Here is a 72,089-nt window from a genome sequence, read left to right on the forward strand (position 1 = left end):
ATTTTTAATGTTGATAGAAATATAAATATATGTAAATTTCAACTATCATCAAATATAATTTTTTAATTTAAATTTGTAATTTTTATATACCTATGTAAAAGTATGTAATTATTAGACCTAAGAAAGAAAAGTAAGGAACTCCTTTCATGAAGTTTTTCCTATCTACCCTACCCCTATTCAAAAGAACGTGGATAATTTGTAGACTTTGAAAATTCTACGGTTAAATCTTTTCTAAAGATGTACATGAAACAAAACTAGTTTATAAGACCATGATACTTTATATTTAAAAATTTATTTTTTTATAAGATTATAATTATACTTTTATCATTTCTCTGTTTTTTTATTTTTTTAAAAACTCATCCACTGTTTGCCCGCCCTTCTGAGAACTTGGACCAAACAAGTTTGTTCTAGTTTTTGGCAGCGGTGCCTAAGCATGCCCACCCTTTCAAAGATCATTGAAGGTTACATGACCATTTTGTTCTTAGAAAACTAGGGATGGCAATAATACCCAAACCCTATCCGATCCCAGTTTCAATGGTAAAATCTGATTTGACCGGGTTTTGGGTCGGGTTCGGGTAAAACCTGACTTATATGAAACAGGTGCAGGTGCGGGTATGTGAATTCTAATACTCGACCCGTACCCGAACCTGTACCTGACCCAAAATTAAAATTACTAAAATATTTATATAATATATATATATATACATATATATCTATATATACTAATATGTTTTACAACTTAACAATTTAGGGTTTTTTATTTTTTCGCTTTGTTTAGTCGTGTAATTTTATAATAATTTTATTTTATTTTATAAAAAAATTATAATTACTTTTAAGTTATGTTCTTATAAAAAAAATAATATATTTTTTTATTAATTTTTTAAATATGGGGGCGGGGCGGGTATAACTGTGGATACCCGATTACTCGTCGGGTGCGGGTGTGGGTTGGGGTTTTTAAAACCCGTCGGGTTCAGGTTCAAATTATGGTATACTAGCGGGGTAGCGGGTATGGGTACAGGTACGGGTATGGTAAAATCCGTAGCCGACCCGATCCGTTATCATCCCTATAAAAAACCACAGTAGAGCTTACTATTATTAAAGTTAGCTAATGTCCTTCATCACCGGCAGACTGTGTCACTATTTTTTTAGATTTTAATTATTGAATAGTAATCATAATAATTATATATTTTGAATTATATGCTAAATAATACTTACAATAAGTTAAAATAAATGACAATAATAAAAATATATAATAATACTAATAATACATAATACAGAAATTATATTAATTTTTTTAATGAAAAAATAACACCATGAAAAAATACAAAATGATTACACTAACTTAAAAGAATTTCCATTAAAAAAAAAACCAAACCTCCATGCAATTTTTCGCAAAAAGTTTCTCCAATAATATAAATATATATATATATTTTCAATTTATCACAACAAATCATAATCACCACTAAACACCACTCTACAAATATTTTATAACCATGAAGACCAATGACAACGCCCCTTGCATGTGACCTGCAAATGTACGGGTTTATCGAAGTAATAAATCCCAGGTGAGTGGGTTATCGTATCCACAGAGAATAGTAAATAGAAACACAACGATTGCTACTTAACTAAGTGAAGATGAAGCAATAATAGTGTGATAAAATCAATGCGAATAAGACTAAAGAAAATAAGAGAGACACGATAAAATGAGAGGAAAGATAATCAATAAAAAGTGGGGCACTCGGACATTGCTTCCCCTAGGACTATTGCTTCAAGTGCAAAACCAACTATTATATCTCCTAACTGATACTTAAGGAGTCGTGGAGATCCTAAAATACACGGTCCCAAACCTAAGGTCAACCGTGACTAACTCTACACTATGCCCCAACGGAGAAATTGATCAATCTCAACACCTCACACTGTGTACAGTTGCAAGAAGCTCTAGGGATTCCAAGTGATAGACCATATTCCTATATATAGATCTAACCCTTTGGTCCAAGCGAAAGACCCCTAGTCACAATCAAGCCCCATATACTAAGGATTACTTCAACGCTTCACTCTGTTACTCTCGCAACTAAGCCCCAGCGAAGTTTCCCCTCGGTATTCGTGTTGATGGTTTTGCAGAGTAGCATCGTCTTCTCCAAAGGTCCTCTTGTCAAGCCTAGGGCACACCTCGCCGGATCGGTGCCGACGAAATCTCTCCCAATAACTATCTTCCAAGAGAAACGCGGTGTCGAAGCAGTAGAACCACTCCAAAAGCCTTGCCAAAGCCCCTCTAAACCCTAACCGCAGGCCTCCCAAAAGTTGGAGAAAAGATGGGAGAAAGGATGAAAGATAGATCCCCTAATCGGTACAAGTCGCAGCTTTATAAAGGGCTGGAATCGGGCATTCACAAGGGCATGTGGAATTTCCACACGCCCGTGTAGATTGTTGAAAATCTGATTTTCTATGGGCTATGAACAGTAACTGGTGCAGTAAATTCCTGCAATGATTTGCTACAGTACCTGCTATAGTACTCAGTCAAAATACTCTCGAATTCACACTTTTCATCAAGGCAACATAAACAGGCACACATCTATGCCGTAGATCGCATCGCTTCTTCAATAAAATGCCATATTGGTGAAGATCTTGCTAACATTGCACAAGTCAGATACGCAAATGTGACTACCTTTGTGCCCCTCCAAATTATGTAATTGCTTGAGCACATGGAGGTTGGCACATATTCACGTATCTTCGATCACAACTTCTGTCTTCACATTTGTTCACTCCAAGACTACATCAATAAAATACAATCGCAATCTACTTTGGCTTCTTTCTTTCATATTTGGCTTCACAACCCTTCATGCAAGAAAGTTCACAAATACACATGTATAAACGCTAAAATCTGATAAAAGTAATGCTCATCGTAAGAAAAGAATATTTCGTATTACTAATACACAAGCACTTATCAACCAAACACCACTCACCATATATATATATATATTTTAAGTTGAAAGTGGATAATCACCTAATACACCCCATTCACTAAAATCATTAAAATCCAAACACATTATAATCACCAATAAACCTTACTTTCCACATTTATTATAATAATTATCCAATAATAATTTTTAGGGTATCGGGTCTACATCACAAAAGCTCTGTCTAATTGAACAGATTATCCATCCCGTATAAACACAAAAACACTTTAGTACACAACTAATATAGGACTAAATCCATGATGTATTCTCCGCAAGCATACAGGTCGCACACAAATAATACAGTAGTACCCTGTGAGGGGTAGGGTTGTCGAACCACAGGGACCGGACTTAAAGTACTCACTCTTCTTCCGTTGTATAGTGAAACAAGACTTGGATTGGTTTTAAGAATGAAAACAAACAAACAAAGGAGAGAATAGGTTGTGATAAAGGATGGATTAGGAACAAGGTTTTCAGCAACAAGAGAGCAATGCCCTGGGATGATTCCTATGAGCTATATCATGCTGACTTGCTTCTAAAGCCTACCAGGTACATTCTAAAGATCAAGTGTGTGCTCACAGGCAATGTTGCATTTATGGTTCTCAAGTACACCAAGTTTTGCCAAGATAACTATGCATTTCAAACACATCAAGTTTTACAAACACACAAGCAATCACAACTATAGTTATCCATACACCGAGTTTTACCAAGGCAACTGTGCACAATCCAACACATTAAGTTATGCAACACAAGATTAAACACATGAATCTAAAAGAACTCCATAGACATTAAAAACAAGTAGTCAAAGCATACAAAGCATCATAGTTCACGTCCCGAGGTACTGTAGACGGTTAGCCCCTTATGGACGGGTACAACAAGGAAGAGAAAGATAAAGAGCTAAAGGAAGAAGACATGACTCCCTCTTTCTCAAGATGATCTTCCTACTTGAGCTCCGATATGCTAACCCCACTTCCCTTGTGACTTTAAATTGTCCTTGATCCCTTAAGAAGGTGTGGTGGAGCTTGATCTTCGCACTCATCAAAGTCCTCCCGGTGGAGAGAAGAACCCCCGAACAAAGATGAGACGAAACCCTAAAATATGGAGTTAAAAAGGGTGATTTCGGGCTCGACACAGGCTAAACACGGTCGTGCTTAGACTGTGTTTCCTCGGTTAGGATTTTGAGTGAATTGGCTAAGTGCTCGCTTGGATTTTCTAGTGTGAGGGAGCACGGTCATGCTACTCCCGTGCTTCACTTGAGTGCGATCGTGCTAGGAGCAAGCAAAATGTGCTTTTCTAGTTGCACAGAAAATACCTTGAGCCAGGATTTCTCAGGGGGAGGAGAATGCTCGCGCTCTGACCGTGTTCAGCCTGGAAGCACCCCCCTACTTGGATTTTCACTGAGCGATCCCTCGGGAAAGATAATCAGTGGAACAGAGCACGATCGTGCCTTGCCCGTGCTGAGCTTGAACACTTAGCCACATTTTCCATTCTTCACTTGTTTCCTTACACAATTCACTCCTAATTTCTTCGAGCCTCGAATTTCTGTATCGACAACAAATATACCCAGAATAGCACCGAATATAGACAAAGTTGTGATAAAAGACAAGAAAATGAATGGATTGAGGGTAAGTAAACATGATATGAAATGCACTCATCAACCCACCCCACGGGTGAGGCTTATAGACCTACATTATGGGCCCGTAACAGGTTTCTCATCCTAATCCTTGAAGCCCTTATTAAGGGTCATAGTTAATCCAAGAACCCCTTAGCCCCCCAAGTCCCCTTGTTAGGCCTCACATCTCTAGTATCCCTAAAGTGGCTTTGATACCACTATGTCACAGACATGGACATCAACACTAAGATCATGTAGCACTTTCTTGCACTTTCGTCTGCAAGTTAGCCTTCCTTCCTTGGTTGTCTTGGCTAGTTGCTAACCAAGTTACCCACAAACTTGAGAATACAAAAAGGACTTATAAGACTTTGGAAACTTGGAGATTTCATGTATTGTACTTGAAGGAGTGCTTACAAGTTGACTCTCACTTCAAACCTTACTTCACTTCTCCACTTGACCCCCACAGATACCACCCAAAGGATATTTACTCTACTTTCTCTTTTTAACTTACAATGGGGATTAATTCGATCCTATGATTACAATGAACTCTCTAGAGAAATCTGAACTCTTATACATGCTATTTTTAAAGTATCTAAGTTTGCAATGAGCCTTAGAGCTTCTGACACAAATCTGCGCTTGTGGAGTGAACTCTAGATAAATCCATACAAGTTTACAAGATACAAAACACTTTCCCACTATTCTAAATTATTTTACTCAAATCTCTAAGTCTTGTAGAAAACCTCCTTGGTGTTGCTAAAACTTGAGTTACTCGATCCATGTCGCACAGAGTGTGACATAAATAAGTGGGAAGGAGGGATCAACAATGGGGATGGACATCCTAAGGTTTTGCTTGATCCCAGCCATGCACACATTTTCATAGGGTCGATGGTATATGGGAATGCTTGGTTTACTTGCCCTTGCATATATTAAGCATAGTTAAAGAGTTTGGTTAATTTTATATCGTTGTTAATGAAAAGAACAAGAGCTACAGTTGAACCCTTTGAAATATAGTAAAAACATTATGTGTTTGCTTTTCCTTAAAACAAACTAAGAAATTGTGATAATCATAGGAATCTTTGACAATTATTCAACATGTAAGAGAACATCACTCCTCATCAAATTGTCATCACATGATGTAGAAGAAAGGTTTCGTTATAATAACGAAAACAACCCCTTTGCTTTTCTTTACTTCCCTCTTAGTCCCCGTACTAAGAATTTAATATAATGAGTACCTCTACTTTTTATACTGGAAGAATCAAGACCAAAAGCCAATGGGAGTTAACTTTGTCGTTTGGTTTTTGTGACGTAACTTTTTTCCAACATTTAAAAAAGAACAAAAAAATGATTAAATAGAACTTGATTATATGATTCAGATCCTAAAATGTGGATCTAAACCGAAAGTCAAGTTCCCCTCACCTTACTTCTTCTCCTCCTCCTTTCCCCTATACATGACAGCTGGGTGAACCTTAATCCCTTGTTAGAGAAATCAGAGAAAACCACATGCCAACACTAAAAGAAGAAGAGAAAATACTTTTGACGCGATCAACAAACTCATGTTTTTTCTGTCTTTTTATATTGATATTGATAACTGAATTCAAACTAAGTTACTTAGCCACTAAGAAACTAAATAGATTCAAACTAACAAGCTTATCTAAACATAATCCTAAGATAATTTTAAATTCAAATACAATTTATAAAATAAGAAGTGTCATAATTGCAAATATAAATGCATAAATGCAACAATGCCTAAATGTAATATATAACTAACATAGGGTCTTAAATGTAATAACAAGATTAATTCTAACATTCACCCCCTTAATCTTGTTATGTCTTCCTCATGTCTTTCTGGCTATCTTATCTAGCAGCTCAATGAACCTTTGGCATCCAAGGGGCTTTGTCAAAATGTCTACAAGCTGCTCCTCCATTACGTCATGCTCAACTTCAATGTCACTCTTCTGAACAAAATCACACATGAAGTGATATTTAATATCGATGTGCTTACTCTTTTCTTGATGTACTGGATTCTTTGTGAAGCCCTTCAATGCCCAAAAATTCAAATGATAATACCAGGCATACCACAACCATGCCACATCTCCATGTTCTCCAAACAAACACATAGGATGTGCTGCATTAACACTGAGTATATATAATCTATTCTTTGACCTCTTCACCCTTGCGAACGACCTTCCACTTTTATCATAGACACACAAGTATCCTCCTTTTATCACCGATTGGCATCCATGCTTATCAAGTTGCCCCAAACTCACAAAATTGCTGCATAAACTAGGTATGAAGTAAACATTTGTGAGAAGATGATGCTCACCATTTTGACACTGAAACATTATAATGCCTTTTCCTTGGATGTCTACGACGGAATCATCACCGAACTTGACTCTCCCAACCACTCTCTCATCCAACTCCAAGAACTGGCTTCGGTTCCCGGTCATGTGGTTACTTGTACCCATATCAAGATACCACAAGTTGTTCTCATACACTATTTCCTTAGTTCTAACACCAAGCTTGATGTTCGCCCCATGCAACATGATCTCCTTTGTCGCATGTTTCATGTCTTCCAAGGGTTCACATACTTCTATCATGAGTAGCGTTGGCTCATCATCATCATCATCATCATTATCATCATCATCATCATCATCATCATCATCATCATCTTGTTTTTGCACAAGATGGGTTGTCATGAGTAGCGCCTGCTGATCATCATCATCATCTTGTTTCTCCACAAGATGGGTTTCATCATCCTTCTTCTTGGATTTACACTCATGGGCATAATGAACAAAATAGTGACAATTATATCATTTCACCTTGGTCTTGTCAAACTCCTCCTCTTTATGAGTGCCTTCATTTTTACTGTTATCATCACTGCGTCCGCGTCTACACCCATTGCCACGCTAGTTGTTTCCTCCTCGTCCTCTCGACGAGTTCGACACACCTTCACCTTCTTCTCTTACCTTCCATTCTGTTTTTGTTAATAAAATGTGTTTTCCTTTTTCATTCTCTTAACCCCGCAATTGCTCTTGCTTGTCTTCAGCATCTTCCATGCCTCCTTGGCAGTTTCCTTCTCAGCCAACACAAGGAGCGTCTCCTCGCTAATGCCCTGGTTGATGGCAGTAAGGGCCATCTGATACTTCTGCGTCTCTATCTCCTCATTTGTATCAGTAGGCTCAATGGCATCCCACACGCCTTGTACACGCATGTACACCTTCATCTTGAGCGTCCATGCCGAGTAGTTGCTCCTCGTGAGCAATGGGTACTAGAGAGTCACCATCCTGTCTCTTATCGAAACCTTTGACGTTGCTATGACGGCAATTGTTTCACTCTTTAATGATGAACCCGGCATGATTTTTGGCATCTACACCAATACTCAAAGAAGAAGAGAAAATACTTTTGACGTAGTCAACAAACTCACCTTCTTTCTGTCTTTTTCTATTGATATTGATAACTAAATTCAAACTAAGTTACTTAGCCACTAAGAAACTAAACAGATTCAAACTAACAAACTTATCTAAACATAATCCTAACATAATTTTAAATGCAAATACAATTTATAAAATAAGAAGGGTCATAATTGCAAATATAAATTCATAAATGCAACAATGCCTAAATGAAATATATAACTAACATAGGGTCCTAAATGTAATAACAATATTAATTCTAACATCCTTGTGTATTTCTGGCTCACACTTAGGTTCACAATATCATTATTATAATTAACCTGGACAGTAATAATTTTTTCAAGTTTAGTATACAGACACTGTGAACCTCCAGATACATGAACAACCAATATATTATTTTACTTTATGCAATAGTTTTAGTCAAATAAACTTGTTTAATCTAGAATTAGCAGTTTCTATTTATGGATATGTCCCTTAAGATTCCAAGATGGTAAATAATGCATAGAACGCAATAAAACTCTCAAATATGGTCAAAGCTATAAGAATAATTATAATGCCAACACCTAACTAAGTTTTAGTTTTGTTTAGGGAGGTAGGACCATCACACACAGACACACATAGTTATTAACCTATACAAAAATAATAGGTCTATATGCAATATCAACTAAATAAGTAATATTCTAAAAAGGGAGTTGTGGGCCTAACAATTTACACAGATCAAGACATTTGTTCCCACTAATTAATTTTTGAGTGCTTCTAGTTGTGCATGAATGGGTGGACCACATAGTCGGAGGCCTTAGCTTCTCGTTTTTTTAATTTTTACTTTTGTTTAAAAAGAGCTTGAGACCTCGTTAGATGGGGTAATTTGATGGCCCACTCCATGGCCCCACTTACAAATTTGGAGAAATTTCTTGTCATCTCTACCCAACCCTTAAGCAACAAAACCAATCTTGTTATATGTTCAAAAAGACATCTGCCTCCATATATTTATTTATATATCTTGTTAGATATTAGAAGACTAATTATGATTCACTCTTTAACACATGCATATATAATGGTCTTTCTTTGTCTCTTGAGTGCCTTAGCATCTCTAATTTCATTATAATCAATGAAGAGCTAGGGTTAGGGTTTTCTTTGAAATGAAGCTTTTTTTATATATATGTATGAATGGTCCACCGTGGAAGAACAAATGAAACCTATATATATATATATAAAGTGTTGCATGGATTCCTAAATATTATAGATAGTCTTTTGGCTTTTTATGTAAGAAGAGGAGGGAGAGCATCATTGAAGAAATGCTTCATAGATTTATAGGGTGTTATTACATTGATTAAAATATATAAATTGATAAGTGCTTGTGCGATATGAAAGCGAAGCGTTCATTCCTTATGTTGAGCATTATTTTTCTCAGGTTTTTACATTAATATGTGTGTTTTCATGTTACTTTTACGCAGGTAGGGCTGTGAGGCCGAGTATGAAGGAAATAGGCCAATGTGGATCATAATGCACTTATTTTGGAGGAGATCTTGCTAAAGTTCAAACGCGAAGACATAGGACAGGTGTGTGATGCTAGAGTGTGTGCCAACCTCCTCGCATTCGAGTGAGCACATCCATTTGGAGGGGCACAAAGGCAGTCACACTCGAACATTCCGACCTATGCATATAAGAACAAGAGCTCCACCAACATGTATGTCATTGAAGAAGCAAGTGATTCAAGACGTGAACGTGTGCCCGTTTGCGTTACCCCGATGAAAGCATGGAATTGGGAAGTTATTCAGGTTGAAGACTGTAGCAGAGCACTATAGCAACAACGTACCAGCTACTGTAGCAGCACTGTTCACAGCCGGCCGAGAAATCAGAGAAACAGAGAATCCACACGGGCGTGTGGAAATTATCCACGCCCATGTGGAAATTCCGCACGGGCGCGTGTAGCGTCCACGCCCGTGGAGTTGCCCGATTCTAGCCCTATTTAAAGCCGATTCAGCCCCGATTTTGATATTCTTTTCTCCATCTTTTTCCCAACTTGAGAGAGTGCTTCGGCTAGCGTTTTGAGGGGTATTGGGCAAGGTTTTGGAGAGGTTCTACGGCTCCGACATCGTCATTCCTGAGGAAGAAGGTTGGTAGGGGAGCTTCCGTCGAGGCGTATCCTATACCGGACGAGGGAATCCTTGGACGACGAGTAGAGGACTCTCCACAAGACCATCGACACGACCATCGAGGGGGTTTCTTTATGGATTCATTGCTTTTACATTCGATTTCTTTGATTGTACTTAGCTCCATGGAGAGCTAAACCCCTAGTGGGTACTTGGGTGATTGTGAACCCTAGGATGTATTCGTTTCTTTGAACTTCTTTATTATGCTTTCAATAAATTGATGTTTATTGTGAGGTCCAACCTTGAATGCTTGATTGTATGAACGTTTCCGCTAGAGTGACACTAGGGTTGAGAGTTCTTGTTGGTAACCTTGTGAGTGAGTGACACACCACGAGCGTTAGACATAGCTAGGTTGGAGAGGGTTGAGAGGGTGAGTCGAAAGGTATGGGAGCGTCCCCTTTCCCCTCTAACGTGATAGATTCTACCTCCGTTCCTTGAGTTCTTTGCGGCCACAATAGAGTGAACGGTCTAAGGGATGAACCTCCGCTGGGGCCTAGTTGCGCGTGCAATGGATTGAAGCGTTGAGGGGATCTTAGTATCTAGGGCTTAATTGTGGCTAGGGACCTTCCGCCTGGACCAAAGGGTTAGGTCTATAATTAGGAAGCGATTTATCACTTGGAATCCCTAGAGCTCATTGCAACTTTATTCGAGTGCGAGGTTGAGAGGTTATTTAATCTCTCCTCCGGGACATGAATAGAGTTAGGCATAGTTGACCTTAGATTTGGGACTATGTATGTAAGGATTTCCATGACTCACCATTGCATTGATTAGGAAGCATAATAGAGAGTTCTTGCACTTGAAGCGATTATCCTAGGTGAAGCATCATCCGAGTACCCCATCTTTATCGATTGCCTTGCCTCCTCCTTACTTTTGCTCTCTTACTTGTTGCTTTTAATTGTTGAGAATTGAATCATTATCACACTTATCATTGTTGATACTCCACATAGCTAAGAATCGAATTAAGTGTCTTTACTCCCTACTCCCTGTGGATTCGACCCCGCTCACCCGGGATTATTACTTCGACAAACCCGTGCACTTGCGGGATATACGCAAGGGGACCTTGTCATAAATCAAGTCGCTCCTCAACCTTGTTTATATAATAGATACACTTGTGTGTGATTGGGTGTAATTGTTATAGTGTATTTTGCTACACATTTTATACTTCTTGTGCCACTTGAATGTACAGTTTATTTCTAATTGAACTTCTTTGATATAGCATGGCTACTTGGGACTAGTATATTATAAAGTATCACAATGAAGGAGCATTGGATATTGATAAAACGGTTAAATATGTCAGTGGGGTAGTGTTGAATTTTCAATTGATCCTAATAAACTTTGCTAGTAGGATTTGCTAGGGGTATGTGAAAGAGTTGGGCTATGATATTGAAAAGGATGAGTTTGTTATATATGGATGGCTGGGGGAATATTAAAAACTATTTGTGATGATGAGGATGTTGCACTACAAGAGTGAAGACTTTCAGTGACAATTTTCTTTTTTTGTGTGTTTCCCTATTATTTTGCCACAAATATTAGGCTTTTTGTGTCAAAAAAGTTAAAAGACAATATTGTTTAGATTAATTGTTATGACTTATGTTTTTTTTTTCACTATTATAATAATAATTGCCACAATTAAGTTGTCCATATTAATATATAAATAGTGGCAAAAATGTTTTTGTGTCTAATGTTTGTCACTATAATATAAGATTTGGTGTTAAAAATTTCTTGATGAGAATGATGTGTAATTGTGACAAAACGTATTTTGTTACTATAATTTCCCATTTATTGTAACAAAAGTGTTCTCCATCACCAACATCTAGTTTTTGTTACAATAGTTTTGTCACAAAAAATTCAACCATTTAGTACATATTAAATATTGTCACAAAAATTAAAGTTGTTAACAGTGGGGTTTTCAAGATAAAAAACTTAATTAACACTATAGTTTGGATTTGTTGTGATGTTGACTTATTTGTCACTATTATAATTGTAACTGTGATAATTTAGTACCGATCACAATTACACATCTTATCTTTTGTGTTAACAATTTTGGATATACAAAAAAGTTCATACACATAGTGACTAGTGAGTTTTCTCATAAAAATATAAATTAATATCTATGGTTTTTTATAAACTAATATATATGGTTGTAAAAATTATATTCTCAATAAAATATTAAAAAATATATTTTCCTACCCAATATCAAAATCTATGCATAGATTTTTTTAAAATTTATTTGGAGTTTTAAGTAATTATAGATAAAATTTAAAAGTTGTGTAAAATTAAAATTTTCCCAATCCTCAAAATTTATATTATAACGTTTAGAAGACAAGCTTTTAATTTAAATCATACCTAGGATTTATAGTATTAAAAAAAATTAAAATTAAAATTAAATAGATATTTACTAAATCTAACAATACAGAATCTAGATAATATAATTTTTAAAATAAATTAAATTTTGAAAAGATATATATATATCTTCAATGAAGTTTACATATAAAAGGAATAAATGAAATGGTGAACTGTTGAGTACATATGTGTCTATAGAGATTCGTGGCAACTCTTTGGTTTTATTTGAGTTAGAGAATCAATGTGACTTGACTAGCTCAAGATGTAGAGATGCATATTATTAATGTCCACAAAATTTGCTTCTTTTCATTTTCTTAAATTCATTTGCTTAGTTTATGCAATGGATAAAAGATAATTATTGTTTTTCTTTATCTTTTCATTTTCAAAATTAGGTTTATTGAATTTTTTCAATGATGATTGTTTGTTAGTGTTTTCTTTTTTGCCACTTTGAATCTTAGGTTCATATTAGGAGCATGTTGTTTAGATTTTGATTGTGTGGTTTTCTTTATTTTAATGATTTTTTTATCTATTTAATACAACAAAAGCCAGATGCAACATAGAACTTGTCTCTTCCAAATTGAGAAGAAATAATGGTATTAAAGTTGTAATTAAATTAGATTATTTTTCAATTTTTTAAAATTATTTTAATGGATTTTTTTTAAATATGCAGAACAAGTATAAAAAAGTCAGGAATAACATTTAAGCTCTAAAAGTGGAGTGAAATTCTAGCAAAAGTAGGCTGAATATCAGAAAAGAAGATTTAAATGCATTGCTAAGGACTTCATCTTTAAATTTACATTATAGAAGATTTTAGGATAATTTTATAATTATATTTTGTATATTAAAATTTTAAATTTTATATATTCTAAATTAGAATTTTGTACTTTTTGGTTATACTATTTTTATATAATATTAAATACTTTTATTTGCTTGTGTGACAATATTTTCCTACTAATTTTTTTGTGACAAGATTATCTAATATATAATTTTATATTTATCACAAATAATTTTATTCATGACAACACTTATGATATTAGTGACAACATTATTGTTAAATTAATAATTTTATTTGTGACAATAATAAACACATGACACTGTCTATAAACAACAATAGTGACGAAGTATTGGTTACCAATAAAATATTACTATTTTAATAATTTAAATTGTTTTAGTATTAACAATAATGCCATAATAAAATCAACTATTATGAACACTTAATTCATCACCGTTTCATTTATTTTTTTTGTCAACAAATTTATCACAAATACTAAAATTTCTATGACAATATAGTTTTATCGCAAATACTAATTTTTAGTGACAACAATTTGGCCACAAAATTTTGGGTACTTTTGACCCCACCATCGAAAAACTACCCCCTCCTACTTTAGTGATGGCTATCAGAAGCTTCCTGGGTAATGCCAGGTTCTATAGGAAATTTGTCAAGAACTTCTCTTCGATCGCTCGACCATTGATGAAGTTCCTTGAAAAAGATGCCCCTTTTGAGTTTAAAGAATAATGCATGAATGCTTTTATTAGCTTAAAGGAAAAGCACGTGGTGGCAACAATCATAGTTTCCCCAGATTGGAATTTGCCATTTGAATTTATGTGTGATGCAAGTGATTATACAATTGAGGCAGTACTTGGGCAGCAACAGGTTACCCATTTTCATCCTATCTATTATGCGAGCAAGACTTTGAACACAGCCCAGGAAAATTACACGACCACCGAGAAGGAATTACTTGCAGTAGTTTTTGCCTTTGACAAATTCCGGTCATACTTGGTGTTGTCTAAAGCAATCGTGTACACTGATCACTCTGCACTAAAATACTTGTTGAACAAATCAGATGCCAAGCCTCGATTGATTCATTGGGTACTTTTGCTACAAGAGTTTGATTTTGGAGATAAGAGACAAAAGGGGAGTGGAGAATTCGGCCGCAGATCACCTTTCCCGACTTGAGGGACCTCATGAGAATGCTTTAGAGAAGAGGGAGATAAATGATACATTCCCTGGAGAGCAACTTTATAGCATTCGGGTAGTAATGGACAAAGAGTGTCCTTGGTTCACCCACATCGCAAATTACTTGGCTACTAGGGTCTTCCCAAAGTGGCTCACTTATCAACACAGGAAGAAATTTTTCTCAGATTTGAAGTACTATAAATGGGAAGATCCTTATCTTTTCAAGGTTTGTATCGATCAAGTGGTTAGAAGATGCGTGTCGCAAAAGGAAGGGAAAAATATTCTAAAACATTGCCATTCAGGTCCAACCGAAGGCCACTACAGTGCCAACCACACAACAAGGAAGATTTTAGATGTAGGATTTTACTGGCCTTTGATGTTCCAAGATGCACGAGAATATGTACTCAGATGTGATAGATGCCAATGTGCGGGAAATCTCTCTCGCCGTGATGAGATGCCTCAAATTTGGGATCAAGTTTGTGAAGTCTTTGACATTTAGGGTATGACTTTATGGGCCTATATCCTAATTTACAAATTCATTTTAGTGGCAGTTGACTATTTATCAAGATGGGTTGAAGCACAAGCCCTCCCAACAAATGATGCAAGAATGGTGGTAATATTTTTAAAGAAACTATTCTCCAAGTTTGACACACAGAAAGTGATTATCAGTGATAGGGGCACTCAGTTTTGTAATTCACAGTTTGAGAAGATTCTGAAATGGTATGGTGTCTCTCACAGAACCGCCACACCATATCATCGTCAGACCAGTGGACTAGTCAAAGTTTCAAATAGGGAGTTGAAACGAATCTTAGAGAAGACAGTTGCCAATCACAGAAAAGACTGGGATGATCATTTAGATGATGCACTTTGGGCATACAAAACTACCTATAAGACATCCACAGGAGCCACTGCTTACAGACTGGTCTATGGAAAATCTTGTCATCTACCCATTGAATTGGAACATCGGGCATACTGGGCCATAAAGCAGCTCAATTTTGATCCTCACATAACAAATCAGAAGAGAAAACTCTAGTTAAAAGAGTTAGAGGAGTGGCGAACCATGGCTAATGAAAATTTAACTCTCTATAAGAAAAGGTCGAAGGATTATCATGATCGGCACATCAATCAAGGCAAGTGTTTCAAGGAAGGAGACCGGGTATTACTCATCAATTCAAGATTTAAACTCTTTCCAGGTAAGTTGAAAATCACATTGGTCAGGGCCATATAACATCTCAAAAGTGTTCCCGCATGGTGCTATTGAAATAATTCATCCGGGGAGAGGGACGCTCAAGCTGAACGGTCACCGGTTAAAGCCCTATTTTCATGCAACTTGTTTCATGACACCGGAGGTAACTCAACTTCCTTTGATCCACCATGAGCGTGAGGTAAGACACATCGAGCTAAAAATGTTAAACAAGTGCTTCTTGGGAGGCAACCCAAGCGTTTAAATTCATTGCATTTGTGTTTTCGTATTTTTGGAATGTTTGGTAGTTTTGCTGTTCTTTGTTTATTAGTGAATGGTTGTGTTTATTCTGTCATTTTCTTAATTTATTTACTTGTGTTCTTCCATGGTTGTTGTGAGTTCTTTGAGTTATCATTCATCTTGGTGCTTCAAATATCATGGTTTCATTATTTATGAGTGAATTTGGCTTTGTTTTTATGTGTTTTTATCATTGTAAAGATGAGAACTTTGTAAAAAACTGAAAATTGGCCGTTTATCGGCTGCATGGAGAAGCCTGGATAGCATCCAGAAGCTCCATATGGCATCCATGTGCCTGTATGGATGGCCTCATGCCATCCAGTGGGTTCATGCGGCCATCCATGCGGCTATATGGACGGTCGCATGAAGGCCCCCTTCTTTTAACCTTCTCTTCCTCTCATCTTTCTCACTATTCACTCATTTTCCTTCTTTCTTCTTCTCTTCTCCTCTCCATTTCTCCACCATTTCTCTTTATTTTTTTTTACATTGAAACATTCTCCTCATCCTAACAACCAAGTTTGTGGAAAGATTTCAAGGTTTTATCATCATTTTAGCCGAGTTTTCACTTCATCTTCTCTAAGGAGCCCTAACCTAAGGTAAGCTTCATCTCACCTTTATACCATGGATTTTCTTCCTTGAATGGGATAAAAGCTTTGTGGAGTGTGTTATAAATACTTCTTGTAAACTTCTAGCTTGACTCTTAAGCTTTGTACATTTCAATTGCTACTTTTATGAGAAGAAACTCTTGCAATTTGTTTCCCAAAGTTACTGTATCAATACCTAATTTTCAGCATTTTAACTTAATTATGCATTGTATTCTTGAATTTTTGGTTTGATGGTGTGTGTACTATCTTGTAGGGATGCCGACCAAACATTTGGCCTCCAAATGAGCAAGGAGAAGCTCTCCACCGTCCGTTAGTGAGCCAAGATTTATAAATAAAGCTTACAAGACGCGATGCACCTTATTGTCAAGAAAGGGATTCGGTACCATTCGAAGGATTGATTGGGAAGGTTTGAAGACATTGGACTTATGACGGGTGGGACAAGGACTGATCATTGAGGAAGCCTCACACTCCTTGACCCTCACAACCTACCCCGGTCCGGGCACACTTGGCGTTCCTCTCATCGACCAATTAGGGAAGTTTCTTTACCTCGTCCCTTTATTTCTCTTGCATACCTAGCACCATGTTTTGCTGATTCATGTACATTGGGGACAATGTATGAGTTTAGGTGTGGAGATGGGGTACTTTACTCCTTTTTGCATGCATGATTTACCTATGATAGCCATGATGCCTAGTTTAGAACTTCCTAGCTTGAAGGAATGATAGATGTGAGTTGCACCTCTTGTATGTGCCTAAATGATGTCATGTTTATCTTTAGTGCACTTTCAGACTTTTGCATGATTACTTCTACCTTATATACTCCTACCAACCCATCACAATGACTTTGGCATTAAAATGGTAAATTCTATCTTCAATACTCTTTTAAGAGTTTTTGGGTCCTTTATTGTTTTCTTTAGCCTTAAGTGAAGCTTTGTAGCAGGTTTTATACCAGGGGACATGAGATACAGTGTGCAAAAAAAAAGTGTGAGTCTATGATAGTATGCCTCTGCTTATTTAGCATGAATGCATTTATGTAGACCGTAATCGAGTAAATTGGGTGGTTCTTGTGCCTAATCAGCATGTACATCCTTCAGAAAGATTTTTTTTTTTTCTGTTCTTTTGTTTGTGCGGTCTACATCAGTCAGACTCAGAAATAAAAAAACAAATAGTGTGTAAATATGTATAAAAGAAAATAAAGTATCTCTACTAATCCCTTCGAACCTGTTGCATAATAACTTATGTGCTTGAGCTTCATCCAGGAACCAAAGGACTCTTAACAGAATATTGAGGGTGTCTTTAAGACTTGTAATGTTGATTTCATTGTGTGTGGGGTGAATGGACATCCTAGAGTAATCTAGGGTGTGGAGGTTAAGGTAGGAAGCTAGCACACACTCACAGGAGCACTTTAGATACAACAGGTCTATCATTACTTGGTTATCCCTAGAACAACTCATTATTTGGATTTCCCTTCATCTGTGCTTGTGGAGTTCTTTACAGTTGAGCTTAAGGTCATACATTTAGTTGTTTATCTACTTGCCACTATTCTTCATGTTTGTTTGCTTGGGAAGAAGCAAACTGTTAGGTATGGGGATGTTTGACAAATGCCTAAATGTATGTATTATATATATATATATATATATTTGTGCGTATGATTGGCATATTTTTGTGATGAATTGATGCCCTTTTTTGGTCTAAATTGGTTTCTTTCGTGTTATAGTTACAAAAGAAGCCTAGGTGAGCTCGACAATGGGATTCAAGAAGAAATTGGCAATGAAAACACTATTTTAGAGCACCGGGAATTGAAGCAGTACTGTAGCATGACAACTTGAAGAAAAAGTTAAGTGTGGAGTTTCATGCAAGCAACCATATGAGTGCGAAGATGGCCGCATGAAGTACTGCATCAGTTTTGTTGTAGCAGTTTTACAGTAGCAGTTCACTGTAGTAACTTACACAAATTTCAGCATTTTTCTGGAATCTTCACAACCCGTATGCTGAACGCATGCCTGGCCGCATGGCATCCCGAGAGGGGTTTTTAAGAGAAGTTTTATGGCATTTTTGAGGTGGGAAGACTCTTGTTCTTGGAGCTCACCTTCACCACTCCAAATCTTAGCTAGAAGAAGAGTTCAGAGGGCATTTCCGAGGAGAGAATGATGGGGAGAGTGAGATAGAGTGAGATCCACTCCTTGATTTACACTTTGAGGAGGTTGAAGATGAGGGAAGCGACCCCTTGAGAGGCGTCTTTCGAAGCTCATCTTTGGTTGTTTTCATGGATTTGATTGTGTGTTTTGTGATTATGAACAACTAAACCCCCAAGGTCATCGGATGTAGGTGAACTGACAACGTCCTTTTGCGTGTGAACCGCAAGTGCACGGGTTTGTTGAAGTAATAATACCCTGGTGAGTGGGTAGTCATATCCACAGGGAATAGTGATCAGAAACACAAAGATTGCTATTTAACTAGAATGAAGATGAATCGATAGTGGTGTGAACGAAATCAATGAAAATCGAAATAAGGAAAGAAGAAGGAGGCATAAATAAAAGATAGGAGAGGCAATCGATAGAAATTGGGGCACCCGGACATTGCTCACTGATAAGTACTTATGTATTAGTAATACGAAGTATTCTTTTCTTATGATGAGAATTACTTTTATAAGATTTTAGCGCTAATATATGTGTATTTGTACTACTTGTGTGCATGTAGGGTTGTGGAGCCAAATATAGAGGAAGAAAGCCAAAGTAGATTGCGATTGCACTTTAGTGATAGAATCTTGGAGTGAACAAATGTGAAGACACAAGTTGTGCTCAAATATATGCGAATGTGTGCCAACCTCCATGCGCTCAAGTAATTAAATGGTTTGGAGGGGCACAAAGGCAGTCACATTTGCTATTCTGACTTGTGCAATGACAGCAAGATCTTCATCAATGTTATCCCTTATTGAAGAATCGACGCGATCTACGGCATAGACGTGTGCCCGTTTATGTTGCCTCGATTAAATGTATGGATTCGAGAGTGTTTTTTGTGGAGTACTGTAGTATGTTAATACAACAAATCACTGTTACAATTCACTGTAGCAGTTACTATTCACAGGCCACTAAAAAACCAAGTTCTGCAGATTCACAAGAGCGTGTGGAAATTCCACACGCTCATGTGGATTCCCGATTCCAGCCCTATATAAAGCCACGATTCAGCCCAATTTCAAAAGCCTCTTTTCCATCTTTTCTCCATTTTTTCCCCAACTTTGGAAAGGCCTGCGGCTAGGGTTTAGAGAGGCTTTGGCAAGGTTTTTGGAGTGGTTCTTTGGCCTCCGACAGCGCGTTCCTTTGGAAGAGAGTTATTGGGGGAGATTTTGTCGGCACTGATCCGGCAAGTTGAGCCCTAGGCTTGATAAGGGAACCTTTGAAGAGGACGAGGCTACTCTACAAGACCATCAAGATGAATACATTGGGGGTTTTACTTATGGATTGCATGTTTTTACTTTCGATTTTATTATTGATTGTATCTTGCTCCATGGAGAGCTAAACCCTAGAGGGTACTTGGACTTGTAAACCCTAGAATGTTATTGTTTCATTGACCTTTTATTATGATTATTTGATTGATGTCTTTAATTAAGTTCCAATCTTGAATGCTTGTTGAATGATTTCTCCCTTAGAGTGACACTAGGGTTGAGAGTCTACATTGGTAATCCTTGTGAGTGAGTGACACACCATGAGGGTTAGACAAAGCAAGATGGGAGAGGGTCGAGAGGGTGAGTCGAAAGGTAGCGGAACGTCCCCTTTCTCCTTTGGTGTGATTTATCCTACCCCCATGTTCCAAGGGTTCTTTGCGGTCACAATAGAGTGAAGTGCTAAGAGAGGAACTCTACTGGGGCTTAGTTGGGCGAGCAACAGAGTGAAGCGTTGAAGTAATCGTTAATACTGGGGCTTAATTGTGATTAGGGGTCTTTCACTTGGACCAAAGGGTTAGACCTATATTAGAGAATAGGGTTTATCACTTGGAATCCGTAGAGCTTCTTGCAACTATACACAGTGTGAGGTGCTGAGACTGAGTGATTTCTCCGTCGGGGCATAGTGTAGAGTTAGCCATGGTTGACCTTAGGTTTGGGACCGTATACTTTAGGATTTTCATGACTCATTAAGTATCAGTTAGGAGCTTAAAAGTTGGTCTTGCACTTGAAGCAATAGTCCTAGGGGAGCAATGTCCGGGTGCCCCACTTTCTATCCATTGCCTTTCCTCTCATTTTATTGCTCCTCTTGTTCTTACCTTCTTTATTTCTTTGCATATTGATTTTGTACACACTACTATCGATTCATCTTCACTTTAGTTAAGTAGCAATCTTTGTGTTTCTAATCACTATTCCCTGTGGATTCGACTATCCACTCATTGGGGTATTATTATTTTGATAAACCCGTGCACTTACAGGTCACACGCAAGTGGTGTGTCACTAACCCTAGGACTATTGTTTCAAGTGCAAAACCAACCATTATGGTTCTTAACTAATGGTTAATTAGTCATGGAAATCCTAAAACACACGGTCTCGACGCCTCACACTGTGTTAGGTTGCTTAAACCTCTAGGGACTTCAAGTGATAAACCCTATTTCCTAATATAGATCTAACCCTTTGGTGTAGGTGAAAGACCCCTAGCCACAATTAAGCCCCAGTTACTAAGGATTGCTTCAATGCTTCACTCTGTTGCTTGCGCTACTGAGCCCCAGCGAAGTTCGTCTCGACTCACCCTCTCAACCCTCTCCAATCTAGCATTGTCTAACCCTCATGGTGTGTCACTCATCCACAAAGGTTACCAAGATAGATTATCAACCCTAGTGTCACCCTAAGGCAAAATCAACTCAACAAGCATTCAATATTGTAACTCAATTAAAATATCAATTAAAGAAAGCATAATAAAAGGTCAAAGAAACAGTATCATCCTAGAGTTTACAAGTCCAAGTACCCACTAGGGGTTTAGCACTCCATAGAGCAAAATACAATAAATAATGGAATCGAGAGTAAAGATATGTAATCCATGAATAAACCCTCCTGGTGTCCTTGTTGAATGGTCTTGTGGAGTAGCCGCGTCTTCTCCAAAGGTTCCCTCATCAAGCCTAGGGCACACCTCGCTGAATCGATATCGACGAAAACTACCCAATAGCTATCTTCCGAAGGAACGCGGTGCTGAAGGCCATAGAACCACTCCAAAAACCTAGCCAATGCCTCTCCAAACCCTAGCCGCGAGCGCCTGTAAAGATGGTGAAGAGATGGGCAAAAGATGGGAAAAAGATTCTCAAAACGGGCTGAAGTCGCAACTTAAATAGGCTGGAGTCGGGCATCCACACGGGCGTGTGGAATTTTCACACGCCTATATGAATCTGCAGGAATCAATTTTTCAGTGGCTGTGAATAGTAACTGCTACATTAATTTGCTACAGTGATTTGCATGTTCACTCGAGCACAACGGAGGTTGGCACACACTCATATATCTTTGAGCATAACTTGTGTCTTCACATTTGTTCACTCCAAGATTTCATCAACAAAGTGCATTCACGATCTACGTTGGCTTCTTTCTTCCATACTTGTCTCCACAACCCTATATGCACAAAAGAACACGAATACACATGTATAAGCAATAAAATCTGATAAAACTAATTCTCATTATAAGAAAAGAATAGTTCGTATTACTAATACACAACCACTTATCATGAAGGGTTATGGAGGGTTTGGGAGGGTTTTGGAGGTAAGGGTTATTTGAACCCTTGCTTGGGGTGAGGGGTTGAGGGTGAAGTAAAGGTTTGGGAGGTAAATGGAGGGTTGAAAACACCCCATTTTACCTCCACTTCTCAACCCTCCAAATTGGAGGGTTGAGGAGGGTTCATATTTTTTTATGACAAGAATGCCCTTAGTAGAATAATATAATGACCGAATAATAAATAGTGTTTTTTCTTAAAATTATTATTTTTTAATTAAAAAATTATTATTTTGTTATTATTGAGTTTATATCTCAAAGGGTAAACATCCTATTTTGGTAATATTTTATGATAACAAATATTGGAAGCATAAGACATATCAAGGATATTTTGGTAATATTAGTACCAACCATTACTTTCCTTTACCTCCAATCCAAACACAAAAAATTAAATAACCTTCCTTTACTTTACTCTTGCCCCAAGCATGATATAAGTTCAATCCTTACCTTCCCTTCCTTTACCTTACCTTACCTTACTTTATGAACCTTCCCCAAACTCCATCCAAGCAAGGCCTAAGTTTCTTTGAATGCATGTGGTTTGACTTTGTAATTCAAGCTTTGTGTTCTTTGATGTGTTGAATTGCATGCGAACTCTGTGGTTTGACTCCTCAGTTACACTTGGATGCACAGGATGCGCCCTTGTATTAGACTAACATAGCTTGAAAGGGATCTATATATAAGTACACAGAGGGATTCAGGTATTTTGTACCCCTCCAATGATTAGGGATGAACTTTGACAACACCTCTTGCGTGTGACCCGCAAGTGCAGGAGTTTGTCGAAGAAATAAATCCCAGATGAGGGGGGTATTAAATCCACAGGGAATAGTGAACAAAAATACTAAGAATGCTACTTAGCCAATCGAAGATGAACAATGATTGTGTCGATAAAGTGTAATGTAAACAAAAATAAAAGAAACAAGAATGAGAGGCTCAAATAAGTGAGAGATAAGGCAATCGATAGAAGTGGGGTACTCAGATAGTGCTCCCCTAGGAGTAATGTTTCAAGTACAAGACCTACTATTATGCTTCCTAACTAATGCTTAATGAGTCGTAGAAATCCTAAAGCACAACGGTCCCAAACCTAAGGTCAACCGTGACTAACTCTACACTATTTCCCGGTGGAGAAATCGCTCAGTCTCAACATCTCACACTGTGCAAAGTTGCATGGAGTTATAAGGGTTCCAAGTGATAAACCCTATTCCTATGTGTAGATCTAACCCTTTGGTCCAGGCGAAAGACCCCTAGCCACAATTAAGCCCCAGATACTAAAGTCACTTCAACACTTTACTCTGTTGTTAGTGCAACTAAGCACTAGCGGAGTTCATCTTTTAGTAATTTACTCTATTGTGACCGCAAAGAACTCTAGGAATTGGAGGTAGGATAAATCACACTGGAGGGGAAAGGGAAAGCTCCGATACCTCTCGACTCACCCTCTCAACCCTCTCCAATCTAGCTTTGTCTAACCTTCATGGTGTGCCACCCATCCACAAAGGTTACCAATATAGACTCTCAACCCTAGTGTTACTCTAAGGGAGAAATCATACAACGAGCATTCAAGATTGTAACTCAATTAAAACATCAATTAAGGAAAGCATAATAATAGGTCAATGAAACAATAACATGCTAGGGTTTACAAAATCCAAGTACCCACTAGGGGGTTTAGCTCTCCATGGAGAAAGATACAATTAATAGTAAAATCAAAAGTACAAATAAGCAATCCATAGGAAAACCCCCTTGGTATTCATGCCAATGGTCTTGTGGAGTAGCCTCGTCTTCTCCAAATGTCCTCTTGTCCGGTCTAGGGCACACCTCGCCGGATCAGTGCCGACGAAAGCTCCCCCAATAACCTTCTTCCAAGCGGAGCGTGGTGTCAAATCCGTAGAACCACTCCAAAGACTTGCCAAAAGCCCTCAAAACCCTAGCTGACGGCCTCTCCAAAGATAGGGAAAAGTTGGAGAGAAGGATGAAAGATTCTCCTCAAAATCAAGCTGAATCGCGGCTTAAATAGGGCTAGAATCGGGCATCCACACACCCCTGTGGATTTTTCACACGGGCCTGTGGAATTTCCACACGGGTATGGGGAATTTTCACACACCCATGTAGATTCTCTGAAAAACTGATTGTAAGGACTTGAATACATAAACGGGCACACGTTTATGCCATAGTGATAAGTGCTTGTGCGATATGAATGCGAAGCGTTCTTTCCTTATTTTGAGCATTACTTTTCTTGGGTTTTTACACTAATATGTGTGTTTTTATGTTACTTTTATGCAGGTAGGGTTGTGAAACCAATTCTGAAGGAAAGAAGCCAATGTGGATCACAATGCACCTATTTTGGAGGAAATCTTGCTAAAGTTCAAACGCGAAGATATAAGTTGGGTGCGAGATGCTAGAGTGTGTGCCAACCTCCCCGTATTTGAGTTTGCACAACCATTTGGAGGGACACAAGGGCAGTCACACTCAAGCATTCTGACTTATGCACATAGAACAAGAACTCCATCAACTTATCCGTCATTGAAGAAGCAAAGTGATCTACGGCATAAACGTGTGCCCGTGTATGTTACCTCGATGAAAAGTGGATTCGGGAGTATTTTTTTGGCAGAGTACTATTTACAGCCGGCCGAAAATCACAATTCCAGAGAATCCACACGGGCGTGTGGAAATTACCCACGCCCGTGTGGAAATTCCACAGGGGCGTGTGAAAAATCCACAGGACCGTGTGGATGCCCGATTCCAGCCCTATTTGAAGCTGATTTCAGCCCCGATTTCATCATTCTTTTCTCCATCTTTCCCCAACTTGAGAGAGGGTTTCGGCTAGGGTTTTGAGTGGTATTGGCTAAGGTTTTGGAAAGGTTCTACGGCTCCGACATCGTCATTCCTTAGGAAGAAGGTTGGTAGGGGAGCTTCCGTTGAGGCGTATCCTATACCGGCTAAGGGAATCCTTGGACGACGAGTAGAGAACTTTCCACAAGACCATCGACACGACTATCGAGGGGGTTTCTCTATGGATTCATTGCTTTTGCATTCTATTTCTTTGATTGTACTTAGCTCCATGGAGAGCTAAACCCCTAGTGGGTACTTGGGTATTTGTGAACCTTAGGATATATTTGTTTCATTCAATCTCTTTATTATGTTTTCAATTAATTGATGTTTGTTGTGAGTTCCAACCTTGAATGCTTGATTGTATGAACATTTCCCCTAGAGTGACACTAGGGTTGAGAGTTCTTGTTGGTAACCTTGTGAGTGAGTGACACACCACGAGCGTTGGACGAAGCTAGGTTGGAGAGGGTTGAAAGGGTGAGTCGAGAGGTACAGGAGCGTCCCCTTTTCCCTCCGGCGTGATAGATTCTATCTCTATTCGTCGAGTTCTTTGCGGCCATAATAGAGTGAATGGTCTAAGGGATGACCCTCCACTGGGGCTTAGTTGCGCGTGCAACGGAGTGAAGCGTTGAGGTGATCTTCGTATCTAGGTCTTAATTGTAGTTAGGGACCTTCCACCTGGACCAAAGGGTTAGGTCTATAATTAGGAAGAGATTTATCACTTGGAATCCCTAGAGCTCATTGCAACTCTATTCGAGTGCGAGGTTTAGAGGTTATCTAATCTCTCCTCTGCGACATGTATAGAGTTAGACATAGTTGACCTTAGATTTGGGACTATGTATTTAAGGATTTCCACGACTCACCATTGCATTGATTAGAAAGCATAATAGAGGGTTCTTGTACTTGAAACAATTGTCCTAGGTGGAGCATTATCCGAGTACCCTATCTTTATCGATTGCCTTACCTCCTCCTTTACTCGTGGTCTCTTACTTGTTGTTCTTACTTTTGAGAATTGAATCATTATCACACTTATCACTACTGATTTTTCACATAGCTAAGAATCGGATTAAGTGTTTTTATTCCCTACTCCCTGTGGATTCGATACCCGCTCATCCGGGATTATTACTTTGACAAACCCGTGCACTTGCGGGATATACACAAGGGGACCTTGTCACATAGATCGCAACTCTTCTTCAATCAAAAGCCTCATTGGTGAAGATCTTGCTATCAATGCACAAGTCAGGATACGCAAATGTGACTGCCTTTGTGCCCCTCCAACTCATTATAAGGACGTGAATACATGGATGTTAACACACATTCAGGTATCTTGGAGCCCCACTTATGTCTTCACGTTTGTTCCTCCCAATATTCTACCAAATAGTGCGTTCACGATCTACTTTTGGCTTCTTTTCTTAATCCTTAGCTTCACAACCCTACATGCGCAAAAGAACACAAATACACATGTATTAGCGCTTAAACTTGATAAACGTAATGCTCATTATAAGGAAAGAACACTTCGCATTCTTAACACACAAGCACTTATCAAAATTATATGTGTGTTTGACCCTAATTTGAGAATTCCCTATTCGCATTACAATCGTAGCAGGATTTGGCTGAAAGAAACTCCAAACCAATACTCATATAGGATTAGGGGTAATCACCGAGGTAGTTGGGATTATCCATTTTGGGAATTTCTTGGTCCAAATTCACCACTGCCTTGTAACCATTCTCACATCTCAATCCTCACCCATATTTTGCCTTCATAGTAGACACTTAGTAGAGACTTTCTTATTCTTTTGTAGTTTTAGCACAACACTCGAATTGTTAGGCCAAACAACACACGAAGAGGAAGTAAGGATAGCTTCTTGGGCCCTGGGAAAGACGAGGGGTATTACTTGATGGCCCCGTGCACTTGCGGGTGATGTAATCAGCTTCCAAACACTCAAATGAAGTCAAGAAATGATTTAGAACTCCTCTAAACATGAATGAAATGATTAAAACTTCAATCTAATGCATGAAATGTAGCAAGAACATGTGTTTCTCAAGAAGATAATCGATTAAACCACAAGAAAGATGATGAGAAAAATACACAAGGCATGTGAGCATGAACTTATTCACATAAATAAAACACAAGCAAAATGACTTCAAGAATGAAGTAAAACTAAACCCTAGAATTTGAAAAATGAAAAGTAAACCCCCGAATGCTTAGGTTGTCTCTCAAGAAGCGTTTATTTAACATCACAAGCCTAACATACCTTATCACTTACCTTATGGGGGTTCAAAGAGTTTGATGCTACCTCCGGTCATCTTTGTAGTGTTACTATTGAGGTATAATTTTAATCATTGTCCATTCACCTTAAAAGTGCCTTTTCCAGGGTGGGTTACCTCTATTGCTCCACGAGGGAAGACTTGAGTGAACATCTATGGACCCGACCAACATGATTTAAGCTTCAGCGGGAATAGTTTCAACCTGGAATTGAATAGCAATACTTGGTCTCCTTCTTGAAATTGTTTAGGGTGCTTGATATCTCTGTCGTGGTATTCCTTTACTTGTTTTTGTAAAGTTTCAAATTCTCATATGCCATGGCGCGCCATTCATCCAGTTCATTCAGCTGGAGCTTCCTCTTGTTACCAGTAATAGTAGAATCAAGATTTAGAAATTTAATAGCCCAATATGCTTTATGCTCAAGTTCAACAGGTAAGTGGTAGGCTTTTCCATAGACCAGCTTGTAAGGAGTGGTTCTTACAAGAGTTTTGTAAATAGTTCTGTATGCCCAGAGAGAGTCATCTGGAAGCTCTACCCAATCTCTTCTGTTTTGCCCAACTGTTTTTCTCCAAAATTTGGTTTAAGTCTATGTTGGACACTTCCACTTGTCCACTGGTTTGCGGGTGGTAAGGTGTTGCCATTTTGCGGGATACGGCATTATGCTTCAAGATTTTTACAAATTGAGCATTACAGAAGTGAGTGCCTGACACACCCCTTGCGTGTGTACCACAAGTGCACGGGTTATCGAAATAATAATTACCCTGGTGAGTGGGTAGTCGTATCCACAGGGAATAGTAATCAGAAACACTAGAATTGCTATTTAACTATGATGATGATGATTCGAAGGTGATGTAAGCAACATCAATGTGAAAAGAAATAAAAAGAATAAGAAAGAGAGACGCAATAAAATGAGGGCAAAGCCAATCGATAGAAAGTAGGGCACCCAGACATTGCTCATCCTAGGACTATTGCTTCAAGTGCAAAACTAATCATTATGTCTCCCAACCGATGTCTAATGAGTCATGGAAATTCTTAAACACACGGTCCCAAACCTAAGGTCAACCGTGACTAACCCTACACTATGCCCCAGCGAAGAAATCGCTAAGTCTCAACACCTCACACTATACAAGATTGCTTAAAGCTCTAGGGACTCCAAGTGTAAAACCCTATTCCCTAATCTAGATCTAACCTTTTGGTCTAGGTGAAAGACCACTAGTCACAATTAATCACCAGCACAAAAGATTACTTCAACACTTCACTCTGTTGCTTGCGCAACTAAGCCCCAGCCAAGTTCCTCTCTTAGTACTTCACTCCATTGTGACCGCAAAGAACTCTTGGAACACGGTGGTAGGATAAATCACACCATACATGAAAAGGGACACTCGGCTACCTCTCGACTCACACCCTTAATCCTCTCCAATCTTGCTTTGTCTAACCCTCATGGTGTATCACTCACTCACAAGGATTACCATTGTAGACTCTCAACCCTAGTGTCACTCTAAGGGAAAATCCATTCAATAAGCATTCAAGATTGGAACTAAATTAAAACATCAATTAGAAAAAACATAATAAAAGGTCAATGAAACTAAATCATCCTAGGGTTTTGACATGACTGTATATGCGTGTAAACCACAAGTGCACTGGTGTCGAAATAATAATCCCAGATGAGTGGGTATCGTATCCATACAGAGGAGGGAATAAAGACACTTAAATTGTTTCTTAACTAATGTGGATGATGAATAGTGATAAGTGTGACAAAATATGAAATAACGAAAATAAAAGCAACAAGATAGAGAGCACAAGTGATAAGTGCTTGTGCGATATGAATGCAAAGCGTTCATTCCTTATGTTGAGCATTACTTTTCTCGGGTTTTTACACTAATATGTGTGTTTTTATGTTACTTTCGTGACTGTAGCAGCACTGTTCACAGTTAGCCGAGAAAATAGGAATTCAGATAATCCACACGGGTGTGTGGAAATTATACACGCCCGTGTGGAAATTCCACATGGGCGTGTGTAAAATCCACATGCCCGTGTGGTCGCCTGATTCCAGCCCTATTTAAAGCCGATTCAACCCAGATTTCAGTATTCTTTTCTCCATCTTTTCCAAAACTTGAGAGAGGGCTTCGGCTAGGGTTTTGAGGGGTATTGGCTATGGTTTTGGAGAGGTGATCTTAGTATCTAGGGCTTAATCATGGTTAGGGATCTTCCACCTGGACCAAAGGGTTAGGTCTATAATTAGGAAGAGATTTATCACTTGGAATCCCTAGAGCTCATTGCAACTCTATGCGAGTGCGAGGTTGAGAGGTTATCTAATCTCTCCTCCGGGACATGTATAAAGTTAGGCATAGTTGATCTTAGATTTGGGACTATGTAATTAAGGATTTCCATGACTCACCATTGCATTGATTAGGAAATATAATAGAGGGTTCTTGCACTTTAAACAATTATCCTAGGTGGAGCATTATCCGAGTACCCCATCTTTATCGATTGCCCTACCTCCTCCTTTACTCGTGCTCTCTTACTTGTTGCTTTTACTTTTGAGAATTAAATCATTGTCACAATTATCACTACTGATCTTTCACATAGCTAAGAAACGAATTAATTGTTTTTATTCCCTACTCCCTGTAAATTCGATACCCGCTCACCCGGGATTATTACTTCGACAAACCCATGCACTTGCGGGATATACGCAAGGGGACCTTGTCAACAAGTAAAGGAGAAAGTAAGGCAATCGATAAAGATGGGGTACCCGGATATTGATCCGCCTAGGACAATCGTTTCAAGTGCAAGAACCCTCTATTATACTTCCTAATTGATGCAACAATGAGTCGTGGAAATCCTTAATTACATGATCCCAAATCTAAGGTCAACCATGCCTAACTCTATACATGTCTCGGAGGAGAGATTGAATAATCGCTCAACCTCGCACTCGCATAGAATTGCAATGAACTCTAGGGATTCCAAGTGATAAACACTATTCCTATGTATAGACCTAACCCTTTGGTCCAGATGGAAGATCCCTAGCCACAATTGAGCCCTAGGTGCTAAAATCACTTCAACGCTTCACTCTGTTGCACTCGCAACTAAGCCCCAGCGGAAGGTCATCCCTTAGCCCATTCACTCTACTATAGCCGCAAAGAACTCTTGGAACGTGGAGGTATGATAGATCACACCAAAGGGGAAAGGGGACGCTCCGTTACCTCTCGACTCACCCTCTCAACCCTCTCCAATCTAGCTTTGTCTAACTCTCATGGTGGATTACTCACTCACAAGAGTTACCAACAAGAACTCTCAACTCTGTTGTCACTCTAGGGGAGTATTCATATAATCAAGTCTCTAAGATTGGAACTCACAATAAACATCAATTAATTGAAAACATAATAAAGAGATTCAATGAAACGAATACATTCTAGGGTTCACAAATACTCAAGTACCCACTAGGGGTTTAGCTCTCCATGGAGCTAGATACAATCAATGAAATCAAATGTAAAAACAAAGCATCCATAGAAAACCCCCTCGATAGTCGTGGCGATGGTCTTGTGGACAGTCCTCTACTCGTCGCAAGGGTCCCTTGTCCTGCTTAGGATACACCTCGTCAGATCGGTGCCGACGAAAGTTCTCCCACTAACCTTCTTCCAAACGTCGCACGATGTCAGAGCCGTAGAATCTCTCCAAAGCCCTAGCCAATACCTCTCAAAACCCTAGCCGCCGCTCTCTCTCAAGTTGGGGAAAAGATGGAGAAAAGAATGCTGAAATCGGGGCTGAAATCATCTTTTAAAGGGCTGGAATCAGGAATCCACATGCCTATATGGGCGCCCCTGTGGATTTTTCACACGGGCGTGTGGAATTTCCACACGCCCGTGTGGATTCTCTGTTTTCCTGTTTTCTCGGCTGTCTGTAAACAGTATTGCTGCAATATTTTTTCTATAGTGTTTTCTACAATACCCTACTACAGTACCGGCCTGAAATACTCTCGAATCTATACTTCCATCGAGGTAACACAAATGGGCACACATTTACGTCGTGGATCACCTTGCTTCTTTAATAACGGACATATTGGTGGAGATCTTGTTCTATATGCACAAGTCGGAATGCTTAAATGTGACTGCCCTTGTGCCCCTCCAAATAGCTACGCTAACTCGAGTATCGAGGAGAATGGCACATATTCCTGCATCTGGGACCTGACCTATGTCTTCGCGTTTGAACCTTAGCACGATTTCCTCCAAATTAGTGTATTACGACCTATATTGGCTTTCTTCTCTCATAATCGGCCTCACAAACCTACCTGCATAAAAGTAACATAAATACACCCATATTAGCGTTAAAACCCCAGAAAAGTAATGCTCAATATAAGGAAAGAACAATTCGTATTCTTATCGCACAAGCACTTATAAGGTTTATAAGTCCAAGTACCCACTAAGGGTTTATCTCTCCATGGAGCACAATACAAACAACAATGAAATCGAAAGTAAAAATTTGCAATCCATAAGTAAAACCCCCTTGTAGTCCGTATCGATGGTCTTGTGGAGTAGCCTTCTCTTCTCCAAAGGTTCCCTCGTCAAGCCTAGGGCACACCTCACCAAATCGATGCCGACGAAAGCTCCCCCAATAGCTATCTTCCGAAGGAACGCGGTGTTGAAAGCCGTAGAACCACTCCAAATGGCTTGCCAAAGCTTCTCCAAACCCTAGCCGCGAGCGCCTCCAAAGATGGGAAAAATATGGGAAAAAGATCCCAAAGTATTCTGAAATTACGACTTAAATAGGGCTGGAATTGGGCATCCACACAGGGGTGTGGAAATTCCACACGCCCGTGTGAATCTCCAGGAAACCAATTTTCTGCGGTCTATGAACAGTAACTACTACAGTGATTTGCTACAGTATGCTACTACAATACTCAGCCAAAAATGCTCCCGAATCCACATTTTTCATTGAGGCCATATGAACGGGCACACATCCATACGGTGGATCGCATTGCATCTTCAATAAAAGTCACATTCATGGAGGCCTTACTAATGTTGCACAAGTCGGAACACATGAGCGTGACTGCCGTTGTGCCCCTCCAATTTGCATATTCACTCGAGCACACCGGAGGTTCGCACACACTCACATGTCTTTGAGCACAACTTGTGTCTTCACGTTTGTTCACTCCAAGATTTCATCAACAAAGTTCATCTATGATCTACTTTTACTCCTTTCTTCCACTATTGTCTCCACAACCCTATATGCACAAAAGTAACACAAATACACATGTATGAGCGATAAAATCTGAGAAAAGTAATGCTCAATGTAAGAAAAGAATGTTTCGTATTACTAATACACAAGCACTTATCAAACTCCCGCACACTTAAGCTTTTGCTTGTCCTCAAACAAAATAAAACATTAAAGCACATATGAAGGAAAATTAAAAGCGCTTGGCCTTAGGTTCTGATTGCTTCCCCGCAAGTGTACGGGATCGCCAAGTAATATCTTATGCAAGAGCGCAAGGATCGTATTCCACGTGGCTAAGGAGTTCCTATTACCCCTCCATCACCTATTATCTAACCTTACAACTTAAGCATGGTAAACTACTCCAACAAGTGCAAAAGTGTAAGCAAATTGCAAGTATGAGAATTATAAAGCCACACAAGAGATCACAAGAGCAATGATGAGATAAAGAGGCCTAGGGATGAGGATTCCCTTGAGGGGGCATCAAGATATATGGATGCACAGTAATAACATAGTAAGGGTGATTTAGACTGAAGGATCTCAAGATTAGTCCAACACCAATTTCTTGGCGATTAAACCCTAATCCCATACGAATGTCAATAAGGATCTCTCCCTAATCACATTCCTACGATCGCATTAAGTATAGGGAAATCCCGCAATAAGGACACACTTACCCTGAGTCTATCCTTATACTTCGGAGGGGCTACCGACATCCATTTTCTCGGCATATCGATACAAGTATACCCCTTCTAGTTCATTAGGGATCCAATACACGTGAGTGGGTCACATCTACGCATACAAATCAAATAAGAACTACGGATCTCTCCATTAAGTAGTTCTAGGCATGAATAACAATGAACCAAACCATAAATCAACCCAAGCATTTCAATTAATAATAAGGCATCCAAAATATATGATAAACCCCCCAAGTTTCACCTACTTCCGGTGGCCTTCAGGGTCTAGTGTGCCATCATACAAAAAAACATGATAGAGGCAAGAAAAACAAGAAACAAATGCATAAGTGACACTCCCTAGTCCAAATGATGAAGGAGGAGAGCAAGGCCGGCCGAATGATGCTTCCTCTAGCCGAATGAATGCCGAATGACCTCTTGACTCCTCTCCCCTTGATGGTGAAACTCTCCCCTTGAAGTTCCAAGCCCTTGATCACCTCTCAAGCTTCATGAAAAGCCCTCCAAAAGATGTCTTCGTTCCTCCTTTCCTTCCCCCAGTCGTGGTTGCCAAAAAGCTGCCTTTCCTACCCCTCAAATGTACTTTTATGCTTCCCAAGTATCCGGGCCGTATGGGGCCATATAGGGATTAAAAAGAGACTAAAATCCCTCCAAAACAAGCCATCTTGGGGTCTATCCTGGGGTCAATCCCAGGGTCTATGATGGGGTCAATGATGGCCTCATTGAGGCCGTATGAATAAAGCTAGAAGATGGTTTCTCTTGCTATAGTATCCATCCCGAGGTCAATCCAGGGCAGCATTGAGGCCGTATGGCCTGGGTCAAATTCTGACTCAAAAATTCTCTAGGTGCTACAGTGATCTTGCTGTAGTTCCACTACTACAATGCTCTAGCTATAGTAATCTGCTATAGTAAATGCACTATAGTACCGCAACCTGGTTTTCTTCTCTTTTTTGCCCAAATCATATCTTCTTGTCTTCCATGGCTCCTCCGTGCCCTACAATGCAAATAATACATGATTAAGCACAAAACGGGCATCAATTCTTATAAAAATACATGCTAGATATATCAAATACATATACTACATATACTAAAATATGTATATTTAGACACTTATCAAATATTCCCACACCTAAGCATTTTCTTGTCCCCAAGCAAAGCAATCATGAAAAACAAAGACAGTGATAAGTGGCTAAATGCATTAACGCCGGCTCAAATAAATACCAGAATCTACAAGCACAGGATAATGATATACAAATGATGAGTTACAAACAGTAAGCACAACAAAAAGATACTGTCCCACCTCTTATATGTCTGTGCCATGTGTGTGAATCTTCTACCTCATCTGCCCTGATCTGGTCTAGCCTACTGACTTCAATCAGTACAGCTTTAGATGCTAATCACTCCATAAGCAAAGAATACTGAGACTTAAAATGCTAAGTGCTACTTCAATGAACAAGTAAGATCCTTCTAAGTCCTAAACTTGAACTAACTCCCATTTTTCTTCTCAAAACCTCTAGTAGGCGGTCAAAAAGATCACTAGGGTTTTAATTTTCATTTCATTCATTCATTTCTTTTTCATTTTTTTCATTTCATTTTTTTTCGAGTCCTCAAGCAAAATAAAACATTAAAGCACATAGAGAGGAAAATTGAAAGTGCTTGACCTTAGGTTCACCAAAGCATGCAAGGGAAGCATTCTACAAGTAAGGGAAAATTTTAACACCAAATAAGAAAACTCAATGCTCTAGCTAAAAACTCGAATCAAAAAGGACAACAAACCCAAAATCGTGTAAGCGGGTGTAAACTCACTCAAGTCAACCCAACATGTACTCCTCAAAGGTCTAAGTATAAAGGACTTATTTATGTACAAAAAGAAAGAAAGGAGAAGGTAATAGCTTCACACATCCTCTAAGGTAGCTCTTTCCTAAGCGGCCGCAAAGGTGGCTTTCACACTTTCGACATGGTAGCTCTTTCCACCGGGGTGGTAGCTTTCACTCATAACATAAGATAGCTCTTTCTCTCATTAGGGCATAACTAGTATCCGACTTATGAGAGTAGCTTCATACTTCATAGGTGGTAGCTCTTTCCATCCCCAATGAATAAACAAAACAATTTTTTTTTCTTTTTCATCCATTCAACTCTTTTTCTTTTCAAGGAAACTAAAGCAAGAAGCAAACTAAAACTAGTTTCTTAAACGTCGAACTTGAGTTTCCATAAGGTTTAATGAATGAGTAGTGCAACAAAATGTCAATCGGGCAAAAATTCCTAAAAATTCAAGTAAAACTAGAACATGAGAACATTCAATGTAAAAAATTCTCCTAAATTAAGAATACGACCATTGCAACTAATGTGAACCACCAATAGCTACATGAGCATGTACAATAAAAGCATAAGTATAGGACATGTGTAATGTAAACTCCCCCCACACTTAAGATGTACATTGCCCTCAATGTATACATGCAAGCTCAATAAACGATAAAGCAATCAAAAACATATATAGAGCTGGGCAATTGAAACAATACTCCCCTAAACTCCTAATTGTACGTTTGATGGAGCTATATTCATTGAGAGTTGAATTCCAATGGGTTGTGGAGCACACACAGCCATGTGAATATCATATTGACTGTGTCCATGACTAGTTCTCAATTTCCATACTCACAAGACCATCTGCACATATACACAAGGGGGTTCAGTGAAGCTCAACAAAAACAAAAGAAACTCGAGTATATAAAGATAAAGCAATGAAATACAAATCGAGACAACTGTAAATAAAAGATAAACTCAGAAGGAGGATCCTTTCTGTGTGATACAAGTCCAAACTATAATGCTGAAATGAAATATAAAAAATAAGAACAAAGGAAAGTAAAGACGCATCAAGTATCGGTGTCATCTGGTATCTGCTCTCCTGCTGCTGCTGGGAAAGATATTGATGCTGGTGGATAACTCGGTGCTAGTGTAACTGGTGATGGTGATGTCGGTGATGCCTAAGGGGTCCTCGGTCTCATAACAAATGGTGAGGTCGTGTCTCCCTCGAGTAACTGCTGTAAATTATCGAGACGCGCCATCACCTCAGTGTGGTTCACAGCCTATATCGCGCGAACCTCAACGATCTCAGTCCGTAGCACCCCCACCGCACTCTCAAGCCTCTCAAAATGATCATAGGCTCAAGAAGGAGATAGAATATGTATTGGAGATGGCTCCTGTACGGTGAGAGGTGCCTCGGTCTCTATTGGTTCCTGCTGCGGCTCGTGTGCAGGCTGAGAACCCTCTGCTACCTCTCCCTAGGCCTCGACTGGCTCTATTAGGGGCATGTTCAGCATATACACTCCGTCTTTGTATCTGCGGATCATACCCATCAATCGCATGGTCTCCAAGCCCGGGTGATGGTACAATAATCTTCTCGGTCCCTCTTATCGCATCCAACAGACCCATCCCCATGATGAGTCTAGTAATGTAAGGGAACAAGTACTCGCCCAAGATGCGCCCCAGATGTAGCGGCTCACTCTGTACCATGGAGTGTAAGTAAAGTAGCTCCTATCTGCTCAACACTCCAGTACTGTCACCACGGCCACTCACCGATCTACTCCGAACTGCATGAATATATCTGTAGCTCGGTCAGGAGAGGCACATTGCCTTCGACACTCATGCTCATACTGACCACGGCTACATAATGCTCGATACGCATGCTGAGGAGTCAAGCTACATGGGCAATCTGTAGGAAGCTGCTCATACTCCTCTGTGGCAGTAAAGTCCTCATCGTATAATCCTAACAGGATCAAAAACTATGTGATGCTCATACTGTAGTGGTGTCCAAATGCTCTAAATTATATGGCATCAATACTGTCAAAGTTATGATATGACCTGTCGAACTCGAACGATACCAGTACCTCTAGCGTCAACAAACGGATAGCTGACTCGCGAATACACAGCAATCTCCTCCAGCTACCCAAGGAGAGAAGCTCCTCTACCACATCCACCATATCGTCAGCTAACTAAACATCTCTCAAAGCGCTCATATCTGGGAAATGAGTCTATCCAAACTTCAACTTGGACAAGCGCTCGAAGCGAACTCGGTGCTCAGGAATAGCGAATTCCATACTCTCCAGCTCAGGGGATGGCTCTTTGGGACGCTTACCAGCCTGTTTCTTTGATCTGGGAGCCATATCTGCAACAATTAAACAAAAATTGATCAAATTAACTTGAAAACATAATTCTGCAGGATCCACATGGCCGTGTGAAAATTCCACACGCCCGTGTGGACCCACAGGGTGTCAAAATCTAACGGCCACTATGCATAAATCCAAGAAATACATCATAAAAATCATTCCAAAAACATTCTAAAGCATGTACCAACCATTTAACATGCAAACGAAACCGCAGTCACCAGATTTGACTAAAATAAATCAAGATTTGGCGAAGAAAGAAGGAACGAGGGTTTACCGATGAAATGAGAATGAAAACCTTGAAAATGGCCGGAAAACTTGAATGAAATCCCTTTAAATCGACGGTGAGATGTCGGGAGAGTGAAATGGCTATGCTCTCTGACTGTTTTGGAGTGAAAAGATGATGAAACGCGAATAGATTTTAAAGAAAAGCCATGCCTCTTGGCATTCTGTACATCCACACGGGCATGTGGAAATTACCAACACCCGTGTGACTCCACAGGGGAGCTTCAGAGGGGCACTCACACGCCCCTGTGTGCTTTCGGGATAGCTTTGACTCTCTCTAAATGAATCCACATGGGCGTGTGGAAATTCCCCATGCCCATGTGCCCGACCCACAGAGGCACCCACATGCCCCTGTGGCTTCTCTGTCCACCTGAAAAATTTGCTAAGGGTTCCACACGCCCCTGTGGAAATTCCACATGGGTGTGTGATCATCACAAGGTCGTTCACATGGGTGTGTTTCAGGATAAGCTCTGACCGGAAACACACGCCCGTATGAAAATTCCACATGGCTGTGTGTCTTCGCTGGATGACTCAGAAAAAATCACAGACTCTATAGAAAAATTCTGCACACTTATACACATGCAAAGCTTGCTTATACTATCAACAACTGACAAGAGAATCATGGAAATCATACTCAAATGACCAAGAAACATCGCCAAACACAAGTAAGCACATGAAAACACCAATGATCCAGGAGAAAAACACAGCAATAGCATTTAAAAATCAAGACACCAACACTCAAGTCTTATTCATGCAAACACTAAACTAAAACCTAGAAAAACAGTAAAGACTTGGGTCGCCTCCCAAGAAGAGCTTGTTTAACATCACTAAGCTTCACGCACCTCTTCTTACCTCACAAGGGATCATGGATGAAGGTTTCCATCTTACCTATAACTTGAAAGCACGACGAACATAATCTCTTCAAGGTAGAGGGGGAGTTATTGAGCATGTTACCACACAAGGGTTCGTCACCCTTACTCCGTGCCAGCACATCCCCATTAGCCTTGGAGCGCTTCTTATGGCGTTTCCTTGCTCGCTTCATCTTTTGGAGTACCTTCATCATAATCCCCGGGGTAGATTGCACCTTGTCCTCTAGACCAAGCATCAAAACTTCTTTATTCTCCACCTCTTGATCTAGCAACTCCTCGTACATGTCCGGACATATCATTTCTTGTACATATTCATCGATTAGTTCATCGGTAGTGTCAAGAAAATAAAGAGTATGTCTCATGGCTTCGGCGAGGCGGTATGTCAGCTTATCATCACCTACTCGTAAGGTCAACTCCCCACCGTCCATGTCAATAAGAGCATTGGAAGTGCGTAAGAACGGCCTCCCAATTATCAGCGGGATATCGACATTATCATCAACGTCCAACAATACAAAGTCCACAGGAAATATGTACTTGTCGACCTTTACAAGTACATCTTTGATGATCCCCCTCGGATGTCTAACCATTTAGTCCGCCAATTGAAGTGTCATTTGAGTGGGTCTAGGCTCTAGCAAGCCTAGCTTTTGAAAGAATGTGTAAGGCATGACATCGATACTAGCCCCTAAGTCCGCCAATGCCTTCTCTTTACCCAAATTACCAATGTTGCATGGAATGATAAAGTTTTCAGGGTCCTTCTTCTTGTTCGGCATATTCTTTTGCAACACCACTAAACATGAAGCATCTAAAATCACAGATGCACTCTCCTCTGACTTCCTCTTGTTGGTTAAGAGGTCCTTAAGAAACTTTGCATACAGAGGTATTTGAGAAATGTTGATGTGCAACCGCTTGAATAGGCCCAAGAACTTCTTGTATTGCTCATTATTTTGTTTGTTCTTCAACCTTGAAGGATAAGGAATTCTTGGTTTGAAAGGTGGGGTGCCACCTCCTTCTCTTTGGCTCTCTCCTCAACCTCCACTACCTCGGGTAATTCAATATTGGTCTTCTCACTCGGAAGCCTACCCTCAACCTCACGACCACTTCTTAAAGTGATCGCCTTCACATGTTCTCTTGGGTTGGTCTCGGTGTTACTAGGCAAGCTCCCTTGAGGTCTCTCCGATAATGACTTCGCAATTTGCCCCACTTGATTCTCTAAATTGTGCAATGATGCGGTGTGGTTGCGAAGTGTGGCCTCAACTGATTGAAATCTTGTATCCGACGATTGAATGAACTTGTTCAAGCCTTCTCTAGTCAATCATCCAGTTCTTCAACCATGAAACTCTAATCTCCATGTTCGGGGCTTATTGTTGTTGTTGGAAACCGGGTGGTGCCATCGTCTTTTGTTGCCCTTGATTACTCCAAGAAAGGTTCGGAGGCTCCTTTAACCCAGATTGTAGATATTGCTATATAGATTCCCTTGGCCTCTCATTGCATTCCCTACAAAATCCACTTACTCCACGGTGGATGTATCTCTAATAGTTATTGGGCAATAAGATGGAGTATGTCCTCCTCCACATCCATTACAACTCGTTACAGCCGCCAATCTAGGAAAATGTTAGAGTGTCTAATTTCTTACTCAATGACTCCACTTGGGCCGACAACGATGTAACTGCATCAATCTCATGGAGGCCAGCCATTTTCTTCTTCTCTCATGCATTCCATTAGTAGATATTCAAACCCATTTCTTCAAACAACTGCTGGGCTTCTTTAGGGGTCTTATTTCCCATTGTTAATCTTACGGCGGTATCAAGAAGTTGTTTGGTGCTTGAGTTTAACCCGTTATAAAATGTGTGAATAACCATAAATTTAGGGAACCTGTGTTATGGACACTTCCGTAATCGGTCTTCGAATCATTCCCAAGTCTCAAACAAAGATTCAAGCTCTATCTGAACAAATATAGATATCTCATTACAAAGCTTAGCCGATTATCCCGGAGGGAAGTATCGTACAAGGAAAGCTTCGACCATTTCAATACATGTTGTGATGGAAGATCCTTGCAATGAATTGAGCCATCGTTTGGCTCTTTCTCTCAATGAGAATGGGAAAGCTCTCAGGCGAATTGCATCATTAGAAATGCCATTGATCTTCAACATGTCGCGCACTTCAAGGAAGTTCTTGATATGGTTGTTTGGGTCTTCATCAGCTAACCCATTAAATTGTACGGACTGTTGAATCATTTGGATGAAAGCCGGCTTCAACTCAAAATTCTGAGCTGCACCGGTGGCCTCGCAATGCTTGATTGTGTCCCATGAACAGTCGGTCTCACAAAATCTGAAAGTGTTCTTTGTTCCACTCTTGTTCGGCCATATTTTCAGATTTTTGAACCTCTACTTCAGCTGGATGATTCCGTTCTTGTACAAGTTCATTACCCCTCCGTTAAAGTGTTCATTCAAGTTCAAGATCACCTTCAACTAATGTATAAAGGTTTCCTCAGGTCATAACCTAGAGCTGCAACCAAAGAAAGAAAACAAATCAGAACGATGGCAGAATAAGAAAGTGTGAAATAGAACAAATGATGAATAGCTAAAATAGCAAAGTGCAAAATGTAAAGTGTTTCTAAAACGCCTAGTACCCGGCAACGACGCCAAAAACTTGACACACCCCTTGTGTATGTACCACAAGTGCACGGGTTGTCGAAGTAATAATTACCCTGGTGAGTGCGTAGTCGTATCCACAGGGAATAGTGATCAGAAACACTAGAATTTCTATTTAACTATGATGATGATGATTCGAAGGTGATGTAAGCAACATCAATGTGAAAAGAAATAAAAAGAATAAGAAAGAGAGACGTAATAAAATAAGGGGAAAGGCAATCGATAGAAAGTAGGGCACCCGGACATTGCTCACCCTAGGACTATTGCTTCAAGTGCAAAACCAATCATTATGTCTCCAAACTGATATCTAATGAGTCGTGGAAATCCATAAACACATGGTCTCAAATTTAAGGTCAACCATGACTAACCCTACGCTTTTCCCCGGCGGAGAAATCGCTCAGTCTCAACAACTCACAATATGCAAGATTGCTTAAAGCTCTAGGGACTCCAAGTGAAAAACCCTATTCCCTAATCTAGATCTAACCCTTTGGTCCAAGCGAAAGACCCCTACTCACAATTAAGCCCCAGCACTAAGGATTACTTCAACGCTTCACTCTGTTGCTTGCGCAACTAAGCCCGAGGGAAGTTCCTCTCCTAGTACTTCACTCTATTGTGACCACAAAGAACTCTTGGAACAAGAAGATAGGATAAATCACACAAGAAGGGAAAGGGGATGCTCCGCTATCTCTCGCCACCCTTTCCAATCTTGCTTTGTCTAACCCTCATGGTGTATCACTCACTCACAAGGATTACTAATGTAGACTCTCAACCCTAGTGTCACTCTAAGGAAAAATCCATTCAACAAGCATTCAAGATGGGAACTCAGTTAAAACATCAATTAGAGAAAACATAATAAAATGTCAATGAAACAAAATCATCCTAGGGTTTATAAGTCCAAGTACCCACAAGGGGTTTAGCTCTCCATGGAGCACAATACAATCAACAATGAAATCGAAAGTAAAAAATATGCAATCTATAAGTAAAACCCCCTTGTAGTCCGTATTGATGGTCTTGTGGAGTAGCCTCGTCTTCTCCTAAAGTTCCCTCATCAAGCCTAGGGCACACCTCACTGAATCGATGCCGATGAAAGCTCCCCCAATAACTATCTTCCGAAGGAACGCGGTGTTGAAATCCATAGAACCACTCCAAAAGCTTTGCCAAAGCCTCTCCAAACCCTGGTCGTGAGCGCCTCTAAAAATGTGGAAAAGATGGGAAAAAGATCCCAAAGGATTCTGAAATCACGAATTAAATAGCGCTGGAATCAGGCATCCAATTCCACACGCCTGTGTGATTCTCCAAGAAACAAATTTTTTGCGGTCCATAAATAGTAACTACTACAGTGATTTACTCCAGTAGACTGCTACAGTACTTTGCCAGAATGCTCCTAAATCCACACTTTTCATTAAGGCCACATGAACAGGCACACATCCATGTTGTGGATCGCATTGCATCTTCAATAAACATCACATTGATGAAGGTCTTGCTAGTGTTGCACAAGTCAGAACATATGAGCATGACTGCCTTTGTGGCCCTCCAATTTGCATGTTCACTCGAGCACACCGGAGGTTGGCACACACTCACATGTCTTTGAGCACAACTTGTGTCTTCACGTTTGTTCACTCCAAGATTTCATCAACAAAGTGCATCAACGATCTACTTTGGCTCCTTTCTTCCACTATTGTCTCCACAACCCTATATGCACAAAAGTAACACAAATACACATGTATGAGCGATAAAATCTGAGAAAAGTAATGCTCAATGGAAGAAAAAAATATTTCGTATTACTAATACACAATCACTTATCAATGCCTCTATCGCTAATGATTGCCTGGGGTACTCTAAATTTGGAGAATAATTTCTTCAAGAATTTTACCAGCACCCTTGCATCACTTCTTTATAAGGCTTGAGCTTTCACCCATTTAGATACATAGTCAACCACCACGAGGATGAATTTGTACCCATGGGAGCTTGGGAAAGGTCCCATAAAATCAATCCCCCATACATTAAAGACATCAGAAGCTTGATTCCATCTTTGGGGCATCACATCCCGACGAGAAATGTTACCTACCCGCTAACACCTATCATATGATTGTATGAATTTCTGGGTATCTTAAAATAATAACAGCCAATAGAAACCTGCATCAAGAATCTTCTTTGCCATTCAGTTTGCATTATAATGGCCTCTAGTAGGTCCTGAATGACAGTGTTTCAAGATACTTAGGCCCTCTGTCTGGGATACACACCTTGCAAAACCCGATCAGAACAAACTCTGAATAAGTGAGGATCTTCCCATATGTAGTACTTGAGGCCTGAAAAGAATTTCTTCCGTTATTAATACGTGAACCATTTTTGGATGACTACCCCCAGCCAAGTAGTTAGCGAAATTAGCAAACACTATTAGCTCTTTCTCTTCTACTATCTGAATATTGTACAAGTGCTCTTCAGGGAATGAGTCATTGATTTTTGCTCTCTCAGAGCTTCCATATTAGGATTCCCTAAATGGGATAAATGATCTGCTATAAGATTTTCTGCTCCCCGCTTATCCTTTCATATTAGGGTTCCCTAAAAGGGATAAATGATCTGTTGCAAGGTTTTCTGCTTCCCGCTTATCCTTGATCTCAAGATTGAACTCTAATAAGAGCCACCTAATCAATCAGGGTTTAGCATTTGATTTGCTAAGCAAGTACCGTAATGCTGAATGATCAGTATACACCACCACTTTGGAAAGAACAAAATAAGACCAGAATTTGTCAATGGTGAATACCATGACAAGTAGTTCTTTTTCAGTTGTAATTTAATTCTCTTGGGCTCCCGTTAGAGTTTTTCTTGCATAATATATGTGATGGAAGTGTTTGTCTCATCGTTATGGTAGGACTACACCCACTGCAAAATAGTTTGCATCACACATCAGTTTGAATGGAGAGTCTTAGTCTTGAACTACCATTACAGGTGCTTGAATTAGCTTCTCCTTGAGTGTGATAAAAGCTCTCATGCAATCATTGTCGAACTTGAATGGAACATCTTTTCCAGCAACCTTGTTAGGGGTCTAGCTATTTTGGAGAAATATTTGGTGAATCTTCTATAAAACCCTTCATGTGCCCAAAAACTCCTAATGGCCTTCAATGAATTTGGAGGTGGTAGCTTTTCTATGGTAGAAATCTTTGCCTTATCTACCTCAATTCCTTCTTTTGAAATTTTATGACCTAGAACTATCCCTTCTTGAACCATGAAATGGCATTTCTCCCAACTTAGGACAAGATTAGTTTCTTCACATTGAATGAGGACTCGTTCTAGATTCTTAAGACATACCTCGAATGAATCACTTAAGATGGAAAAGTCATTCATAAACACTTCCATAAAGTCTTCCACCATGTCTTCAAATATCGCCATCATGCATCTTTGAAAAGTAGGAGGGGCATTGCATAGCCCGAAAGGCATGTTGCGATAAGCAAATGTGCCATGTGAATGTGGTCTTCTCCTGATCTTCTGGTACAATAGGGATTTGGATGTAGCCAAAGAACCCATCTAAGAAACAGTAGTAAGCGTAGCAGCTAGTCATTTGAGCATCTGATGGATAAATGGTAAAGGAAAATGATCCTTCCAAGTAGCGTCATTTAATTTTTTGTAATCAATGCAACCATGCCATCCGGTGATCGTTTTGGTTGGGATTAACTGATCCTTAACATTAGTGATCACGGTCATCCCCTCTTTCTTAGGAACCACTTGCACTAGACTTACCCATTCACTATTAGACATTGGATAAATTATTCCTGCATCGAGAAGCTTGATGACTTCATCCCTTACCACTTCCTTCATATTTGGATTGAGTCTTCTTTGAGGCAAAGTTGTAGGTTTGTGATCATCCTCCATCAAAATTTTATGAGTACAAAAGAATGGATTTATCCCCTTTATGTCAGCTATCTTCCAAGAAATTGCTTTCTTATGCTTTTTTTAAAACATTCGCCAAGTCTTACTTTTGTTCAACTATTAGATTTAAAGCAATAATGACTGGAAGATGAGTTCCTTCCCTAAGAAGACATACTCAAGATGTTCAAGTAGTGTCTTCAACTCTAACTTGGGTGTTTCCTCTGATAATGGCTTTAAACTTTTGTTCCTCAGCTTATCACATTATTCGGACTCTTTCTCTTCCATGGACACTGAATTCTCATTTGAACTGTCATCTATGCAATATACATGCTGCATAACATATTCAGTCCCTCTTCCTTGATCTTCTCTTGGTTCAAGCATCAGGTTCAAATGGGGTACTTGCTGTTTCTCAGTATGTAATGTGTGTATTTCAATCGGTGTACTATCTTCTTCCTTTGATGGGATTTCTCCAGAATTCATGAAATTTGTGACCCTTGCTCTCCAAGTGTTATCTTTACTCACCATGCTCGAACCTTCCCACGTCTTAATGTGTAGAAAGAATTATCTTGAATGTATGACAAGTGTTAGTGAGGTAGCATTCACTTATACCAAATGTCGGCCATGCTTATTTCACTCCCTTGTGCAAAATTCAGATTTGCCATGATGTACCTTTAACATGAACTGCATATAAAAGAAAATTCATCAAAAGCAAATTAAAACTAATGTAATATAGGAGGAATATAGAAACAAAAAGAATGAATATCAAATCAAATACATAAATAAACGAATGGCAAGAGCAATAAGTTAAAAGTTTCCTAGAATTCCTTAATGCTCCTCGGCAACAGGGCCAAAAACTTGATTGCTTCCCCACAAGTGTACGGGATCGCCAAGTAATACCTCGTGTAAAGGCACAATGATTGTATTCTTTGGGGTTAAGGATCTACTATTACTCCTTCGCCACCTACTATCTAGCTCAACATCTTAAGCAAGAGAATTTACTCTACTAGATGCAAGAAAATACAAAAGATTTAGCTACACAAATTAAACAATTAAGTAAGAGATTACAAGAACAACAATGAAATACAAAGGCCTAAGGATGTGGTTACCCTTGAGGGGTCATCATGATTCACTGATGAAGAACGAAAGATGCAAGGGTGGTTTGGACCAAGTTATCTCTAGATTAGATCAACCCTAATTTCTCGGTGATTGAGCCCTAATCCCATATGAATGTTGATCGGAGTCTCTTCCTAACCAACAACCCTACGATTGCATTAAGAACAAGGAAATCCCAAGACAAGGATACACTCAACCTAAGTTTACTCTTGGAGATCAAAGGGCTATTGACATCCAATCTCTTAGCATGTCAGTACAAGCAAACCCTTTTAATTCATTCACAATCTAATACACGTGAGTAGGTCACATCAATGTGTATCACTCACGAAAGAACTATGGATCTCTCCATAAGTAATTCTTAGCATTAAGCACAATGAATTAAATCACAAATCAACCCAAGCATCAAAATTAAGCATCAATCATCAAAAATACATGATGAACCCCCCAAGGTTCACTGACATCCGGTGGCCTTGGGGGTCTAGTAAGCCATCAAATAAATGCAAGGAAGAATGTAAAGCAAAACACAATAAGAGTTCATAGATGACACTCCCTAGGTAAAATGATGAAGAAAAAGGTGGAGATCGGGCCAAATGACGCTTTCCCCATCCAAGGATTGCCAAATGGTGCTTCCCCTAGCCGAAGGCCTCTTCTCGGTCCTAAGAATTCTTCCTTCTTTGGTGGTGGATCTCACCCTGTAGTGATGAAGCCCTTGAAACCTTCTCTAGACCTTGAACTTCACCTCCAAAGATCTCTTTGTTTCTTGATTCTTCTCCTCTCCCAAATGGTTGCTAAAGCTCCCTCTTCTTAGCCCTAGAAACTTGCGTTTATATCCCCGGGTCATACGGGATGTATGGAGACAGTATTGAGCCAAAACATTGATAAATCATGGCATAACAGGGTCCATATGGCCTTCATGCGGCCTCGTATGGAGCCCACATGAGTTAGGCAAAACTTTCTATCCCAAAAAACTTGTAGGTACCACAGTAGCTGCTACACTGAAATTGCTGCAGTACTCCACTACAGTAAATATGCTACAGTACTGTGTGAACCTGGTTTCCTTCTTTTTTTACCCTAACTGTGTCCTTGTGCTCCGTGGCTTCTCTATGACCTACAAAGTAAATAACACACGATTAAGCACAAAACGGGCATCAATTCTTAATGAAATGCATGCTAAGCATATAAAATATATATGATAAAACGCATACATTTAGACACTTATCACATTGCCGAGGTTGGCCTCTTTCCATGCCTCTGTCACCAGTATGGTCTGCTGACCCTCCTACAATCGTCGTATCTTAGCTCCCAGCTCTTGAACCTCTGTCGGCTAGCAGGGATGAACCATTGTTGAGCTAGATGGACCGGCAAGCTCAGTGGCTGATCGAAGGGATGACTTACTGTCAGACTCATCAACAGACTCCTCATCCTCTATCTCCTCCCCTCAGGTGGCCTGATGCAATTTCCATAAGTGTACGGATCATAACAAGTAATAGAGTGGTATCCCGTGAGGGGTAGGGTTGTCAAACCACAAAAAATGGACTTATAGTACTAATTGCTCCTCTATTATCTAGTAGATCAAGAATTGGTTGAAAGAGTAAATCACTAAACAAAGGTAAAAAGATAAGGGTGAAACTGCCAGGCAAACTAGGATCAAGTTTTCAACAACAAAAGAGCAATGCCCCGGTACAATTCCTATGTGCCGAAGTGTACTAACTTGATTACAATGTCTACCGGTTACATCCTAACATCCTTTCGGGTGCTCTAAAGCAATGTTGTTTCCACGGCTATCAAATATGCCTAGTTTTGCAAGTTTAACTATGGTCTTTATAAACGCCAAGCTTTGCAACTACACTAGGTAATTACACTACGATAATCCACACACGCAAAGTTTTGTACAAGCATCTATGTAAATCAAGTACGCCAAGGTATGCAAACACATAGATAAACACAAGAACAAATCAGGACTCTGTAGACATTAGAAACAAGTAGTCAAGGTACAGTAAACAACATAGTTCAACATAGTTAACCCTCATGAATTCATATAACTGAGAAAAATGAAAGAATGCATTAAGGAGAGAAATCATGACTTCCCCCTTTTAAAAAGATCATCTTAGTTTAGCTTCAAAACCTTCATGGATGAGCTAACTCCACTTCCTTTGTGCCTCCAACTCGACCTTGATCCCCTTAGATGGTGTGGTGAAGCTTGATTATCATCCTCTTGAGGGCTCCCCCTTTTGAGAAGAAAACTCCCAAACAAAAGATGCTAAGAAACCCTAAATCTGGGAATTAAAAAGGAACTTTTGGGCTCAGCATGGTCTAAGCATGGTCGTGCTCAAACTGTACTCTTCTGAGGGACTTCTGAGTGAATTGGCTAAGTGTCTGCCAGAGAAAATCATAGGGCCAGCACAATCATGCTCTACCCATGCTTCGCTTAAGTAGGACTACGCAAGAAGCGCGATGGTCATGCTTTCCTTGTGAGAAAATGGCGCTTTAATTCAGAGAAAAACACTGGGAGAAAGCACGACCATGCTTTGATCATACTTGGCTTGGAAGCATCCCTATGCATGGTCTGCTACTTAGTCATCTTCAGACAGTGATAATCACGGGGACAGAGTATGACTGTGCTCTGGCCGTTCTTGGCTTGGACACTTAGAAACATCTACATTCTTTTCTTGTTTTGTCCTTGATTTCACTCCTAATTGCTTTGAACCTTAAATTCTTGCACCATGAACAAATAAACCCAGAATAGTATCGAATATATCCACAATGTATAAAATACAAGCAAAAGAATGACTTAGGAGTAAGAAAAACAAGATATGAATTGCACTCATCATGGCTTCTCGGTGGGGGTAGGGTGAGGATCTATCTACAGCCACTGTGCACTACTATCCCCATCAAACGTAAGATATCCATCCCCAGGGGAGCAGTGCCATCGATGATCTTGTGGCCCTAGAGTCAATCTGCTAGGCCCATCCCTCTAATTAGTTGCATGATGTAGGCCCAACGAAGACACACCCAAGCGTATATACTGGCCCTACTGCACAATAAAGTCTGCCAACATATAACCCAGTTAGATGGGATGGCGCTCGATCAAGCTATAAAGAAGCAACAGCTGCTACAATCCCACCATTCAAGTGTTGTCTGCTTGACTTATAAATGAATGAGCAATGACAGCATGCACATACCTATGAGCTGGATGCGTAAAAAATGAGGCCTTGGTAAGCCAGGCTCAAAGCTCCTCCCTCTGCTCAAGTGTTGCCATACTTCTTTGATAGTGACACCAGGAGGGAAATCAATCAACAGTTACCCATACTGCAAGGTGCTAGTGAAGTCTATGTCATAAATCCTATATAATAAAGCATACACGGTGTATGAGAGGCTCCTGATGGAAATCAACTAATGCCCGATCCAGGTCGTAGGTGTTCAAAACCGTCGGTGTAGTATCCCAATACATCAGCCCCTTGTACGTGAACACCCGGTGCCAATCATTGGTCCATAGTATCCCGTATACCCCCTCTTAAAGCCCTAGTTGGGCCAAAATGGGCCAATCCACCATACGAGATTAGCTAAACTACTTCGTCCTTAAGCGCCCAAACTGCTCTCAGAAGCGAGTGATTGCGTACCGCAAGTGCATAGGGTCATTAAGTAATAATCTTCATGTGCCACAGGGGTCGTATTCCACAGGGCTAATGAGCTACTATTACTTCCCTTTAATCTATTTCCTTGCCTAACACTTCAAAAGATGAATAGTAATTACAACCAAAGAGAAAGAACTAACTAGAATGAAATTCGAACTACTACTATGTACAGTTAGCATTCAAGGGAGAATCAAACATAGGAAGGGACAATTTGGACAACGAACCCCCCTAGGGTTGTCATTAGGTCCTGAATTTAGGATGAAATGTTGATATGGTAGTTCGGCCAAGAGACTCCTAAAGTAGGTCGATTTCGATGGTCACGGCGATTAACACCTAATCCCATACAAATATTGGGTCAGAATCGCTTCCTCCCAAATCCTCCTATGATTGTATTACACTTAGGGAAATCTCTAATTAGGGTCGATACTCAAACTAGGTCCAACACTAATGTTTGGAGAGGTACGAATACACGATTGTCATGGCATATTCATACATGAATCCCTGTAAAGCTATGTGTGTCTAGTACATGGGCGATGGTCACACAACTTAGTACAACCTAGAAGTTGAACCACATATTTTTCAAGCAATCCAACACATCAATGAACATAAAGCTTGAACCTTAAACTACAAGATTCCATAAAAGAAATACAACATCCCACAATACATCAATAAAGACTATCATCTAAAATACAAACAAGCAACCCTAGAGTCCATCATGTCCAAACCACAAATAAGTTAGTTCCTCATGAAAGAGTAACACTCATACAATTCCAAGGGACAAATAAACAAGAAAAGAAGCAATAACTACTCCCTCTAGCTTTAGATCCCTTTGGATGGTGTAGATCTTGAAGGTTCACTGAGATCTCTCCTCAAATGATGCTTTGATGCCTTGGATCTTCAACTGATCTCCTTCTCCAATTTTTAACTCTCTCTTTGTGAAGGTTTGTGCAATGGAGATTCTTAACAATATGCATGCTAAGTATATAAAATATGTATAACCTAAAACATACATTTAGATGCTTATCAATTACACACGTGGTCTTCGGCACATCCTACTCAACAATCCTCACTTGGTAGTATCCTGAACTTAGATCCAACTTGGTGAACAACCTAGATTCTCAAAGTTGATCAAATAAATTTCTAATAAGAGGAATGGGATATTTATTCTTTACTATGATCTTATTGAGTGCTAGATAGTCGATTCAAATCCTCAAGTTCATCATGCTTCTTTTGAAATAATACAGGTGCTCCATGTGGTATCTTTGAGGGTTGAATGTAACTTGTGTCCAATAAGACCTCTAATTGCTTCGTTAACTCCTCAAGTTCGGGAGGATCCATACCATCAGGTATCACAGTGGGTGGCCTTGCAACTTCTCCTACTCGATCTTATGATTAACTTCTCACTTAGGCGGAAGCTTCTTTGGTAACTCTAGTGGCATCACATCCTTGAAATCCTTAAGAACGTGATAGATCTTACTGGGTACATTGACGGACTCTTGTGAGGTGTGTAAATTATGCAAATATATAAGCATACAAGTATGCAATTAATACTATAATTGGTCTATAATATCGCAAGTGTACGGGTCATCAAGTAATACCTCATGGGTGATCACAAGGGTTGTATTTCCCCAAGTATTGTGAAAGGTTCCTATCATCATTTATGCTCTTTCTTTGGTTTACTTGTATAACACTATTGAACAATACGATTAGAGATGTCATTAAGCACACTTGGAAGGAGTTGGGAGTATGTACGATAGTTATCTTGATTATTAATTATGATAGGTGTTAAGTGTCAATCGTGTTCTAGGATCAAACCGGGGGAATTCGAAGGCCTACTTTCCCCAAAAACTCTTAGGAAATAGGTTTAAATCACTAAGAACTTAAGATGGGATCTCTTCCACCCAAGCCTCCTATGTTTGCCTTAAGTATAGGAATCCCACGCGAAGAGACCAATCAAACCCTAAGCCTAAGGGGTAATCAATCCCTAATCCAAAAATTTAGCTATGCCTAACCTCTTAGAAAGTACATAGATCTATCATGGTATGAGCGCCATCAATGTGGGGGCATAACCTCCTCATCCACATCAATAGTAATAATCAATTAAGAACATGCAATGATGACGAAAACTAATACAATATATATTAATCAATCAAGATTCATAAATAATAACTGAGGAACCTAGACATATAATTCCCCTCGAATTATGTTCTTATGGATCATTAAAAAACAAAGCATCAAAGCACAAGAGAGCCACAAGACCAAATAAAGAATATATAAGCATTCAATTTATTCGTAGACTAACTCCCTCTAATAGTTCTCTGAAGGTTGGGGATTAGAGGATCCAAAGATTATCCTGATGACACGTGTCACTCGCGCCCCTCTGGTGATGATCCTGAAAGATGCTTATCAAGTGCGATCTTCTCCAAAGATGCTCGTTAACATACTCTTGAGAAATCCACCGGAATCCTCTGGAATATGGAAGAAACCTCATCTTCCACCACTCAAATCTCCAGAAATATGGCCGACCTACCTTATTTGGCAAAAGAGTCTTCCTGATTTCAGAGTAACCTAGGGTATTTATAATATCAGGTTCGCTACGAGCTCACCACAGGCGTTGTGATACTATGGTGAGTAAGTTGTTTCTTAGGACTATCTCTAGGTCTTATGTGTCTTGATAACGGTCATAATAGAATTCACAATGGCCATTGTGAGGCCATTGTGGCTTATGTATTGCATCTAGTGGTTTCATGCTGCCACAACTTAGTTATGATAGTGGTAAGTATAGACAACGGGCGTGGCAAGTTTCCATAATACCTATTGTGAGGGGTGGTGCAACCTTTATGCAGAACTTGGTTCATTTTGCTTCAAAATACCCTTGATCCTGCTTCTTTTTCCCTAAAATAGAAATAAAGGCAATGGTGAATAAAAGAATTAAATTTTATACTATTTTGGTACTCAACGTTTATGTCACGCCCCGTCCCGCAGGTCCCACACGTGACATACCGCCATGACAACCCACGGGAGGTCAAGCACCTACCTCAACCCTAGATCGCTGTAAGGCTATCCTATTCCCTGTACAATATTCTATAACAACAAAAAATAATTTAACAATGAGGACATTCAACAACACTAATACACAAGAGCAACATTGTAACACAAGGTAGAAACATGAATAATCACCATACAGAAAGTCATAACAACAAGGATGACATCCCCCAAATACTGGGTATAACTCTCATACATCACATAGTTCTGACTGACACAATTAGAAATATCCAAGAGAAGGAAAACAAAATATGAAGGTATAACATCCTAGTGGATCCTTCTATTACATGCTAAAATGTTTAAGAATCATACACAACTCAAGAGGAACACAAAATAAACTCTGCCAAGCACTTCACCCTCCACCCCAATGCTGTGCTATCACCTAGGAGGAAAAAGAAAAAGGGATGAGTAACTAAGTTACTCAGTGAGGGGCTAAACATGGAACTACATCTCATACATGATTGAAGAAAAATAAAAATGCCAAAATATGCTTTGATTCTCAAAATATTTAAAATACTTTAAATATCAAATATAACATAAGAAATGCACGATAAACACCTTTTACATCATCACGGAATCCACACAAGTATGAAATCCAAATTCATACAATTCTTTAATAACTCATAGCTCAAAATGTTTAGAAATAAATCAATCAATAATTTAAAATGGTCAATAGTATCACAGCTAGCCTTGAAAACCCTCCATTCGCTAACCGTGGCCTCGATTAGGTCAGGAGCTACCAAGATGCATGTATCTTGGCGTTGGTCATTGGGGAACCCGTGTGGTGACTCCGGGCACACAACCTTGCACACTTTTCAAGCTCTCTGCGCACCCCCTGAAAGGGTGAAACCTCATCTGAGTACTCCACGCCACCCCAACTAGGTCGGGTCATGGAAACTCTAACCCTTACTGCAGTAAGTATTGGGGATCCATCCATGTCACCATCAAAACATTTAAATGGCAATGGAGCCCGTAGGCTCAATATATACATCAATATGATAGCATAAGTCTTATCAAGAGATCACAAGTTTTCATGTAAGAAACTTTCACTCCAAGAGTGAATAACTTGATTATAACATCTTCAATGAAACCATTTTCATCAAGAACATCAAACAAGAGTATTCTTTGAAAATATACTTCGAATATAGCATCATTACAAGGAAATTCATTTTGGTTCATACATGCCTTTTTGGTCATTATGACAAGAATATCAAGTCTCTTGAAAATACATAACTTCAAAACATATATTTCAAAACATAGGGTTTCCAAACCACAAGTAATATATATATAATCTTTACCAACTATCATGAAATAAGCCAAGTCATAAATCATCATGATTTCTAGATCCCATGGAAAACATTTCAAGAGTATTAACAACAAGAAGTTTATTATTCAAAGGCAAGTAATTTAAGTATTAGAAAACATGCATGATTTATAGCCCATGATTTAGTAAATCCCACTCACAAACTTGGCGAACTAAAATACCCCGGTGTTACTTCTCCACCGGCTATTTCCCCTTGATTGAAGTCTCACCTCCTAGAAGCGTTTAAACAGCTAAACAAGCAATGAAACTTCATCAATGACTTGATCAATTGAAATGAAGAACAATGCTCAAAATGGGAAAATGAGTGCTCCTAGGGTTTGCTAAACACTCTAGCAAGAAGATCTAACAAGAATGAAACTTTCACAACCCTCAAAACTAACAAGGAAAGCAAAAGAGACCAAACTTGGTTCGTTGCTACAGTAGTCCTAATTTAGAACATGAAAGATCTTTCTCAAATCTCAATGGATTCAAAGTTATACAGCTTCAAACTTCTTCTATTCTTTAAATCCAAACAAAACCCATGATTATGCATCAATAACTTCATAGAAAATCAAAATAAGAGATAGGGAGAAGAAGAAGACAAAGGGGAAGAATAACCTTACCACGAAGTTTCTCAAAAACCTCAAGAAAAAGCACTTTTCAAGAGAGGAAGAAGAGGTCTCTGAGTTTCTTCTTGATTCAAGGCAAGGGATGACGGGTTTGAGAAGTAGAGATGAAGGTTCTAGAGGAGGAGGAAAGTGGAAGAGAAAAGGCCTCATGGAAAGGTGCAGAAAAAATGAGACATAGATGAGGAAAATGACTTTAAAACCCTAGAATCTCTCTCCATACCGACCCCCATAGAGCCCCCCATATGGCCCGTATGAACTAGTTAAAAGTTTCAAAAATTTTCATACCACGGTGCATACGGCCCGTATGGACCCCGTCATGCCCATTTAGCCTATGCAAAAATGGCTCTAAACGATTCAATCGGTGTCCGATTGACCTCATTTTTTATCCTAATGACTTGGGACACTCTTAAGCACACTCACACATGAAAATTACTCAAGAAAATAAGTTGAAACATGAGGAAAAGAAATATGAAAAGTCAAATTACCAAAATTTAAAAGTCCATGCTAACTGTGGTGTAAATGATATAGAAAATATGATTAGTTTAGCACTTATCATATATCTCATAAGGGGCTCTTGGATTCTTCCTTAAGTATTACAATGTAGGTAAGGTAAGCCTTCTTCACGCCGTTTGAGAGTTTCTTGACTTGCATATTAGTTTCTCTTGGCAAAGTAACCGTGCACATACTCTCTTCTCCCATGATACACATCGTGTTATCTAAGAGTATGGGCACGACCTTGATATTGTCAAAGAACTCCATGCCGAGCACTATAGAATAATCATCCATTATGATGATGGATCAAAGGGGCATGCCATGCACCAGGGCATACCTCCACATCTTGAGCTATCCTAAAGATGGATCTTGCCTCAAAGTTCACCACCTTGAACCACCCTCAGTCTTTCTTCTAGGAAATTCTCAACCTATTAGCTTCTTTTTCCTCAAGGAAGTTGTGGGTCTCTCCAGTGTCTATTAAGGCCTTCACAACATTGCCTTGGGTCTCTATGAACAAGCACCACTTTTGCTCATCTTAGGAGTTACCAATAGCTCATCTTCCTTTCTTCACATGGCTCATCTTTCACCGTGCTGATAATTTGCTCTTCTTTGGCCAACCTTAGTCATGTGAGGACCTTTAAAAAAGTAGCATTTGATAAGGGACTTACCTTCTTTGTTCTCTTTAAAGGTCTTGGAGAATCCCCATTCTTATTGAACTTGTCTTCTTTGCTTGGTTGGCCGTCTCCCCCACCTTTGCCCATGCCACCCTTATCCTAAAAGGATTTGGGTTTTCTGGGCTGCATGAGCTTAAGGAGGGATTCCGCCATTAACATGGAAGTGGCAAGGTCTTGGGTGCCACGATGCTTTATCTCCATCCTTACCCACATGCTTAGCCCATCTAAGAGGTTCAAGTCGATATCCTACTTTGAGTGGTTGGGTATCTCCAAGAGCACCTCACAGAATTCGTTGATGTAATCCCGAGTGCTGCCTTTTTGTATGAGGCATAAGAGATTGGCTCCTGCATCTCTTTAATCAATTGAAAATAAAACACATTTAAGCATTAGTCATATGCTAAGCCCTTATAATCAAGTTCCAAGCCATCAGCTCTCAAACATGGATGGTTAAGAAAGTAGCTTTTGGAGACTACTAAGCACTAAGAAATAAACAATGAATTTCTACATATATGAGGATATAATTTCTACAACTCATGTAATAATGCCCCTTTTAAAAATAGACCATAATAGGAACATTACAACTCAACAAGCAATGAAGCAAACAATTAATATGCGGCAGTAATGGTTTACTAAAACACACCCTACCTGATCATCAAAACCCATCATAACCACTAAATCAAAATGTTTTCATTAGCACAACATAAGTAGATCAAAACATAACACTTCTAGATTATATAGCGCCGAAACAACAACAAGAATATGTGGCTTACTTTAAGCATAATTACAAGCGTTGGCATAGAAGTGGGCTTTGCTAATGCATCACAAGCATGGCATAGAGAAGATTCTGTAATAGTTAACATAAAAAAAATAATTAGCACTCCTAAACTCAAGTCATGAAGAAAAAGTTAACTATTTAGCTATTTCAATCCTCTAACAAATAGTAAAATGTCAAAAATCAATCACCACCAATGATATGGAACCCCACAATCAACCAAGCAAAAAATAAAAAAAAAAAATTACATCCACAGCTAAAAACATATAAGATGCATAATAATAAATCTAAACCCTCTCACCAAGCCTCAACTACAATATAATCACTAGATTACAAGTTAATCACCTACAAGAATTTCTAAATTCAAACTAATATTGGCGAACCAAACTAAAAATCACCTACCTTGAATACTTGAAACCAAATTCCAATTAGAGGATCTCCTGACCTCGCCATCAACTATACCAAGGTTATAGCAAGGAAGAGATGCTTAGGAAATTTTTTTTTTCATTCTGGCTTCTTTTAAGATTAGGTTCAGGTATCGCAGTACAGGGTTGTAGCAATTATGGGATCACGCATGATGGATAAGTATGAACCTAGAAAATAATTTTTTTTTTGAGATAAGACAAGATCAAATAACTAAATAACATTGTGACGACTAGAACTAAATATGGGCAGGGTTCACACATATAAAAAAAAGAAAAAATAGTAAGCTATTCGCATTAGCAGGATTAACTAGAAGCACAGCAACACATGCATTACTCCATGCACATTGGCAATTGTCGATAGTTCAAACGCCACCACCACCTTCTCGTCATTGGCTGATAAGTGCACTAGTAGGAAAATGCAAGCAAGTAAATTTGGCTAAAGGACAAACAGCACAAGGGGATGGAGAATTTATTTTAATGGAAGGGTTTGTAATTGAAATAGAATTGTCTATAGAGTGAGAAGGATCACTAAGTCTCCAGTGCCACAAATCAAAAGCTTGCTTTTGTGGTGGATGTGGCAGCAAGACGAACTCGACAAGACTCCAAGATATAAAGACCATCATGCAACCATCCCGTGGCAATCACTTTCTTCATCTGTAGGTCCTGTAAGTGACAACATTCAGTAGAAAAAATAGCAGCACAGGAGAGTTGCTGGGTTAACTTGTTGATGGACAAGAGATTGAAATGAAAGTTAGGAATAAATAGAACATTAGTAATGATGTATCCAGGAAATAAAGAGATGGTACCAATGTGAGTGGCAAATACTTGAGATTTATTAGGTAGAGTAATAGGTCGAGGTGGAGCACATGGTGTGGATGTATGAAAAAAAGACATATCAGAAATCATTCTTCTTGCAATAACATAGAATGAGCTTGCTCAACTGTGGGAAGAGGGCATGTCAAGAGAATATGACTTTGAACTTGGGCAAATGTTTCATCCAAGCCATTAAGAAATTCCATTAAACTGTCAATAGCATAAGTGATATGAAGATCATTAAGAGCACCATATGTACAATTAGGGTGAGTTTTGTATGAGAAAATCTTATGCCATATTGCTTTTAAAGCAGTATAATGATAAAAAATAGAATTATTGCCTTGTTTATGTTGAAAGATCTCTCAACTCAATTCAAATATACGAGAAATATTCTTTTAGGAGAATCGAACCTTAAGATCATGCCACACAGCATAGGCAGTATCAGCCCAAAGAATACTAGACTTGAGCAAAGACTTTATGGAACTAAGTAACCAAGATTGCATAAATTTGATTCCAGTGAGACCAATGAGAAAACATCAGAGAAATCAGATCTGGTTGTTTGAGGGTACCATCAATAAATCCGAGTTTATTTTTTACCTCCAATGCAAGTTGGATACCACTACTCCATGTTGGGTAGTTGTCACCACCAAGAAGTGGGGAGACATGAACTTCACCTAGTTGATCAGAGGGATAGAGATAATAAATAGAATTAACATCAATGGTGAGTGTGTTGGGAGGAGTATTGGATGGAGCGGACATTGTGAGAATTGGTAAACGGGATTACACCAAGATCAATTAGGTTGATACCATGTTAAATGGAATGTGGAAAGAAAATTGGAAGAAAGAAAGTATTTGTTCTTTTATATCTTTGAAATAATACAAAGCCATTATATAGGCTTGAAAATGTACATAGAAGGAATGATATGAAATTGATCCTATGGGTCAATTTAGATCCTAGAAATTAGCAAACCAAAAAGAAAAAAATATAATTGATTCTATCAAGCGATTTAGATCCTAGAAATTAGCATCGTCAATATTCAAGATTCTCAATCATATATCAATTAACATTGTGTACTTGCACTTTGGTTATATGTACATATATAACTATCTATTGTGTTATTTCTAGTTTTTTGTTTGGTGTATATTTTCTCTGTAATCCAATATAGGTTTGTTTAGGATCTTTGTCAGCCTTGCGCCAACTCAAGAAAGGTATTGTTTACCTCACCTTGATTAATGTGGTGGTTGTCCCATGTCTGACTGTGAGTCGGGATATGACATCAATCATGGAGATTGAAAGCTTAACTATGATGGCTACTCATGGTGTCCACCAGGAGCGTGTCACAAGTGAGCCGGCCCCATTGCTACAATTTTAAACCAGTACCATAACTACACTAGGCAGAGGTTTGCAACACCAATGTGTCAAAAGTGAGCCGGCCCCATTGCTACAGTTTTAAACCAGTACCATAACTACACTAGGCAGAGGTTTGCAACACCAATGTTGTGCTGACAAAAGGCATGGTATACTAGCTGGTCATATCATCCAACTAAGCCATGTTTTTATTTTTATTTTTAATATTTAATTATGAATTTATAACATGGTCTATTCTAACATGTATAAAATTACATTAATGGTTACCAGAATCCTCTTGCAATTGAAAATTAAAAAAAAATCTATAAATGCTCAAAACTATCCTACTTATTTTCCCAACACTGAACTACACTACTATTTTCTCATTCTTAACTATTGACATTGTCAATCCATCCAGTTTAAATTCAAAATTTCAAGCTTTTGGAGTTTTTCAAGCATCAACGTCTCACAAATCAACGACCTCAAGTACATTCTAAGAAAATATAATTTTCAATTGTTTATATTGACCTATTGCTTTGATTCTTTCATTATAAGTTTCCATTTTATCATCACAGGGGCACATTTGCCGAACTTTGGAATGGCACTAATCATCTTGAAAGATGCACCGATTTGCATGCTTTAGACAAATTTGATTCCAACAAAAACCAAAATTGATAATCTTGATTCTTCTATTTCTTCAAAAAATTTCAATTTCCAAATAATGATGCTTACAGAAAAATGTATACTCATACCCTTCATACAAAATTTGGGCAAGGTATTAAAAGGACCTATAAATCCAAAAATTATTTCAAATACAATAACATTTAAATGAAAGCCACTTACAACTTTGAATAAACCTTAAATAAGAGGATCGAGTTAAGTTAAAGAAACCAATAATTCTTCAAAAATTAAAAAAAAATATCAAAAGCTAATTGATAGGGAGGCAAGTGTACATGCCGATTGCGTAATAAAGTATGTGTAAACAGAGTGTCGGTCCACAAGGAAGAAAGTGAATATTAGTAATAACTCTAATTCTGAAAATTAGCCTAACTAATAAAGTGGTGTGTGTGAGAAAAAAGAAAGCAAAAACAAGAAATACGGAAATAAAACCGGAAAGAAATCAAGAGAAGAGACGATGTCCTGCCATAGTATCTGTCTTGGGTTATGAAGTACAGGATAAATGTTGTCTAGGTGTGCAATCCTATTTGAACTAAGAGGTTTCTAGAATTATACTAAACCTTGATTTCTTAGCCGAAGAGTAACTAAATAGATGTAGAGCTGATACAAACATCCACACAATTACATTAGCACTCTATGAGACCTCACTGTGAGTTAATGATAATCTCTTAAGTAGATAATCGCCCACTAAAAAGAGAGATTATCTCTAATCTGAATACAGAGCAAAAGTACAATTTCTCCTAAAATCCATTCCACATGATTGCAAAGAGTACAGAAATTATCACTAATTCACTCGGAAGGATGGTGGGAGACAAAGTCTCCTAGATACCCTCACCAGAGGTATACCCACTATCCTCTCGAATTACGGCAAATCTATGCTAGGTGGAATTTCTTCTCGTCACATAACAATACCAAGTATGATAGCTAGGGCTTTTATCTCGTTAGCAATCAAGCATTCAATCACACAATTAGACCCAAATATATGATTGCAAGTGATAAATCAATTTAATCATCAAAGATCCAACAACCAAAGTCAAGAATATAAACCGTAGAGTTCAACTATGCCCAAACACTATGAAAATTAGTTCTCCAATGAATGGAGAACAACAATCCAATCCAAAGGAATTAAAATACATAAAGATAATAACAAAACTCCCTCAAAGCTTGCAATCTCCTTGGATGGATGAAGTTCATCGAAGATTCCCCAAAATCACCTCCTAGATCTCTCCACGAATGGCTCCCTTGAAGCTTTGACCTTCTCCTAATCTCTCCCTCTTGTTTTCTTCCTTCTCCGGCAAGATATCCATGGAAAAACCCCCCAAATTATCGCCCATAGGGTGGCCAAAGAGTAGAGAAAAAGCTGCCCGAAAAGCTTTAATTTCTAGCTTTTATAACTCAGGAATCGGGGTTCTTATGCCGCTAAAGTAACCCTTACGACCATAATAGTTGCCCGTAAAGTTATCGGGCTAGAGATTACGGTCATAACCATCCCATAATAGTACTAGTAAATAGTGATTTGCTAAAGTATCTGTGACCATTACACTACTACAGTAACCCTTACGCCCGTAACAATGCTCGTAAGGTTCTTAGGTTGGGGCTTACAGCCATACCCTGCTTGTAATAGTGTTATAAATAGTGATGTGCTACAATATCATGCACAGTGGCCTGCTACAGTACACCGTAGTAGCACCTGTAAGCCCGCCCGTAAGTCACTCTAAAAGCTCAATTCTTCTTCAAAAATTAGCTCAAATTGCCTCAAACTTGTTTCTCTTGATCAATATGTCCTCAGTCTAGCCTAATTACAAAATAGAAGTGAATTAAGCACCAATTCAATCATATATTCAATAATTATATGCAAAGTGCTATGAATAATACTAATAAAACACATTCATCCAAACACTTATCACTCATCCACTCACTTTCAATTCTCCTTCTCTTTTCCATCTTGTTCTTCTTCTTCTTCTAAATCAAGCGTATATATCTTTTCTAAGCCCGAACTATGTCAAACTCAAATTCAAAAGTTCATAAAAATATATGACACTCTTCATCTCCTCTATCTCTCCCTCTCCCTCAAACACACACATACATATAACCATTGCAACCACTCCAAGATCAACATCATCATCTCCTTCTCTTATCTCTCTCATGTCCACCAACCACTGCAAACTTTTCTCCTTCCTTTTCTCCTCTTCCTCTAATTCCTTCTCAACCTTCAACTCCAACATCCCTTAAGCCTTACCATCTTCTACCCTTTCGACTCCTCCCTCTCCCCTTTACTCTCCACCTTCAAAAACCTCTCCTTCGACTCCTAACTCTCCCTTCTCCTCTTCAACGCCATCCCCATCGATATATCTACAACTTCAGCCAATCCCTCTGCTCCTATAGTAGTGTCATCAACACCCTCACCACCCACATCAACAGGAGAGGAATAGGGGCATATCACCAAATTTGATTTGGACTAGGATCTGATTTATTTTTAATATAAATTTTTTTCAGAAAACTATTTTTAAATAATATTTTAATTTTTAAAAAGCCGCATCAACATTGATGAAGGGAAATCCCAACAGCCGTCAGAAGGTGAACTTGATTTTCTCCATTTAAGAATATAGGGACCTCATATAGGCAAATTAAAATAGAGGGACTATGTAAAGGGACAGATTGAGTATACTAGAAAGATTAAATAGGGTATTACACCTTAATTTTTCAGACATGAATCTCTCTTTGGTGTTTCAGCTTCACCTCTAAAACTATTTAAAATTATTTATCTAAAAGGTGTACTTTTGTTAGAGCGAATTTGTTTCATCACCATTTTGTATGAAAAATATTGATTTGCTTAATTGATATTGATTTTTTTTTTGGAAGAAATGTGGGTAACCTACGTGTTAAGGACGCACACAAGCATGAAATAATTACTACCTAAAAACTCCTATACCCTTATCCCGTTTGAATTGAGGTTGTAAATCGAGCACCTCTTCAACAAAGACACGACACCTACTTTTGGGACCTAAGCCAATAGACCAATAGATTGTTGGTATTGATGGTTAATTTTATTGTTACTTTCCACATTAAATCGCCATATATTCTTAAAATTTAAAAATCATTGAATTTAATAATTCTACTTTTAGCTTCTATAAAATTTCAACTTATTTAAATGAGAAAATATATTGATTGTACCCTTTCGTTTTAATAGTTATTTTAATATTTAACTTTGACTCTACGATTACACAATGTCAAATACAATTGTTGTATTTCAATAAAAATATATTTATTACTATTTTATTACGGCCTATTCAGTGTTTTAACTTCATATGCATCTTCAATGTTTTAACTTAGACGCGTTAAGTTTGGTGTATATTATTAGAATTCAAAAGACAACGCAGATGATAAAATGCCAAGTTAGGAGCATCCAAGCTTTCATGCAGAAAATATGTGTCACATATAACAAAAAGGAAAAATTAAAAAAAAAATTATTATAATTTTCTAAGCTTAAGCCATTGTCATGAATGTTGATGAAAGCTTTTAACAAAACACAAGTATCATGTTGAATATTTAATATCTGACTAAAATTTAAACTTGACCAACGGCCTTTGGGTCAATTGGTATCAGGTCCCTTACATAGGGTGTTCGTTTCGGAGAGAACCCGGCATCGAACCTCATGTCCTACGCAAGGTGAGGGCACATGGGTCGGGGTTGAGCCTTGCTCCCCACACGTGCACGTCCCTGGGGTTCTGGTGCTTGTCGCCTTTCACAAAAAAAAAAAAAAATTTAACTTGTTGTGAGTGTAATGGCTTGTCCATACTGTGAAGAAAAAAATTAATTCCAGCTAGTATCCAAGCCAGTTGCATCTTCTATCACTACAAGAAAGTTAATGTTTTAAAACATAATATTAGAAACAGAATTTATTCTATTTGTAATTGAAACCAATTAGCAACGGAATAACAATCCTTTTAAATATGATTTTAATAACAACGGCTTACAAACGGCCATTTAAAAATATGATTTTTTAAATTATTAGAAAATATCCGTTCCTAATCTCTTTCTAATAGAAAGGGACTACAAATAGATTAAAAAATTAATATTTTATTTAAATATTAGAAAATATATGTTTCTAATCCGTTTATAATAAAAAGGGACTAGAAACATATTAAAAAATTAATATTTTATTTCAATATTATTAAATATTAGAAAAAATATCAGTTTCTAAGCGAAAGGGACTAGAAACAGATTAAAAATTAATATTTTATTTAAATATTATTAAATATTAAAAAATATTCCTTCTAATCCATTTATAAGAGATAGGGACTAGAAACGGATTAAAAATTAATATTTTATTTAAATTTTGTTAAATATTAAAAAATATCCATTCTTAATCCGTTTATAATAGAAAGGGACTAGAAACGGATTTAAAATTAATATTTTATTTAAATATTATTAAACATTAGAAAATATTCCTTCTTAATCCGTTTCCAATAAAAAGGGACTACAAACCGATTAAAAAATTAATATTTTTATAAAAATAATAATTAATATTAGAAAATATCCGTTCCAAATCCGTTTTGAATAGAAAGGGACTAGAATCGTATTAAAAAATTAATATTTAATGAAAATATTAATTAATATTAGAAAATATCCGTTTCAAATCTGTTTTAAATAGAAAGGGATTTGAAATGGATTAAAAAATTAATATTTTTATTTAAATATTATTAAATATTAGAAAATATTCGTTCCTAATCCGTTTCTAATAGAAAGGGACTTGAAACGTATTTAAAAATTAATATTTTTCAAAATATTAATAAATATTAGAAAATATCCGTTTCTAATCCGTTTCTAATAGAAAGTGACTTGAAACGGATTTAAAAATTAATATTTTATAAAAAAATATACGAAAGATGTTTTTTTTATCCTTATAAAATAAAATAAATTATGTGAATATTATGATAACTGATAAGCGCTTGTGTATAAGTAATACGAAGTATGTTTTTCTTACATTGAGCATTGTTTTTATTAGATTTTATAGCTCATTCATGTGTATTTGTGTTCTTTTGTGCATTTAGGGTTGTGGAGACAAAATTGGAAGAAAGGAAGCAAAAGTAGATCGCGGACGTGATTGTTGATGAAGTTCTTGGATCAAACAAAGGTGAAGACACAAGTTGTGCTCAAAGACATGTGGGTGTGTGCCAACCTCCATTGTGCTCAAATGAATACACAAAGTGGAGGGGCACAAAGGCAATCACACTCATATGTTCCGACTTGTGTAACGTTGTAAAGAGTTTCGTCAATGTGGTTTCATTGAAGATGCGACGTGATCTACCGCGTGGATATGTGCCCATTCTTACGGCCTCGATGAAAAGAGTGAATTTGGGAGCATTCTGACAAAGTACTGTAGCAGGTTACTATAGCAAAACACTTTAGCAAAATCACAGTAGCAGTTACTGTTCACAACTCGCAGGAAAAGAAGTTCTGGAAATCCATACGACCGTGTGGAAATTCCACACGCCCGTGTGGATGCCCGATTCCAGCCCTATAAATATCTCTTTGAGAGTTTTATTTGGGGATCTTCTTCCTATCATTTGCCCAACTTTTGGGGCGAGGGCGGCTAAGGTTTGGAGAGGCTTTTGCTGGGTTTTAGGAGTATTTTTATGGCATTCGACATCGACTTTCTTTGGAGGAGAACTAATGGGAGATTTTTCGTCGGCATTGATTCGGAGAGGTGTGCCCTAGGTTTAACAAGGGAACTTCTGGAGAAGACGAGACAGCTTCTCAAGACCATCAATACGGACTACAAGGGGGTTTTCTCTATGGATTGCTTGCACTTACTTTTGATTTCACTGTTGATTTTGTATTGCTCTATGGAGAGCGAAACCCCTAGTGGGTGCTTGGACTTGTAAACCCTAGGATGATTTTGTTTCATTGACTCTTATTATGTTTCCTTTAATTGATGTTTTAATTGAGTTTCAATCTTATGTGCTTGTTGATTTGATTTTCCGTAAGTTGATACTAGGGTTAAGAATCTATCTAGGTAATCCTATGAAGGGGTGACAACTTCATTAGGATTAGACTTAGCAAGATTAAAGAGGATTGAGAGGGTGAGTCGAGGGTAGCGGAACATCCCCTTTCTCCTCTGACATGATTTATCTTACCTGCACGTACCAAGAGTTCTTTGCGGTCGTGATAGAGTGAAGTGCCAAGAGACAAACTCCACTGGGGCTTAGTTGTGCAAGCAACAGAGTGAAGTGTTGAAGTAATCCTTGATCTTAGGGCTTAATCAAGACTAGGGATATTTCGCCTGGACCAAAGGGTTAGATCTATATTAGGGAATAGGGTTTATCATTTGGAATCTCTAGAGCTTTAAGCAGCCCCACACAGTGTGAGGTGTTGAGAGTATTCCTTTCCACTGGGGCATAGTGTAGAGGGCTAGTCATGGTTGACCTTAGGTTTGGGACTCTGTGTCTTTGGATTGCCACGACTCATTAAACTTCAATTATTAGGCATATTATTAGTCTTGCATTTGAAATAATAGTCCTAGGGTGAGCATTGTCCGAGTATCCCATTTTATCATCGATTACCTCTCTTACCTATTCTTACTTGTTACATTTTTCTCTTTACTTTTATTTGCATTGACATTTTGAATCAACACCGCAACTTGGTTCTCACTATATTTAAGTAGCAATACATGTGTTTTTGAGCAACTATTCCCTGTGGATTCGACTACCCACTCACCGGGGTATTTTATTACTTCGATGACCCGTGCACTTGCGGTACACACACGCAAAGGGTGTGTCAATAACCATTAAATAATTGGAAATTTAAATAAATATATTGTTATTATTTATTTCTAGTTAATTTCATGCTTCAATTTACCTAGAAAAAAACAAAATTTAAAAAAAAAATTACAGCAAGAGATCGTTCCCAAAAAAATAAAAAAAAAATTGAAAAAAATAGACCATTCCAGTTCTACGTTCCTCAGTCTCCTCCATCACTGACCCCTTTTGTTTGTCTTCTTCGTCCTTCTCATCTTTCAATACCGGCAACTCATCATGTCAAAAGGATCTCCTGCCGATGTCCCTTCTTTATCCTCACAAGCGGCTGGTTTGATAGGGGAAATGTCTTCTGGATCATTATCATTATGACCTAGGGTTTTCTCTATGGTTTGGGACCACTCCGGTGAGAGCCTCCATCCAATCCTATCTGAATTCTCTCCATTTCAGTATGGTATTTCGATTATATTGATATTCTCTCCTGTTTTTCTTGGGATTTTTTCCCTTTTTTTCTTTGGTGTGTGTGTTGGGGTTCTAGGGTTTGGGTTTTGATGCACTTGGGTTGCAAGTGTGGGGGTTGGTGGAAGCTGCAGGAGCCAATTCTGCTGTGGACTTTATTGTTGTCATGGATTTTGTTGAAGGTATGATGGATTTTGATTGTGTTTAAGGTATGATTTAGAATTTTGGAAGTATGTTGATGGAAAAATGGATGTCTCTTTGTTCACAATTGACAAGGTCCCCTTGCGTATATCCCGCAAGTGCACGGGTTTGTCGAAGTAATAATCCCAGATGAGCGGGTATCGAATCCACATGGAGTAGGGAATAAAAACACTTAATCCGCTTCTTAGCTATGTGAAAGATCAATAGTGATAAGTGTGACAATGATTCAATTCTCAAAAGTAAAAGCAACAAGTAAGAGAGCACGAGTAAAGGAGGAGGTAAGGCAATCGATAAAGATGGGGTACTCGGATAATGCTCTGCCTAGGATAATTGTTTCAAGGGCAAGAACCCTCTATTATGCTTTCTAATCGATGCAATAGTGAGTCATGGAAATCCTTAATTACATAGTCCCAAATCTAAGGTCAACTATGCCTAACTCTATACATGTCCCGGAGGAGAGATTAGATAACCTCTCAACCTCACACTCGAATATAGTTGCAAAGAGCTCTAGGAATTCGAAGTGATAAACCTCTTCCTAATTATAGACCTAACCCTTTGGTCCAGGTGGAAGGTCCCTAACCACGATTAAGCCCTAGATACTAAGATCACCTCAACGCTTCACTCCGTTACACGCGCAACTAAGCCCCAGCGGAGGGTCATCCCTTAGACCATTCACTCTATTATGGCAGCAAAGAACTCGAGGAACGGAGGTAGAATCTATCACATCGGAGGGGAAAGGGGACGCTCCTGTACCTCTCAACTCACCCTCTCAACCCTCTCCAACCTGGCTTTGTCTAACGCTCGTGGTGTGTCACTCACTCACAAGGTTACCAACAAGAACTCTCAACCCTAGTGTCACTCTAGGGGAAATGTCCATACAATCAAGCATTCAAGGTTGGAACTCACAATAAACATCAATTAATTGAAAGCATAATAAAGAGATTCAATGAAACGAATACATCCTAGGGTTCACAAATATCCAAGTACCCACTACGGGTTTAGCTCTCCATGGAGCTAAGTACAATCAAAGAAATAGAATGTAAAAGCAATGAATCCATAGAGAAACCCCCTCGATGGTCGTGTCGATGGTCTTGTGGAAAGTCCTCTACTCGTCGTCCAAGGATTCCCTCGTCCGGTATAGGATACGCCTCGACGGAAGCTCCCCTACCAACCTTCTTCCTAAGGAATAACGATGTCGGAGCCGTAGAACCTCTCCAAAACCTTAGCCAATACCTCTCAAAACCCTAACCGAAGCCCTCTCTCAAGTTGGGGAAAAGATGGAGAAAAGAATGCTGAAATCGGGGCTGAATCGGCTTTAAATAGTGCTGGAATCGGGCGACCACACGGGCCTGTGGATTTTTTACACACCCATGTGGAATTTCCACACGGCCGTGTATAATTTCCACATGCCCGTGTGGATTCTCTGAATTCTTGTTTTCTCGGCCGGCTGTGAACAGTATTGCTATAGTACTTTGCTACAGTATCCGTCCTGAATAGCTTCCCGAATCCATGCTTTCATCGGGGTAACACAAACGGGCACACGTTCACGTCGTGGATCACTTACTTCTTTAATGACGGACAAATTGGTGGAGATCTTGTTCTATGTGCATAAGTCGGAATGCTTGAGTGTGACTGCCCTTATGCCCCTCCAAATGGTTGTGCTAACTCAAATACGAGGAGGTTGGCACACACTCTAGCATCTCGCACCCGACCTATGTCTTCGCATTTGAACCTTAGCAAGATTTCCTCCAAAATCGGTGCATTATGATCCACATTGGCTTCTTTCCTTCATACTCGGCCTCACAACCCTACCTCCACAAAAGTAACATAAAAACACACATATTAGTGTACAAACCCGAGAAGAGTAATGCTCAACATAAGGAAAGAATGCTTCGCATTAATATCACACAAGCACTTATCAACAATCCATTTTGGAATTTTGTTTATTGTTAGTCTTCCATTCATAATCCATTTGTGTTTTATTTTTTGATCTTCTTGACAGTCATTCATTCTGTTTGTTGATACCTGATTGTCCAAAACCCAAAGCCAAATAAAGGTCAACCACATTGATGGTATGGTACCAGAGGTTCAAACTAATTTCAAATATATAATAAATGTAAAAGTGAATAACTATGTTGATATTATTTTTATTCTTTCATTTCCTCAAAACTTAGGCCTCCTGTGGCTTCTTTTTTTGCTATAGGTAACATACTTGATTTAAAGTTACTAAACTTTATTTTAAGCAACTGAAAGTATGACTTGTGTATCATACATATCTTAAGTACTTTTGGACCTTCTAAAATTTTATTTTCTCTAGGATGTAGTGTAACAGCTGGAGCACTTAATTCTGTATTTGCACTTCTTATAGCTATCATATGGGGTATAGGCAATGGGGTCATCATCACACATCTGAATGCTTTACTTCGTCTCCTTTCCAAGCATGAAATGGTAATAGCTAACACAGTAGCCTCTAGTTTCACCAAAAAATTGCTTGCTTTCTTTCTTTTCTTTTTATTTGTCACATTGTCATTATTTTCATATTGACTTTTCTAGATCATTGTTGTTTTATTTTATGTTTATAACTTTTCCATGTCCAGTATGATAATAACCTTTTTGCTTTCACTACTATGAAACCTTTTTATGTCTTCATTCATCTTGTATTTATTTTTGTGGCGTGCCCAATGTGATTTTGACATTGTGATGGTCGTATATTGGTTGAAATTGACCTTTTGTTTTCACAACTATGAAACCTTTTTATGTCATCATTCATCTTGTATTTATTTTTGTGGCATGCCCAATGTGATTTTGACATTGTAATGGTCATATATAGGTTGAAATTGACCTTTTGTTTCACAACAATGAAAGGATCATTTCCATCTAAAACATTATGTGTTTGAGGAGTCTATGCCTTGCTTATAACGCATCATGTAAAGATTATTTATTCATCTAACATTTGCTAGTATTATATTTAGTGATTAGGACATGTTATCATACTCACGCATCTTAAATTAATAATTCTAAAACTTTGCATTGGTAGGGACCTGATTGGAATCAGCATTTGGACAATTGAAGGTTTGGCAAAGTGCTACAATTGTAAACTTCAAATCTGCAACAAACCCTTATGCGTTTTGACTTGTTTTGTAAACTTCAAATCCTCATTGGTATATCTCAATGCATATCTCTTGGCCTTGGTGCTAATAATTAATAAAAGAATGATAACTATTTGGTATTATTTAATGTTCAAAGATTTTTTTTAAATTTTAACTATTTTTTTACTATTTGTAAAATGGTTATGGTAGACATTTCTAATGGTTATACTAGGACTAAAGGACTACATTTATGTGGTTTAGTGATAACTGTATTAATAAAAGCGAAGCAATATTTTTATTATAATTAATTGTGATCTCCCTTTCGTATCCTTCAGTTTATGTTTTATTTGTCACTGTCGAGATGTGTTTTCTATTTTTTTTTTCTGACCAAATATCACATATTTTACTGTATCCACTTTATTTTTATTGTTGTGCATGAAACTCAATATGAAACACATGGGCTTACTCATTCTCAGTTATTCTTAACAACAATTTTTATATTCTGGTTTTGGTGGGAGGAGCTCCTTGACCACATTTTTTATCACTTTACATGGAAAAACAGCTCAATGACAGGTAGACATTGCCAGAATTCTAATATTTTTGTTTTTGTTTTTTATTTCATTTGATGTTTAAACTTTAAACGTGGAATTTTTTATACATTTTTTTTTTATCATTTGGGTTATGTTTAGGTACTAAGGATGATGCATAATGGAAACTTTGGGACATTGATCTCATGGGGATTTGGGTCCTTGTTGTACTTCAAAAGAGGATTATTCTAATATAGAAGGTGTGTAGCATTCATGCTACCTGTATTATTGCATTTAATTAACTTTGAAGTTCAACATATTTTTTTTATTTTAATCTAATTTTAATGTGATTATGTGAGGGAGTTTCAAATAGAGGTAGTTTATGACAACTTTTGGGGTGAGATTTTGTGTTTCCATTTTAATTTTGGGGTGAGATTTTTCCATTTTAATGTATAAATATATGTATATATGTGTATATATGCATATATATACATATATGAGTATATATATCTGTATAAGTACATGTATATGTCTGTGTGTATATACATACATGTATATAAATATATATATCTGTATAAGTATATGTATATATATGTATATACATATACATATATACATATATGTATGTGCATATATACATATACATATATGGGTATATATATGTATATGTGTAAAAATACATATGAATATATATATATATATATATGTATATATGTATGTGTATGTGTATATATATGTATATGAATATATATGTAATATGTATAAGTATATCTATCTGTATAAGTATATGTATGTATACATATATGTATATGAGTATGTATATGTATATGTGTAAAAATACATGTATATGTTTATATAAATATATAAATGTATATGTATGTGTATGTGTATGTATGCATGTATATATATACATTGGTTTTCAACTCCCGGAATTTGGTTTTACGCCCAATTTGGGCGTAAAACCAAATACACCAAAAAAGCTATTCTAATGTAATCCCAATTACATCAGGGTTTGCAAATACACTCAAACAAACAATGAATTTCATAAAGTAAAATATTTGATTT

This window comes from Dioscorea cayenensis, chromosome 18, assembly GCF_009730915.1.
Source record: "Dioscorea cayenensis subsp. rotundata cultivar TDr96_F1 chromosome 18, TDr96_F1_v2_PseudoChromosome.rev07_lg8_w22 25.fasta, whole genome shotgun sequence".
NCBI classification, from domain to species: domain Eukaryota; kingdom Viridiplantae; phylum Streptophyta; class Magnoliopsida; order Dioscoreales; family Dioscoreaceae; genus Dioscorea; species Dioscorea cayenensis.